The sequence below is a fragment of the Phoenix dactylifera genome, chromosome 4, assembly GCF_051530095.1.
Source record: "Phoenix dactylifera cultivar Ajwa chromosome 4, Ajwa_hap1_PhDact_Kaust_v1.1, whole genome shotgun sequence".
Taxonomy (NCBI): domain Eukaryota; kingdom Viridiplantae; phylum Streptophyta; class Magnoliopsida; order Arecales; family Arecaceae; genus Phoenix; species Phoenix dactylifera.
The window spans coordinates 2,765,404-2,819,688 of record NC_143193.1 but is presented as its reverse complement, the minus strand read 5'-3'; the positions used below and the strand labels follow the sequence as shown (position 1 = coordinate 2,819,688).

Sequence of the window (54,285 nt, the reverse complement as noted above, 5' to 3'; positions counted from 1 at the left end):
CATTAGAACATGAATAAAGCAAGCCAAAACTGATTGTACCTTTGATGTAACGAAGAATTCGTTTCGCCGCTTTGAAATGTGTCATGCTTGGTGACTCCATAAACCGACTAATAAGCCCAACTCCAAAAAGTATATCCGGTCTTGTGCAAGTTAGGTATCTCAAACTTCCAACTAAACTTTTGAAGGTTGTCGAGTCTACCTTCTCTCCTTCTTCACGCTTAGACAGCTTTACTCCACATTCCACCGGAGTGTTCACAGGTTGGCAATCTTCCATCTTGAACCTCTTAAGGATTTTCTTGGTAAAACCTTCTTGAGAAATAAAAATTCCATCCTCCATTTGTTTGATCTCAATGCCAAGATAATAAGACATGAGACCAATATCCGTCATTTCAAACTCTTTAGTCATAGCTTACTTAAACTCTCCAAACATACTTGGATTATTGCCCGTAAAATTCAAATCATCAACATATAAGCAAACAAGCAAAATATCTCCATTTTCACGCACCTTAGCATAGAGAGCATGCTCATGTGGGCACTTGGTAAACCCATTCTTTTGGAAATACTTATCAATCTGACTATTCCAGGCCCTTGGCGCTTGCTTCAAACCATACAATGCTTTCCTCAACTTCAACACTTTGTCTTCATGGCCTTTGATCACATAGCCCAAAGGTTGTTCAACATAAACCTCTTCCTCAAGAATGCCATTCAAAAAAGCTGATTTGACATCCATTTGATAAATCTTCCACTTCTTTTGAGCTGCAAGTGAGATTATCATTCGGATGGTCTCTAACCTTGCAACAGGAGCAAACACTTCACCATAGTCAATCCCGGGACGTTGGCTATATCCCTTGGCTACCAACCTTGCCTTGTATCTCTTTACTTGACCTTTAGCATTCTTCTTTTCTTTGAAAACCCACTTCACACCAATGGGCTTTTGACCTTCCGGTATAGTTGCTAGCTCCCAAGTGTCATTCTTCTCAATTGACTTGATCTCTTCATCCATGGCAATTCTCCACTTCTCATCTTTGACCGCTTCTTCAAAAACTATGGGCTCACAATCGGCAAAGTGACAAAAAAGAGTTAAATCATCACTTAAATTTTCTGTTACCTCATAAAGATCTTGAAGACTCCTCATTCGTGGTTGCCTTTCACTAGAGCTTCCACTAGAAGATGAAGAAAATGTACTAGGAGTTGTTGGTGATCGAGGTGTTATGGGCTCTTGAACTTCTCTTCTTTGCTCCTCCTCATCAAGGCATGGAAAGAAATCATACCTCTCCTTATCTTCATTACTCCAATCCCAAGAATCTTCTTCATCGAACTCCACATCTCTACTAATAGTCTCCTTGCCAACACTTGGATTGTAGAGCTTGTAGCCTTTGGAACGTTGATCATACCCGATGAAGATCTGCTTCTTGCTTTTATCATCAAGCTTGGACCTCTCTTGATCAGGTACATGAACATAGCCAATGCTCCCAAAAATTCTTAAATGGGAAACACTTGGCTTTGCTCCATGCTTCTTGAGGAGTTTTGTTCCATAGGCTTCTAGTTGGACACCGGTTGGATAGGTACACTGCACAGTCAACCGCTTCCGCCCAAAATTCTTTTGGCATCTTCTTTGTCTTCAACATGCTTCGAGCCATATTGAGAATGCTCCTATTCTTCCTTTCGACGACACCATTTTGTTGTGGAGATCTTGGAACGGTCAAGAACCGCCGAATGCCATTTGCTTCACAAAACTCATTAAACTTGTTAGAAGTAAACTCTCCCCCTCTATCCGTTCTCAAGGCTTTAATACAATAGCCACTTTGTTTTTCAACAAGTGCTTTAAATTTTCTAAAAGCACCAAATACTTCAGATTTTTCTTTCAAGAAATAAACCCAAATTTTTCTACTACAATCATTAATAAAGAGAAGAAAATACCGATTGTTACCAAATGAAGAAGGCTTGATTGGTCCACAAACATCAGCATGAACAAGTTCAAGTGGCTCCCTTGCTCTTGAAGTAGTTTCTTTTGGAAAACTCTTTCGGAATTGTTTGCCAACAAAACACCCTTCACATAGTTGATCCGGTTGGTCAATAATCGGCAAGCCCTTCAACATCTCTTTTTGTCCCAACAACTTCAAGTCTCCAAAATTCACATGCCCAAGCCTCAAATGCCAAAGCCAAGAAGAATCTTTCACACAAGTCTTCAGACATTTAGCAACATCAGTTTGGATGTCAAGCAAAAACATCCTATTTTTTGTCATGGGCACCTTAGCAATCACATTCTCCCTATCATCTTGAAGTAAGAGACTACGATTTTTCATATAAACCTCGTAGTTCTTCTCCAAAAGTTGTCCCAAACTCAAAATATTACTTTTCATACTTGGAATATAATAAACATTACTCATAAGTTGATGGCCACCATTTTTCATACGAATTAAAATCGTACCTTTGCCTTCAATTGGAACTTTAGAGTTATCTCCAAAAGTGATAAACCCGGTCACCGATTCGTCAATTTCCACAAATTTGCTTTTATCTCCACACATGTGATTGCTTGCGGCATTATCAAGATACCACAAATCTTTCTTGCTTCTTTGTTCTCCTTTGAAGACTAGCAACAAAGTGGCCTCCGCTTCTTCATTTTCAACAAGATGAGCCTTCTCTTCAACATTAAAAGGAGAACTCCAACACTCCCGAGCATAGTGCCCAATCTTTTGACAATTGTAACACCAAACTTTGGACTTATTATTTTGCCTTGTGTAGTTTCCTCTACCACGGCCTCTTGACAAATACCTCCTTTCTTCATTGTTGGAGTATTGATTGCTTTGTCCACCTCTTCCTCTTCCTCTTCCTCCTCTCCCTCGACCTTGTCCACCTCCACGTCCTCTTCCTTGTTGACTTTTCCCAAACTCCCTTTCTTTCTCCGAGAGCTTGGTGGCTAGAACTTGCTCGATCGGCTCCTCCTTCTTCTTGTTGATTCTCTCTTCATGGGCTTGTAACGAACCCATAAGTTGATCAACCGTCATAGTCTCCAAATCTTTGGACTCCTCGATGGCTACGACGATGTAATCGAACTTCGAATGCAACGAACGAAGAATTTTCTCAATGACTCGGACATCCTCCAATCTTTCTTCATACCTCTTCATTTGATTTACTATGGCCAACACCCTCGAAAAGAAATCCGCAATAGACTCGGATTCTTGCATTCGTATGCCTTCAAAATCTCCTCGTAGCATTTGAAGGCGTACTTTCTTCACTTTATCAACTCCTTGGTAGGAGTTTTGTAAGATCTCCCATGCTTGCTTGGCGGTGGTCGCATTCGCCACTCTCTCGAACATGGCTTCATCCAAACATTGATGGATGAGGGTGAGAGCTTGTTGGTCCTTCTTCCGCATTCTGGGTAGAGCCTCCCTTTGAGCAGGACTCATCAAAGCTTCTTCACGAGGCTCCTCATAGCCTCTATCCACGATCTCCCACACATCTTGCGATCCAAGCAAAGCCTTCATACGAATGCACCAATTCTCATAATTCTCTTTTGTAAGGCGAGGGAATTGAAATGGGAAGGTAGAATTGGCCATCTCCAGGATCAAGAAACTGGAGCTCTGATACCAGTTTGTTAGAAATATAGAAAAAAAGATTAGAGAGGAAAGGATGGAGAGGAAGAATATTTCAGATTTTTTCTATTCACTTTGGCTCTTGCCTTGCTTACAAAACTATAAGACTACATGGTATTTATAAAACTTCTAGGTACATGAATAAACCTAAGTACATGAACCACTTAAATGCACATAGAAAACCCAAAAGACATAAACTACTTAAATGCACATAGAAAACCCAAAAGACATGAACTACTTAAATACATATACATAAATCACTATTCTCAAGGTGACCCTTCATATATTCATGAATCCTCTCAAAAGTCATTCATTAAATTAAGTTTACTTTTCAACACTTATCACCACATGAAGATAAGGTTGGAAATGGAACCAACAACTCCACCCCGCATGCTGTTACCGTTGAAATCAGAAAGATCATTTCATCCTTAACTTAAACAGCTTAGTTTCCTCTTTTGAATTCCCTACCTTGTAGCCATTGCCGTTGTGCACAGTTCTATATATATTGAAATACCTCACCACGAATTTATGGGTTGGGGAGATCCACATCCTGGTGCAATACGTCTTCTTCTCTTCCTGAGGTTCCAAAACCTCAACATATATGAGGATCCGAACTCATTCTTTGCAAACATATACTGGACTCCAGTCCTTTTCTTTTTAGTAGAAATAGATATTTTTGTGAATAAATAATAAATAAGTTGCTCATTAAACTCAGTTTTCTTTTTGATGGAGGATTTACAACGGCTAGTCCCATGCATGGTTTGTTTAGGTACTCTGATGTGTACCCTCCTGGTTTGGGAATAAGATTGTCCAGTTTGGCAATTCAAACATTAAGGATGTCAAATAGCTAAACCCAGGGTCTAATTTTATATAAATATTTATGGTTGGATTATGAAGTTGGATCTATTTCGGATGTTTGTACATGCCAAGTCCAGGCACATCCTATCAATATTTCCGAAGCTGGTTCTATATTGCATTTCTTTCCAAGAAGACTCATGGTTTTAGTGCGAACCCAGCTGTATGGCATTCCTAAAGTTGATTTACGTTGCAAATTTCAAAAATAAAAAAAATAAATCCTTTGGCCAATTAAAATCCACCATTAATTTATCCAATAAAGTATACTGTTCATCTGTAAGATTTCCTTTATAATTTATATATGAAGATTGAGGGACATATATACTGCGATCGAAAAGGATTTGGTGAAACATTTTGTTAGATGAAGCTTAAAGGACGTATCTTGGAATAACTTTTCATGGGGAATATATGATGGTTGCACAATTGGAGAGCAGTCCAAATCTTAATCGCAAGTGCATGTTCATGAATAAATCAAATATTACGGCTTTACGATCAACGCTAGAAAAAGTTGAGATTATTCTGATAGTCATGGGCCTGCTGATAATGCTAAAAATAAAACAAAAATTTGTATAATACTTTTCTCTTTATCCAACCAATCAAATAAAAAGGCCATAGCCATGGCATAGCCAGTACCTTTTATTAAAGCATGATGCATAAGAGCTTGACTGAAGTCTACGTGGGATTATCCTAACAGAACAAAGTGAGCAATCTCATGCAAGCCCCCAACTTTGCCCTGGCTATTTGCAAGTCTGTTGGCATCTTGCAGAAAAGATGAGTCTTTCACTCTTCAAAGTATCCTCCTTTAACACATGCTTACAGGGAAATAAGGAATTAATGGGTCTCGAGAGGTCTTTCCAAAAGGTTCATTCCCATCTTTCCCGACCACAATATGAAAAGATGCCTTGAGTGACCAATAATCAAAAGAATTAGTGGAAAGCATTCTCCCCCATTAACTTCAAAGATACCACCTTTTTTTTTCACTCCCCTTTCATTGCTTGCTTCTTAAGCATGGCTTCCCTCCCCCTCCAAGAACATTTCTTATTACCACCACCTACAATTCTCATCTGAAGAGGAAAAGAGCATACCATCCTTCTTCCTTTGAAGCTCAGGGAGGAGAGAGATCAGCATGACGACCGATTGGGGGCCTGTCATCGTGGCAGTGATACTTTTCATTCTCCTTTCTCCGGGGCTCTTGTTTCAGCTGCCAGCCAGGGCAAGAATAATAGAGTTTGGTAATATGTACACAAGTGGGATCTCAATTCTGGTCCACAGTATCATATTCTTTGCAATACTAACCATCCTGGTGATTGCAGTAGGCATTCATGTGCGTGCTGGCTGATCAAAGATGGTGAAAGTTTCATGTTTTTCCACTTTGGTTTTGGACTGCTTCCTGCCATTTCTCCCCTCAAAAAGGTTTCTTTGCTTTGCAACTGTATGTTGGTAGAGAGATTTGGTATTTTTATTCCATCTTCACATAAGATGCATCGATTTGGATTCACAGTTGTATACTGAATTATTGATGTCGTGCCATGGTTGGTGAATGAATGAACTAATCAAAACCATTTAGGGAGGCTATCTTCTAACACCGGATATTTAGGAAATCACTTTGTTTCATTTCAATTGTTTCTATCTAAATTTGTTATAGATTATATTGGCTGGTAATTTGGGTTACACGACCAGAATAACCTTCTCTGTAATATATAGTAAGTTAATTTCAAGGACAAAATTATTTTAGTCTCAAAAAATTGGGCTATTACATTCCCCCAGTACCGTATCCATCAAATTTGGTCGATGGCATATTGGTTCCTAAGTCTCTCCTACAATTCAAAGGCAGATCTAGTGATCTCTAAGTGAATTCCTAATAGGTTCTCGAGGCCTTGAACCCCGAGCATAATATAGATATAAAAAAATGAATGTCCTAAAACCCAAGTTCGAGTTTGAATCTTGAGAGATGTATTCTCAAGTATTTGGCCTAAGTAATTTTTGAACTATCACTTTGAAATGATTGCAGTAGCAGCACCATCATTCTTAGAGCACATATAGTTTAGGAGTGAAACAATGTCATCTGGATTGTATTCAGAATGCTACCAGACATTGAAAAGCTTACCTCCTCCAGATGATACAACTTTAGAATCCTTTCAAAAAAATTTCTCCATTGACATTGATTTTCTTCATAGAATTGATTTAACTCTTTTACAAATTTCACAAACATAGATTATATTTGCCACAATCCAGAATCTCACTCAAACAGTCTAGCCGAAAGTTGTTATTTGAATTTTCTGACCCTATATAAGTACCCAAGATCTATATAGTATATAGTTGATATTGAACTAAACACACGTTCGCACGGATCTTCACATACTCCCTCCATTTAAGCCCTAGCGTCCTCGCCAGGCTAAGAGTCTAAATCCATTCAAATCTAATCATAAGCACCACGATTGGCCCGTGGTTAGCCTCTATGAATCTATACTATAGTGTCCTCTATTCCACATAGGTCATGGGCCGAGTATGCTCTAATACCATTTGTCACAATCCAAGACCTCATCCAAAAAAAGTTAGTTAGAAGATGTTATTTAAGTTCCTTGGCCCTATACAAGTATTCAAGATCTACCTAGTATATAGCCAATATAGAAGTAAATATACAATATGGAACTAAACACGTCTGCACGGTCCTTACAATATCTAATACGATGAAAGTGCCAGTCTTTGACGGGAATCGCCGCCGTCACGGAGAATTTAGCGACGCGTGTTTTTGTAACGAAGTCAGTGACGGGAGCTCCGGTCACAAATTCCATATTAGTAACCGGAAACACGGTATAGTGACGGGAATCTCCGTCACTATACGCGTGTTTTCTGGTAGTGCAAATAACTTGGAATAAACTCTCATCTCTATCAAGATTGAAGGGATTATAAGTATTTGGAAGATGGCTACTCGGACCAGTATTAGCTTATAATAGACCCCTACAGAATTTGGCACAGCTAGATCCTATTTGACCTATAATTCAAATGCATGATCTATGAACCCGAGTTCCATGTCCCAAATAGGTTATACAAAAGCCATGCTTTTTTGTAGCATATACATCTCTTATAAATGGACCCTAAAAACCTCAATCCTTTCAAATATGATAGGAAGCCCAGCTATCATTGTAAAGTTCACAAACCTCTTCTAAGAACAGAAAATGGAAGGCTTCCTCTCCTTGTTTTTTTTTTTATAATCACAACTAGTAAATCCCTTGGTGCTGCAAATACTGACGCTGTTCTTTAGCACTTGCATGAGGGACAATTTACCCTCTTATAACGGCTAATTTCGTGACGGACGATGGCAATGGCCGGATGAAGGGTAATAGCCCAATAAAAGATCTAAAACCTATGACTATATTATTAAAAACGATACGGTCATCCTCCTCTTCGGTCCGCTCTCGTCTATTATAGTATAAAACAGCCTTTGTATTTTGAGTTATATCTGGGAATTATTAAAGCCTTTGTATAAGATGGCCACTGGACCCGCCGCTCTTGCCCAATCCGACCGGATCGTTGTGGATGAGGAAATTGGTTACACTTTCATAGGAAAATTTAAACATAGAAAAAGAGTTGAACCATCAATTCATGTTTTACACTCATGAATGGCATAAACCGATGTCTGCCTAGCTATAATTTATTTGATAATAATCTCATATAAATCATTAATTATTTTAAATATTATGATTTTTTTACCATAATATCTGTTGTGGTGGATGTGTGAGCAGATTCGTCCAACTTATGATCTATATATGTGGTAACCTAGACACATTCGGAAATTCTTCAAGGCATTCTGGTTGAGGCTCCCTAGCCGATCTGAAAGCTGAGACGAGTCACTACAAAAGAAATAATATTTTTCGGCATTTTTTAGAGTGTTTACCGATGCTTATAAGCGTCGATACTTTTCCTGCCAAAACGTGGCGAAAGCGTCGGGCAGGTGGGGGTGGGAGATTTTCTTTTCGATGCTTTTGAAAAGCGTCGGCATTACCTGACTCTATGCCGACGCTTTTTAAAAGCATCGGCAAGGGCTTTTTTCCAATGCTTTTATGCGTCGGTGTAGGACGTGCCTTTTGGGTACTACCGACGCTTAAAAGCGTCGGTATAAGCCTGACATTGCTGATGTTTAAAAGCCGTCGGTGTAGGCCTGATATTGCTGACACTTAAAAGCGTCGGTATAGACCGTGCCATTTGGTTATTACCGACGCTTAAAAGCATCGGTATAGGCATGCCGGTTTACTTATTGCTGATGCTTTTAAGTATCAGCAATAGTGATTTTTTTAAAAAATAAATTTATAAAAATAAATTTTAAACCTGTATACATTACTTTTCAGCACAACAAATATATATAACAAAAGTCACATCACAAACAAAATTTTTTTATTAAAAAAAATATATTATCATATTTGATTACATTGTACTTCAAAAATATTAAAAATATATATATCAAATTCCTAAATAAACAATCGACGATATCAAGAGTCGACGGCATCATCATTTCTACGAGTAGATGAAGTATCAGCAAACTATAAGAAAAAAAAGACACTTTAGAAACTAAGAATACAAAAGTCATTATACTCGTACAATAATATATTATAATTATGTAAAATATTCATATATATTTAGTTATTTACCGGAGGGGCAAATTTCTGCAAAAAAGATGAAATATGATCCAGCTAATCCCACAAAGATTGCATCTTCAACTCTTGGCTTTGCTTCAATTCCGCCATATCGGTATATGACTCTGTCTCATCTCCTCTATCCTTGTCTCATATGATTGCTTTATCTGTACTATCTCTGTCTTCAGACTACAAACCTCTGCAGTACTACTACCTTGTCTAGCATCTTGGGTATATTGGCTCACTGCAGACAACTGAGTAGGGGTGACTCCAACGCCATAACCCCTCCCTCGACCATAACGTTCTGGTTCCATCAATTTGGTATAGACCTGAGCTTCGACGCGACTGGCCGCGTCAGATGATGATGACTCCCCAATGCGTTCTAAAATAAGAGTTGTAGCTCTTTCCTATATCTCTCTCTCAAAAAAACAGTCACATTAATATTCAAAAAAAAAGTAAAACTAATAAATTTTTTTTTGAACAAATCACAAATAAATACATACAACTATATCTCTCAACTCGTTCCAGACAAAACTACCATCTCGGTGGGTGTGAGTCATCTTATAAAACTCTACCTTACTAGGCTCTCTCCTATGCTCTTCTATCTACACACACGAAATGTATATTGACAAACTATATATCATGATATGTGCTATATGTTAGTAGAGTTTCAATAGTTCAAAAGAACTTACGAATTCATTTCTACGTCTCGCATAACTTTTCGAGCCTGAAATGTGAGGAACTGCTTGAGATGCTCGTGCAGCTCTACCATTATTGTAATATGTCTGCCAAAATAAAAGTACATAATAAAATATATTCAATGTATATAATTACAATCCATATTAATAACAAAGATAATATAAGATATTGAAACAATATACGTGACCTGTCCTCTTTCAGAAAATCAGTAGTGAACAAGCTCCCTCCACTGCTGAGGGTATATATCAGGAGGACAAATACGAGCAACATCCGCCTCTATCATACCTTCGTGCTTGTAATCCGTCTTCAACTTTCCTTATATTCTTTCCATTTGCAGTTGAGGGACTTTAGCACCCAATCATGGAGCTCTGAAGGGAGTACAAACTTACCCTACAACAAGATACACAATATTATAATAATATTAAATCAAAAATTATGATAGTAAGCAAACTAACATATAGGAGATATCAAATTAAAAAGAATAAATTCAATTCATTACCTGTATAAGTCTAAGAAGCTAAACCTTATACGAAGGAAGCATTTCATTCCACTTCGTATAGTTGAGTGGACACAGCTGATCCTTGTGTGCAACCGATCCTAAAAAGGTTGATAAAAGACTTTCAGCTCTATTGATGGGCTGCCCCAATTCGTTGCATCAGATGATGATCTTCTCACCCTCACGAAGCTGCCACACATTCTTTGCTTAAGTGGGTCCCCATCTCGCTCTCACTGTCCCTTGTCCATCTATTAAAATTAAATAAAATATGCCTTAAAAAATTGAAGACAAATATGAACATAAAATTTGAAGTTTAAATCGAATTACCCTGGACCTGGAGCTCATCCATAGCAACATCCTCCCCCTAAGCAATCAGCAGGAGGCTCGCGCTGAGATCCAGACTCATGCTGTTGGTGCTCACATGGCTGCTGGGACTGCAGAGACTGATCAGAAGAAGATCCCACCTGAGAATGCTGGAACTCCACATCTCTAAATCGTTTTTCTCAAGGCATATTGTTACCTTGTATGCATAAAAAATAATTAATATTAGTTAAATGATAAATTTATACTAAATGAATTGCTAATAAAAGATAACACAATAATTCATTCAACGTATACATCATAAATTTTACTTACCATTAAGATACTACATTCTCATTCAACATCCATTCTAACCAAACTCATTGGCGCATTTACTTCATCAGTTGGCGCAACATTATAAAACATATACTAAGTATAAGTACCATCGTCCTCCTCTTCCAACCCATTTTCTATATCATACAAGTTCCTAAGTTTCGTCTTAATAATAATAGACCAATTTTTATCTTTTAAATCTTGCACAAAAAATACTTGTCGAGCTTGAGATGAAAAAACAAATGGATCATTTTTCAATAACACACCAGTATATATCAATTTTGAAAAATTTACAAGTGTGAATCTATTTATGTCTTGCCTCAAACCTCTATGTGAGTTTATATCCACCCAATCACATCGAAATAATGCTACCTTAAACTTTCATAATAATCCAGTTCATAAATATCTGTTAGAGCACTATAATAATTTTTTCCGTCCACCTCAACCATAACTCTACTATTTTAGATTTTTCTAAATTTCTCACACTCTTTAGTATGAAATTTAAAATCATTTATAATGAATCCATCATATCTGTTGACAATATTATTTAGACCTCGAGCAATGACTATTAACTCCTCAAAATAATTTCTCTCCATCATCATTGGTATCTAAAAAGAATTATAGAAATAATGATTAATTTTTCTCTATAAAAAATAAAAAAAAAGCTTAATGTATTAGACATCTAATCTGTTTGAAAAGCCATTCTGGAAATAACTCAACCAACCATCGTTGCTCAATTCTTGGTGTAGGACGAATGTTATGGTTGAGACTTTGTTAAGCTATTAAGAATTCTCTGCACGATCAGAAAATCTTTAATTAAGTACCAATATTACATTCTCCTGATATCACAGTAAATTTAGATTTCAATTAACCATACTAACCTGCGAGACTCGGATATTATATCATTATGAAGTAAGACATAGCGATTGTGCCTATGCCAACGATTTTTGGTCAAGAACAACACTTTCAACATTTCCCAAAACTCTTCTACCAGATGAGAACCTGTAAACATCTGCATTCTCTATGATATCACAATTTTTTTGAGGTCGATTGAAAACTATTTCAACATCTTCAAGATATCTCGAACAAAATGTCAAACACTCCTCAGCAATATATCCTTCAGCAATCGAGCTCTCGGAATAGGCTCGATTACGTACATAATCTTTTAAGCGCACAAGAAACCTTCAACAATAAATTTTTAAAATAAATATCAAAATCAAACTGATTATTAAATATGGACATTAGAGTTTAGAAAAATTACCTCTCAATAGGATACATCTATCGGTAGTGAACCGATCCACCAAGTTTAGCTTCCGCCGCTAAGTGGATGAGTAGATGAACCATAATAGTGAAAAACTCAGGAGAAAAGATCTTTTCTATATGGCAAGGTGTAAGTGCAATATTAGACTCCAATTGATCAAGCTCTTTAGGATCAAGAACTTTTCAACATAATGCCTTAAAGAATGATGACAACTAAAAAATAATTGCGGAAACTTGTTTCAGCATTGACGATCTTAAAGCCAATGGAAAGATATCTTGCATCAAAATATGACAATCGCAACTTTTAAGATTTGAAAGTTTTTGCTTTTTGAAATTTACGCATCGTGAAATATTCAATGAGTACCCATCAAGAACCTTCATATTTTTCAGAACCGTTAGAAAAAGATCTTTCTCTTGAGTAGACATTGTATAACATGTAGGAGGTGTATGAAATTTATCACTGGCAAGCTCTTTTGAATGAAGCTCTTATCTTATGCCCATATCTTTCAAATCAAGATGCGCTTTCAAGTTATCTTTCGTCTTTCCATCAAGATTTAACAATGTTCCAATCAGGTTATCATAAATGTTCTTCTTTATATGCATCACATCAAGATTATGTCGAGAAAGATTATACTTTCAATAAGATAAATCAAAGAAAATGCTCCTTTTTTTTCATAGTTGTTTCTGTGTAGATGCTGCCATTGAGTCATCATCATTTTCCTGACCATATACGTTGTCTTCATTCTCAAAAAAGTTGTTAGCATCCTCAGCAACCTCTACTATTAATCTTTCTTCATTCTCAAAAAAGTTATCAGCATCCTCAGCAACCTCTGCTTCCCCTCTTCTTAACATTGAGAGACCTTACCCGGTATATAATTGGTGCCATGCATTTGTTTAAAGACTTCAGTTCCAGTTGGTGGAATAGGGGCAGATCGCAACTCTATGGTACTATCAAACAAGTCTTTCTGAAATCGAAATGGATGGTTTGCTTCTAACCATCGACGATGGCCCATATAACAGAACTTTCCTCCATATTTTAACCAATATGAGTGGGTTAAATCTCCACAAGAAAGACATGCAATACGCCCCTTAGTGCTCCAACCAGATAAATTAACATATGCAGAAAAATTATTGATGGTCCAAATATGCATCAAACAATTTAAAATTTTGGCCAGCGAAAGCATCAAATGCATCAATACCTTCCCATAATTGTCTCAATTCCTCTATTAGAGGTTGTAGAAAAACATCAATATTATTACTTGGGCCCTTGTCACCTGGAATAACCATTGACAGAATTACTGAATACTGTTTTATACACATCCATGGTGGCAAATTATATGGAATCAAAATAACTGGCCAAGTGCTGTATGTTGAGCTCATCGTTCGGAATGGATTAAACCCATCAATAGCTAAACCTAGCTTAATACTGCGAACATCAGAAGCAAATTCGGGATGCCTGTCATTAAATGCTTTCCATGCGGGACTATCCGTTGGGTGTCGTAACATTTCATCCTTTGTACGGCCTTCGTCATGCCATCTCATCGAGGAAGCGGTCTTCGGTGATGCAAAAAAAAATTTCAATCTTGGTATAAGAGAAAAATACCTCAAAATTTTAGTCGGTTTTTTCTTAGTTGGTACAGCATCCACTTCAGTCAATGAATCATTCTCGTCTTCTTTATGTTTTTTCCATCATGAAGTTCCACATATTCAGCACGACTCTTGGTTGATATTTTTACCGCGATATAAAATGCAGTCATTCGTACAACTGTTTATCTTCTCGTATCCAACATCCAACTCTTTTATTAGTTTTTTGGCTTCATATGAAGATGATGGCAAAGTAATACCTTCCGAAAATGCATCCTTTAATAATTGAAGAAGAATAGTAAAAGACTTGCTGGACCACCCATTCAAATATTTCAAATGTAATAAATGCAGAAGAAAAAAATCTTCATAAAATTCTTACAACCCGGATACAGTTCTTAATCACAATCTTTCACCAAGTTATCATAACGAGCTATGTCATCAGATTGTATAGATTCCTCAACATGCATGGACTGATTAATAACAGTACACTGATCACCTATTATGTCTTCTTGTTGTCCTCCACTAAAATCTGTTAAATTTCTAATACTATGTCTAAGAGCATCTTTAAGTAAGTCCCTTATATCATCTTCTCCTACAGAATTTCGTTCCATGTTGCTAGATCCAAAATTAAAGGTGTGTTCTAGATAGGAAGGTTGGTTACATGGAGACGGCAATATGGACTCTCCATAAAGTACCCATTCAGTATAATCCTTTAGAAAACCATTCATCACCAAATGTTCTTCAACCATTTTGGGTTCAAGAGCAGATCTGTTTACACATTTTTGATATAAACATAAAATCTTCTCGTTCATATTAGATTTCTCAAAAAGCAAACTTAATGAAATTTTGAACTCCATCCAAATATTCGGTACTACATCTCAACTTATTTATCTAACTTTTGTCCATTCTATTAGAATACCGATTGAACTGCAATTTATATAAAAAAAGATAAATAAAATTATGGTATAAAAAAAAAATCAGACTGGTGTGATGTTACCACACTGATAACTAAGTTTGACTGAGTCAAATCAACAAAGATCTTTATCATCTGCAATCTAAAACAACAAGCTAGTTAAGGTCACAGTAGGACTTGTGCTTGTTGTTGTATTATAATGAGCAGACCTCAACGTGAAGGCAGGGCAAGCTTTTGCCACCATAAAGGTCACAGTAGTGGTAACCCATCACAGCCGCAATCTATGGTTGACTCGTTCTCACTAGATCTGAGGTCAACGAGATTGCCCCTTGCACCCTCCTCGCTTTGGTAAAAAAAAAGAAAAAAAAAAAAAAAAAAAGACTACTCACAAGACAACTTAAAAAGACCGGTACTCTTTCTTCTTCTTTTTTTTTTCTGAAACAAAAAAAAAGAGAGAAAAAAGAGACAAGCTCACCCCTGCGTAGCAGCCTCCACTAGGCTCCCATCCCACCAGAAGAATGTTCAATGCGGGCAGAAATGACCGTATGTTAGACACGCCGGCCGATTTTACTCATACCCTCTCCATCTATGGGCTCGGCTCATTATCCTTTTGGGCTCCAGCACAGTTGTCCTCCGTGTGAGTACATCATACCTAGCACCAAGGCTACCAGAGGATCAATAAGCCCTTCCAGACTACGTATCCGAGTAGGGAGCATTCGGTCTCCACAATTTAATTGACGTCCGCGCGTTTCGAAATCGGAACCACTTGATTGAAAGTAAGGCTTAGTTTCACTGAGCTACCACCTCAATAGCTACCGATGCTCATTTCTCGATGACAGTTTCTTGTAAGATTTTCAGCTTAAAGTTTTTCAACTGTTTATAAGGATGGCATTGACATATAAGGCAGCTTTAAGGCACCGCTACTCATTTCTCCCAAGGCAGTTTATGTGTTCCATCTTCTGCCTACAAGATTTTTTTATAGATTTTTTTTTTTTGAGAAATAGGGAGGGATCAGTCTCACCAGTTTCATTAAATAAATGAAGGTTTCTTTTAAAATATTCCTACTAAAGTTTTTCAACTGTCTAGCAGGATAGCATTGCCATTGAAGGCAACTTAAAAGGACCACTACTGATTTCTCCACCATGCTTTATTCAATTATTTTCTGCGTACAAGCTTCTTTTGGTAGATTTTTTTTTTACCCCTGACAATATGGAGGGGACTAGTCTCATCAGTTTCATTAAAATGGAGTCTTTGTTTTTAAAGATTTCCAGTTCAAAGTTTTTCAAGGAACACTTGGATTTCACAGGCTTTCCAAATGCCAAAAAATAACAGGTTATCATGCCAAACGTGCCTTACTGTTGGACCCTACGGTAGCACCATAAACATTTAAATTAACGATTTTTTAGAAAAATAATCATCTGATTGAGTTGAACATTAACTGCAAGTCTAATTAAAACCAAAGTATTAATTAAAACAAAATCGTTAAACAGTAAGACTTGTGCTTGTGGTAGTTCTCACAAAGTTCCAGCATGACATCAATTAGGTGTTTTCCCAAGAGCATTCTTATGCTTTTTTCTAGATTAGGCAACATAAAAGAGGACTTCCATTTAATCTGTCTTAATCTAACTCTATCTGCGGCGTTAGCATTCAATGAAACAACACTGACCATAGAGTATCAAACAATAAATGAGGAACCTAACAAGAAGAGGCCAGGCCAACGAATCAAGCAGATTTGAACAAATCATTCCATATTGATTTATCATTATAACTCCTATTCTTGTAGATATCAAAACACCAAAAGCAATTGATGATGCATAGTGCAATACTGCGGGCGGAGGCGGCCCTCAATCGATTGGGACTTGAGGCCGGTCGATCGATGCCGAAGAGGAGGGAGGAGGAGAAGATCCTCGGGCAGAGGCGAAGCTCGATCACGGCTTGAGGGCAAGAGAACAAATTAAAGAAGGAAAAACAACCCACGAACACACGAAGAAGAGGAGGAGAACAAGCAAGAAGGAGGGAGAGAAGGGAGGAGAAGAAAAATACCTCGAGCGGAGGGGGTTGAGGTCGGTCGGTCGATGCCGGAGAGGAGGAAGACGGGGGCTAAGGCAACGCCGGAGAGGAGGAAGACGAGGGCTAGGGCGGCATCAGAGAGGAGAATGAGGAGGCTCGAGGAGTAGCTAGGGCAAGAATGAGGGCTTGGGGTCGGGCGCTAGGTTTGGAAAGGGCTTCGCCTTCGCCGACGCTTATAAGCGTCGTTTTAGGGTTCACATTCAACGACCCTTATAAGTGTCATCTTAGGCAACAACAACGACGCTTTAAAGGGTCGTCCATGCACTCCACACGCTTTGCAACATGATGTTAGCTCGAGGCCTACGACGACGCTTTTAAGCGTCGTCCTATTTTTCAAATTGCCAATGCTCATTAAAAGCGTTGGTAAAATTTGGCGCGGGAACGAAACTTACCGACGCATCTTCCTAGCGTCGGTATTTAAGCGTCGGCTTTTTCCTCTTTTCCTGTAGTGAGTAGACCTAAAGTAGAAGACCTTTAGAACTGAAGCCTCTTATCTCGGCTCAACAACCAGTTAGCTTGACAACTAATCTAAGCCCAACAGAACTTTCTTGCGGTAGAAGCAGCTCGACACTTTCCCTCAAATGCACATGAGGTTCTATCAATTCCATCATATATCAGACGGCTGATATTTCCATAAGATTCCTCTTTCTTATTCTTAAGCAAGCCCACAAGAGGGCTTAGTTGATCATGATTTATGTTTCATCTTTCTTTTCCTTTTTGGTTGTTTCGAGAAAGATATTGTCCGATTCTTTTTCTTTTGATTCTTTTCCGATCGAGATGTATGTATCCATGGATCTATATGTCTATATAGATCCTGTTCATGGATTAACGAAAGTGTGCAAAAGCTCTATTTGCCTCTGCCATTCTATGAGTCTCTTCCTTTTTGCATATGGCATCGCCACTCCCTTTGGCAGCATCTACTAATTTGAAACTTAATTTGAAAGCCATATTTCGATCCTTATCGCAGCGCAGTAGTTAGTAGGTGATCCAACACTAGAGAGAAAAGATGCAGCAGATTCATATAAATCCATACCTAGTACAGAACGAGACCCATTAGTGAGGTCCATATTGGTAATAGAAAGATCTGCCACAAAAGCATTCCGATGGACATTTGTTATGGCACGATTCCTAGTTTGTTAAGATATGTGAGAGATTTGGAATCCCAACCATTAATAAGCCTGAAGACCTCCCGCGAAAGATAATCACTCTACTACACAGTATTCAATTGCTGAATTATTCTATCGGTCAACCAACTCCTCCTTCTTTCTCACCTCTCACCAAAAAACCGTCTATAATCAGAGAGTTCGATTGGTGCCAAACAAATAAACTCTCTGACCTTCTCTTGTTGTCTTGCAGATCCATAGAAGCAGCCAGTATCATCGCTGTGGAATTGGCAGCAACACCATCGAATCTCAATTATCTATTAATAAAATAATAAGTTAGGAAAAAACTATTTATAGGTCAAATTAAATATGATAGTTGGCACATGTAATGCACTTGCCAACCAACTTGTTAAAAGAAATAATAGAATGAAGAATAAAGTTAGAGCACAAGTGGCCTAAAGAATAAAGTTCGGCCACAAGTCGCCGAATAACGCTTTGTTACTCGAACCAAACTTGCCACTAGAATGATATCATAAAATTAGTAAATAATTTAGTCCCGGAAAGTAAGAGGGCTGGGTTCATAAAGGGTAGAAACAAAATAAGAAGAGCGGCTCCACAGCTAGCTTCCCACTTGGCACATATGTCTCTTTGGAGCTCATGAGCTTTCTTTTTCTTTCTTGTTTACGAAGAAATATGATGAAAGTGCCATCATAAAGTTAGATTCTTGGATTTTGGCCAAGTTCTTAATAAAGGGGTGTCAATGACGGGTGCCAAGTCCTTTTGTAGGCATTGTAATACATGTTACAGCATTATACCTAAGCATTTGATTCATGAATTTGCAGAGTGCTATTCATTTTGTGCCGAAGTTGATGATTTTTGCATCCTAATTAACATGTTAGATGTTCATCTAAGCACTTTACATTGTATAATAATGCTATATCATCTTGCAACATAATGAAATTTTCCTGCAGAGTTTTGAGTTTTGAGTTTTGAGCTCTTTTTTCTTTTATTAACTAAATGTAAATTGATACAGAAAATCTCCATTTATATAAGTGATGTCTACCTCTCGAAACTCTAGTCGAATTCTTCTCTTAGTTGAAAGCAATTTTTTCTAAATTATGCATGCATTTATGTGTATACGCATATATGTGTGCATGTATATATAGGTATGTAGGTATTCATGTATGTATGGATGTAAGCATGCATGTATGAAACTTGTCCTAGAATTACATTTTAACTGCTACGTGAATTTTATCTCTAGGTTCTTTGCCTATGTATGCACGCATATATATACATATGTGAAACTTGTCTTAGAATTAGATTTTAACTGCTACATCAATTTTATCTCTAGCTTCATTGCCTAATTCCTTCCAAATTGAAATATATATATATATATATATATATATATATATATATATATATATATATATATATATATTCAAAATACTAGTGAAGAGAAAAATTTTACTTAAACTAGTCCATTTCAAGTCTTACATGGTCCATTTTGGTCCCTGAACATCATCGCCTCTTACATTAGTGTCATAACGATCCTTTTAACCCTTCATGCTTGGTACTTGGAAAGGACTTTATTTTGATGCTTGAAATGTTGAAAACGAACATTGTATAAGAAAGTTATATACTCAAGAAATTACGCTTCATTATTAGATTCTAAATGCATTAGATCTTTCTTCCACACTACATCTAAATCTATTCAAAATGGTGAAACTAGTCCATAATAGCATGATAATCCTCCTGGATCATCAAATAACGTCGATCATAGCGGCATCCCCATTATATTTCTTGAATTAAAAGGAAAAATATATACCCTCAGTCTAACGTATTGCGACCCGAGGGATCCGTAGGGTTTGTTGGTCCTTCAAGTAAGTGAGTTGTATTAGCAATATCCTTTTTTTTTTTTTTTGGTAGAAGTATTAGCATTATCTTTGTTTGTCTTTGTATTAATATGCTCAAAACTTTATTGCAAACGTTAGACAAGCGTGTTGTTAGGTCGCAACAATTATTGTTAGCTTTCACATTGCTAATTCAACAATTATAGTTGAACGAAAGAATGCAATTTGGACTATCTTATGTTTGTTTTTTTTATTTTTTCCGGGTATTTGGGCCTAGTGTTAGAACAATTTCACATAGGTTAACTCTGGAATCAAAACAACCTGATAGACTAGTTTCCTCTATGCAACCATTTGAACATTTGAAGGGCAGTCTTGTAAAAACACAAGTACTTCTTCATAAATAAAACAAGCTTGGTTAAATTCTATCTCATTCCTTCTTTAAGATGAATATTACTACATCAATTAAAAAAGAAATATTTTAATTAAAGTGTATGAAAAAATAGAATAAAATAAAGGAATCACAATCCTCCATTCCACATTCACCACGATTCAAGGACTCTTTTTTTCATGCTTGGTTGGATTTTTTGAAGAAGATAGATGGAAAAGTAGATTTTTTATGGAAAAGAAAAATACATATAGAACATACGGGAGTTCAATTTCCATAAGCTGAAAATTGAGATTTTTTTTTTTCAAAAATATTCTTAAGCTTTTAGATAGAGTTGAATAAGATCTTCCTCTATTAGGAGCATAACAAGCCTTTTATATAATTATTTTAGAAAAATAAATGCTCAACCAAATATAAGCCACTCTGCAATGTACGATTTTTCTATAATCAACTAAATATGTAAAAACTATTTTTTCATATATCATATATTTAAGCAACAAATTTTTAAAAGATTACTTTAGTAAGAAAAAAAAAATCGTCTGGATCAAACAAGTCCTGGATATGACATAAGCTAGTTGGCATGAACCTAATGGCCAAAGATACAAACCAAGCCAGACCAGACTACCCTACCCCAGCTATATTTGGTGCATGGCCCACCATGAGTAATGACTAATGATCACAGTAGGACTCATGGAATAATTGATGGAAAGCAGCCCAACATACATCCATCCAAGTGACATGCCTCTGTTTCCATGTTCCGGCGGAGCATCATAAACAGACACAAAGAAACTCCCTTGCCCTTGCAGAGATGGATCAAAAGAAAGAGGACAAGGAGAAAATTAGACTGTTCTTCTTTTCATTCATCACAACAACAGCAGCAGCAGCATCAGCAGCAGCATCAGCAGCAGTGCTCACAAGCCATGGAAAGCTAAAATTAAATTATAAGTGAGAAATTACCTAAGCCTAAGTAGCTAGATTAGCCGGTGTAGATGTGGAGGTGGAGGGCGAGGATGAGGATGGTGAAGACGGCGAAGAAGATGAGAGTGTGGATGGCGACGGCCTTCCCGTTGGTCCGGAAGCCCCCGAAATCCACCGCCCGGTGTGTCCCAGGGAGCTCGAACAGCAACCCCGGCGACAGCAGCACGAACAGCACCACCCCCACCACCACCGGCGCCCAGTCCGCCATCTTTCTCTCCCCCTGAGACCCCAAGAACACGGGAGAGGAGAGGTGTGGTATTGGAGAAAGAAAGGGAGGAGATTGCAGGGAGACCAGAAGGAAAGGAGAGCAAAGGGAAGGGGTTGATAAAGAAAGAGAAGGAATGGAGCGGAAACCAGGGCCGGTTACGTTTGGAATCCGGGTTCTCTTTATTAATTTTCTCGTGTGACCACCCAACGTTTAAGAAAGGTTCACGTTTCCCAAAGTACTGTAGATTCACGTGCTTTTCACTGGCTGCTGCACCAAAACATGACGCGGGTCTAGTTTGACCAGAGATTCCGAAATTTTTTATATTTACATATTAATTTATATTTTTATATCATACAAATATTTACATATTTTAATTTACACTACTCAGTTCTTTTGCTAGTTTTGATTGATCAAATGTCATGCGAGCATTACTTAGTTAAAACAAACCATGGAAAGAAGTCCCCAAACATAGTTGACACTCGGTAATGCAAGGCTCATTTTAGGGTCTTTATTATTATAGTATTACTACTATAAAAAAATTTATTTTTTTCGGTGTTTTTTAAAGTCAATATTGATGCTTACAAGCGTCGGTAATTTTAGCGCCGATACTTTTGAAAGCGTCGGTAGGAGGAAAGTGGAATTTTTTTTTGCCGATGCTTTTTGAAAGCGTCGGCAAAAATGGAAGCTTTACCGACGCATAAAAGCGTCGGACTATCTTGGCTTCCGCCGACGTTTATAAGCATCGGTCTCTGCAGCAACCTCATATATACAATACTCTCTCAAGAATTAGAAGTCTATTACCAATGAAAAAGCACATGCTCAGAAAATTCAAGTCGGGAAATATGTTTGTTTTACAAACTCCATCAATGAGATGCTACAACAAAAGAACATATAATCTCATCTGGACGTTAATAATGTTTTTTTACAAATTACAATAAATTACATATAATCTCATCAATGATGTTTCTTTTACAAATTACAATAAACTGTAAATAAATTCCCTGCCTGGATTCCGAAGATGAGTCGACGTTTCGGAACGTCGGTTTTCTTTATAACGACCATGAAGGTTTTGAACATCTAACTGAAAAAGTTCCCATCCGCTGCTATGGACAGAATGCATCTGACATTGGTCATTTTAGCAATCGGAGAAAACGTTTCATCTCGAAGATGATGTTAACCGATCTCCATCGGTCGCTTCAAAGATGTCCTTTGCCATTCCCGAGTCCGAAGCCGTCGAAATGGTCATAGAACACATGACCGGACCGCTAAAGACTGCCGTCGCTTATGGTACAGAACGAGACCCATTAGTGAGGTCCATATCGGTAATAGAAAGACCTGCCACAAAAGCATTCCGATGGAGCAGAAGTAGACCCTTCCCCCGCCATAATAGCACCACCTAGCTTCGCTGGTTCCGCAGCATCACAAGGAGCGATTGTGAGGAATCGCCATTCTAAAAATACTTCAATCATTTTCATTTCAATTCTGTGACTGCTCTGCTCCCGAAAAGAAAAAGGAGACTTATAGAGACAAAGAATAAAAAAACAAAATGCTTGTTCCTAAAGAATAAACCGGGTGCATTTCCCCAAGGGTGTCCTAAAGTTCCTCCGCCAAACTGTAGTACGGAATCATCCCAAAATCTTTCGGTCAGGGCAGGCATATGCCAAACATGAATACCCCCTGAAGCCACGGGCAAAACACCTGGCATAGAGACCCAATCTTGAGTAAAAAAGATACCGCGACCTTGAGTACTATTCGAAATTCGGAAGAATTACGTAGAGGGGCCATTGAGCAGCTCGAAAGAGCCAGGACTCGCTTACGGAAAGTGGAAATAGAAGCAGATGAGTATCGAATGAATGAAAGCGGAAAGCTCATAGTGATAAAAGACACTCTTTCTGTTTTGATCCGGCCAGAGAGATCACTTTCACCTAACCCCATCCCCAACCCCATCTGGGGTTTTATTTACAAATTACAAATTATATCACCTAACCTCATCCCCAACCATAAACATAATATAGAGGGATGCAATTTGAGGACGTTTCTTTTCTCCCCTATTTCTAACGACAAAAGAAGCGAAAACTAATAATTTCTAACTTCGATTTCCAACCCCACGGTTGAGCATCCCCTTGTACCTCACGATGGAGTCAAGTCGCTAAAGCTCGAGCCGCTGCCGGAACTGATTGATGAAGTTGTCGGTGCGGGCATCTACCTCCCCTCCCACCTCGCCCTCCTCCTCCGCTTTCGCCTCTCACTGCCTGGTCCTTTGCCTTTGCCTTCCACCGCCCGCATCCTCCTCCTCCTCTGCCTTTGCGGCCAGCTTCACCGACGCCTCCTCTACCATCGGGCGCACGTCCGACTAGATCTGGATGAGCTGCACTAAAACATTGTCTAGTTTGACCAAAGATTCTAAATTTTTTTTATATTTACATATCAATTTATATTTTTATATCATATAAAAATGTTAAAATATATGTAGAAGAAGACGAAAATAAGAGAAAAAGAGAGAGAGAAGAGAATTTATTTCTCTGTTACAGAATATTCGGTACATTTCGGGAGTTATATATACTTGTGTACAGATTCCATACAAAAAAAAAATATAGACTGATATGGGATCACACTAAACTGGAGATAAAGAAAATAGGACGAGCGATGGTGAGGAAAGACAACCGAAGATCTGAAGCTGGAAAAAAAAGTGGTAGGGTGGAGTTGTAGATTCATAGAAAATAAAGAATATTCGGGTAGTAATCTACTAGAAATAAAGGATATGCAGATCTACCAATAAGATCAATATTAATTCATTAGAAAATAGAGAATCTGCGGATCCACCAAAAAATAGAGAATTTTCGAGTGTTAATTCACCTGGAAACAGAGATCGATAATTCGGCAATGGGGGTCTTCAAAGCTTCTAGACATGACGACGATGGCCACAGCAAAGGCGGAAGACATGATGGCAGCAGGTTACGTAATCGGTGGCTCTAATAATATGTTAAAATATTTACAGAAAAAGAAAAAAAATAAGAGAAAAAAACAGAGAAGAGATTTTATTTCTCTGATCCAGAATATTCGGTACACCTCAGGGGTTATATATACTTGTATACAAACTCTATACAAAGAAAATTATATAGGTTGTTATAGGATCACACTAACAATAAAAAATATTACTAACTAATATAAGTTGTTATATAATCCCTAAAATCACTCTAACGAGATCATCCTAATGAAGAAAAATAATATAGATTGGCACAGAATCACGCTAATAAGAAAAAATATTATAGACGATGCTAGTTGTTACGTGATCCCTAAAATTATGCTAACAAAAAATTTGTAAAAATTCTTAAGTTATACTACTCGATCCTTTTGCTAGTTTTGATCGATCAAATGTCATGCAAGCATTACTTAGTTAACACAAACCATGGAAAGAACTCCCCAACATAGTTCACACTCCGTAATGCAAGGCGCATTTCAGGGTCTTCATTATTATAGTATCACCTACTCAAAGCCATCAAAAACTTTGTGATCTTTTATTTAACTTGTTATTAATGCACCACTTGGTTAACAGTAGCATATACTTTTTTGAAGAAAAAAAAAATTAAAGGTGAATTCCTTGGAATGATTGTTCTATTCTAGCTTTCCCAGATTACTGTCCAAGCAATGAGCATTTTGGCATCCTAGGTACCTTTTCCTTCTGATCTCAATAGCATCATCATCTTTTCTATATATCATCTTGAATTCAAACACTTCAAAGGTCTCCATTAGTTCTCTAAGCTCTTGTTTTTCGGGGGTGATCAACTTCAGAAAAGTTGGCCACTACGTTTTAGGTACTCGGATATATAGTGCTATCCATGAAGGATTGGGCTCCCTCCATCATCGATTCAGCTCTGTTTGCATTCCTGAGCCCCGGAGTGATCTTTCAGTTGCCGGGGAAGCACCGGCCAGTCGACTTCATGAACATGAAAACCAGCTGGGTCTCCATAAGGCCGGCCCAATCCTTAGGTAACTGAGACGGTCGCCTAAGGCCCCGACCTAAAGGAGGCTCACCGTAAGAAAAACCTCAAAGACAAAATGGAAAGAAAAAAAAGCCTCATGTGAGTTCGCCTTAGGCCGGCCCACTGCAGAGAAGGCCTCAAAGATAAAACGGCCTTAGGCTCCCAAATACATTAGGCCACTCCTGGGTCTCCATTCTGGCCCATGCTCCTCATGTCGTTCCTTGTCATTCTGCAAGCTCATCTCTATATTTAAGGCTAGTGTCAGATCGTAGTTCCATCTTCATTGGCCCTCAAAGTGGCAGTCTTGTTTTTCCTGTTCTTTTTATTTTTCCACTTTTATGAGCTTATGTGATCCTTTTTTTTTGGGTGTGGATGTTGTTTTTAAACTTTTGTTTTTCTATATATTGTCAAATACTCTATAAAGATTAATGTTGAAGATTGTTTATGAACAAAACCGCTGCTATTCCTTGTTTTTATTTTTATCCTTGCCGAAAGAAATGAACCTTTGCTTCAAAAAGTTTTAAAAAACTTTACAAACAATTTTAAAAATTTAATGAGTTTTATTGCACATGTAGTTCAATCTAGTTCATTTTCCTTTTTAGATTTTTTCAAAATAAAAACAAAAAATGAAGGCAATACCAAGCTGGTAGATTGGATTGAGTCGGATCAGTAGAAAATAGTTTGGACTTGTTGGATCATCCAAACCTAAACTGTTGCATTTGCACCCATATTAGGTTTAGTTTAAATTTGAGTAAAGTACAAGATAAAAGAAAGTATACTATTTATCCCATGTCTGCAAGAAAGTATACTATTTATCCCATGTCTGCAAGGAAAATTAGGAATAAAATGGATCACAAGAGAATTCAAAGAAATTAGTAATAAGATGGACTACAAGTAGAGAGACTGAAAAACACCTACTTAACTAATACCTAGTCCTTTGTTTGGTTGTTATTTTATGTTTAATCGAACCCACTTATTTCCATCATACTTGTTATTTCTAGTTTTTGCACACTTAAGAATAAGTCAATGAGGAAACATAAAATGGCTATCAAATCAAGGACTGAAAATAAAATTTTTAGTCAACAAGGAACAAACCTCAATTACTTCCTTAAAAAAGAGGAATATTGGTGGGAAATGCTATAACTAATGATACAACTAATCTTAACTGAGCCTTTCGTCTACAAATAATTAAGTAGCCCTGATACTCAACCTATAAACCTGAAATAAGTTGTAGAGGGGTCAGGAGACATAACATTTTAAATTGAGTTAGATTAAGCTGGAAATTTTGGGAGCTATTTTATGCCTAATGAGTGCACCAGTAGGCTTATGTTAGATCAAGTCCGAAAGCATATGACGTCCAAAGCCAACTCAATTTCTTCAATTCAGACCCAAACTCGACCTATATATTTAGAATTTGGTCATGTCAGACCTAATCAGCTCAAAACCAAGTCATAGGTTGATCCTGACACTTTATCACCCTATATTGTATGGCAAATTCTCAAGGGCGTGTGGCTACACCTTTGAGAATCTATAGATCATATTTCAAACTAAAACTCAAACCGTATATCTAGAAAACCCTGTCAAATTGGACCTAATGAAGTCAGGATGAAGTAAGGCCATGGACTGATCTAACAATTTATTTGCATTTCAACATAAAAAATGCAAATGCTTAATGGTGTAGTCCACATTTTTGAGTATTCCAAGGCTATCCTTTTTACACTTTCTCCCCACTTTTCTTGACCATCTGTACTCTTCTATCTCTCATGTGGAGCGCATGGACTAGGCTCTAGAAAATGTTAATTGGAACCTCATTTTTAGCATGATGTTTGCTATTATTGATTGGAATTAGGTTATGCATTAAGCATTAATGAGCATATGCCTAGTGTGAGAAGTACAACTTACATGATTTTTTAAGTATAAATCATAACTGTGAAAAAAACTATAAATTTAGTACAGGTGGCATCAAAGATGGCCATTTTTCAAAAAGAATTGTTAGTAATAGAAATAGAACAAGGTCCGCCGTACCGGTACCGGTCGGCGTACCGGTGGCGTTCCAGACCAGTATGAAATCGGTTCCGTACCGGTCCGAATCGATCCCGTACCGGTTCCGTACCGGTTCTTCAACAATAAATTACCGGTACCGGATTTCAGCTGATCCAGTACCGGTCCTAGGCCGGACCGGTACGGCAGACCATGGTATACAAGTTTAAGTGAGATATTGGAGAAAATTGATAAACTTAATACTTGTTAGACATGCAAATATAAAGCTTAAAAAGGTAGAATTTGACACGGTAGGGAAGAAGGGGATTTTTGTACTGCATCTTCACACTTATATATGTAGGGTATAGGTCAGCAAATGACTTGAAATTCTTGGTATTAATTCTAACTAATTTGTAAGATGTCTTCTCTAGTAGCTCATACACCAGAAGTAGTACTTTTGAATATTATTTTATATAAGATTATAAATTATATGAATAACTAGATATAAATTGAAGCTAAATATGCAGTTACAATTTGAGAAAAAAAAATCACTTGAAAGTACTTCTAAACTCAACTATGGATGATTGGATGAAGATACAGCATCTATATAACGTAATGTCAACACCACCTATAACAAGAAACTACTCTCATGGAGCTAAAATGTAGAAAGGAAATTGATATATGATCTTTATATCTTTGACCTCAAATGACACCTTTAAATCCACGCTAAATACTATACACATCTTAAATTCATGGACTTATTGAATAAAGGTTCATGGATTAAGGTTAGACATCAAAAAGAAATCATCTGATGTTATGACATCTATCTCTTGTCGTGCCTATGTGAATTACTAATAGCAAGATCTCATCAAAACTTAAGAAAAAATGAGAGCTATATATATATATATATATATATATATATATATATATATATATATATATATATATATATATATATATATATATATATATATATATATATATATATGCATACATATATATAGATTGGTGGTGGGGGATAGGACGTGCCACCCATGCCCATGCCCATGCCCATCCCTGGAGAAGCATCTCTCTCTCTCTCTCTCTCTCTCTCTCTCTCTCCACCCAACTTATAGAAATAAGTACTAAGGTGTTCGAGATAAATACTAATCTTAAAACGATAAAACCTAGTCCATGAGAATAAATACAACAATTGCGAAAATAAAGAAAAAAAATGGGTGTACTAACTCTGCAAAAATAAATACTGAGGTCTCTATAATAAACACTACCTCTTGAACTAGTTTGTGGAAATAAACACAAATCGCGTAAAAATAAACATAAAAAGATCTAGCCTGAGATGGAGAGAAAAAAAAGACAGGGAAAAGGCATGAGTGTTATCCCATCCCATTAATGCTCTACTTTATTTTATTTTTATTTTTATTTTTTTGATGTAATGGTGTGTATTGTTGTTAACGCTGATTTTCAGGCTTCAACATGCATGTCGATCGAAGCTCTCATCAAACCAGAAGGAAGAATAGGCTTGGTTAGGGTGGGATAAACTCTATGCATACCATAAATGAAGGCTCTTGCAGTGGCAAATTCCTCATCTCCTCCCTTCTCCACTGCCTGACACAAGGCAGCAGCTGTTCGAGTCTTCTAATCCTTTGGTGTTGTTGGGCTGCCTCTCAGACAACAGTTGATTTTCTAATGTTATTTGTAATTGGATTTTGATTGTACTTTTCTATGTATACGTGAGAACCTTAAGTTATTTCTGTATAAGTAATCAAGCTCTTTATACCAATTATACAACTTCATTTAGAGAGGCTAATTTGCCAATACATATAGGAGATATTGGCAAATATTTTTCAGTTTCTATAGTGAATTCAAACATGTTGCTACTGAGTAATGATTAAAGATATTGATTTAATACTATATTACATGAGAGTTTGTAGTACAAGTGGCGTGTTACATCTTTACATCCCTAATTACCTAGTGTGCCTTTTTTCAAAACTTTGCATACATCTATAACTAATCTGATATCATGTTATATCAATATTCTAATGTTTCATGTTACTTCTTGCAAAAGGAATTTTTTCTAAGTGGTTGCCTTAAAGCTATTTAATTGTCTACACTCCATCTTTAGTTCTCCAGAAAAAAGAATGATAAAAAACAAAATCTTGTTATTAATCTTCTCCTGCCAGGGCAGATGTGCCTCATTTATGCTTGGATGTCTTATAATTGTATTTCCTCTATTGATGACTACTTGATTGCGGTGGTGCTCAAGATCCTTCTCATGAAAAGTTGTATAAATTTTCAAACTGATGTTTTGATGAATTCTTTGTACTGTAAGACCGAGTACTTTGGTATATGCATGGAATTATAGAATTATAGATAAGAATAACGGACGCAAGCTACAGAGCGACCATGAATCAAACTGTCTCTTGTCATTACCACTTTGAAAATAATTTTAAGAAGTAAACTATCACCAGTTTCTTATCCACCACCATTTTCGCAGAAGAAAATGAAAAAGGGAAAAAATCCTTGATGCTTAAACAAATATAAAGTAACAGAAAAGGTAGACTTAATTGCTAAGATTGCGCACAAACCGCCTAAATGATATAAGGATAAGAGCAGCATCCAGAAGACATCCACCAGTGCTATATGTTTTTTAGAAAAAGATAACTGAGCGAATAGTTCATCAAATGATAAATTTCAAGCACATAAGCTCATACTGAAATTCTGCACACAAGAAAAATGGATGAATTATCACAGAGTTTTTCGATATTGGTTTATTGAGGAAACCAAGTGTAACAAAGTATTTCAGTAGTATTGAAGAGATATATGCACGTTTAAAGTCATTTCATATTCAACTCAGTGTCTTATTGTGTTCAAACCTTAATAAATTATTCTATACTTGTGAAGGCCTGCCTGGGCCCGGTCCATTTGACCAGCCCAAGCTTGGCCCAAGGGGGGCAAATAGCGTTCGCCACGCGTATTAGCTAGGGTCTTCCTCCTCTCCCCCTAGCAATTTGCGCCAGGATGAGGAGTCTTAGGGTCGCAGGGACCCTAGGAGCACCTCTATATATAAGAACGAGCCCCCAACCACCGTTGATTGATCTTGATCCTGATTGAGATTTACTAAGTGAATCGTCTAAATCTAACCCACATGAAACCACTGTACGCTCAGTTAAGTCTTCTCAAATTATTTCATTAAAGTTACAAAATAGGAAATAATCTTACTCTTAATATTTTTTAAATATGTTTAACAAGTTTATCTGGTGAAGTTAAAAGATCTAAGGTAGAAGAGGTAAGTAAGTCTTATACTCCTTAGTAATTTTCGAACTTGTAAGTAACCCTACCCTCCTTATTAGTTTTCAAATTTCTACTTTTTTGTGGTATTATGAAAATATAAAAATAGTATTAAATATTGATGATATCATATTTTCTTAAGATAAAAAATCAAGCATATAATCTTATAAAACTCATGATTTATTACGAAACAACACTCCATGATTATTTTACCATTTAGTACTATTTATGAATATATACTCCATATTTATGAATTTTTTATTATGAAAATAATAATTTTATGATTATTCTACTACTAAATGCTTATTTGTGGACTATAAACTCTATAAAGCCTTTTAGTGTTTTATTCATATATGATTCAAAAAAATATAATTTAAGAACATATGACTTAGGAAAAATTGTTTTAAGGACTATGACAAAAAAATTCTGAGATAGCCATATATGGCCCCGAAAAGTGGTATAGATCGACATCCAGTTTCATACGACCATGCCAGCAAGTAATAGTAGTTGGCATACAACTTTGCCAGCGAATAATAGTAGTTGGCATACGACCCTACCAGTGGATAATGGTAGTTGGTAACCCTACCAATAGATAATAGTAGTTGGCGTATGTCGATTACGACACTATCACAAGTATAATAGTAACCTCAGCATTTAGTCTGAAAGAAGTAATTTGATTAATGATATGGTTAAATGGTAAATGATTTATGATTTTATTTATGCCATATAACTGGAACCTTGTTTATGATATATTCATGATATTGTATGCATGATTAATTTTATGACTTTTTTTATCATATGATACTTACTATGAGATGTTCTATCTTGCAATAATTGTTGTTTTCACTTTATGAGGCATCTATTCATGCAAAAAAAAAAAAACTTATGCTTGATCCGATAAGATGGTGAAAGGTTTACTTACTAAGTCGTGTTGCTCATAAATCTTTATTTTTATATTTCTCTCTCTAGGCGAATAAGATCAGTAGGGATGAAGCATGATCCAAGCTTGAAGTTCGTGCTACCAAGCTTGATGATCTATATAGCAAAACTTTAGTTCTTTAGTTGATTATGAATTTGTAGCTTAGTAATTTTCTAAATTATGAGGATTATGGGTTGGACATTTATGTTTAGATTTAAAAGCTCTGAACCGATAATGGTTGTATTTAATAAATAATAAAATTAGATTTCTATTTATTCTATTTTGTTTGAGATGAATTTGGAAGCTAAAGAAAACGGTTGGCTTCGTATTATTGTGGGTTGTATCTCTTGGTAATACGTCCATATCAAGCTCCGAATATGAGCCGTGACAATATTGGTACTTAATCTCATTGGTTACCTCTCTGTTACAGCAACCAGATATTTGATATTTGAGCCTCGGATGGTGCATCTCTAAATATTTGAAACTACATAACTAAAATTTGCATGGATCTCCCTCTTTTTTCAAAAAAAAATTAACATCATATTCTAGTCCCAACAAATCTGTGCTCCTCTTAGATTTTCGCTAGCAGAAGTCATTCCATAGGTTGTTAAATTTGTACATTTGCAATCTAACAAATATATATTGATAACATAAAATTTTTTGGCAGACCATTACTATACTCAAGAACACGACAATTCTTAGTACGAAATGCGGAAAAAACCAACAAGCAGCCGCAAAAAGATTGCTGGAATAACTCATTTTAGTGTGTTGAATACATCATTGAAAGCTACAACTGATTGGAAGACATGGAAGCAAGCAAGAAGATATCAGAGATGAAAATATTTGAAATCACTTTGACCAAGTCTTTGGATTCAAGCTCAATATCCACTTAGTGTATCAAGAGTACGGACTCAAAATCCATTCAATGTCTAGTGTATGGATAAGCCAGTTGCTATCAGACAAATTCATCTAAACATGACATGAGAGCAGCAATAAATTACTTTTTTTGAAAGAACGAGAGCAGCAACAAATTTTATGCAGATGATCTTTCCATTATTCAGTTACACAACACTGCAGCATTAGGGAACAAAGAGAGACCAAAACTCTTAAAAACACTAGTAACAACATGACACTGAACTAAGAGGAACCATAGAGGAAACAACACCAAAATGAGATTTTGGAGAAAATACACTGAACTAAGAACACCCATTTGAGAAACAGCTCCAAGATGGGAATTTTTTTTAGAGAGGAGGGATAATTAGGAGCCTAGATACATGTGGATGCCGATGGCGAGGAGGAAGATGGCAACAAGAGCGAAGAAGATGATGGCATGGACTAGAATAGAGATTCCACTGGTCTGGAAGTTGCCAAACTCCACTATTCTGTTTTTCCCTGGGATCTGGAATAGGAGTCCTGGTGAGAGAAGAATGAAGAGCACCGCCGCTATGAACACTGGCCCCCAGTCCGACATCTCCTCTTTGTTCTCCGAGAGATCTCTAGCTCTGTCTCTCTTTCTCTGTTTCAATGGTGCTCTGCTTCTCTCCACACATATTTTACTTCCTTGAGGTGGTGATGCTATCTATATATATATATATACCCATGGGACTTCTTGGCTAAAGTTGGGAGAAATGGAAGGTGAGGAGTGAGGTGGAAAGTGGCTTAGGGCTCGTTTGGTTCATGAAAAACATTTTTCTTTCTAAGAATATGATTTCTGAAAAGTAGATTTATAGGAAAAGGATGTCTGAAAAAATATTTTTGGTATATTTGGTTGGCCATGAAAAAATGACAGATTTCCAGAATGCTTATGTTTGGTTGATCATCCACTTTCCTAGTAAAGTTATGTATAATTTCTATTATATTCTTAATAAAAATTAGATATTTAATGTCTCCTTAATGCTGAAGGGCGTTTTTAGAAAAAAATAAAAATAGAGTGATTTTCGGCTTATGGGAAAGTAACTTTCTCATGTTTCTCATGGAAAAGACTTTTTCATAAAATATGGGAATCATATTCCTATGAGAATACAACTTTTTCTTCTCTTTCCTTTGAAAATTCCAACCAAACAAGAGGCATCTCATTACTTTTTCGTTGACCACACTTTTCCTTCTTCTTTTCCCGCGAACCAAAACAAGCCCTTAAGGTAAGAGAATCAAGGCTGCTGACAAAGATCCAAAACCCCACCATTGCAGCTACCAGTCACACCAATTCCACCACTAAAAAACTTTATTTCCTCATCTTTACAACCTTCTTGTCTTCTTGTAATTGTAGGGAGACATGGATTTGAATGTTTGGTGAGAGGGCTCCTTCATGGCTTTGGGTCCACAAGGGTGAATCGAGTGGTCCATATGAGACTGGCTAATTAAAGGCCACTTGTGACACCCAATAGCTGTGATTGCCTCCACTCGAATGCACCACGTTTGTCACATCCAACAATGCATTGATCATGCTAGGAGTTAAAAGTACCAAAATAATTGAGTTCCAGTCCTCTCCAGTTTGTACCAGTTTGGAAGGCAGGAGTTTGGAAGGTTTCAACGGTTCAATTATTCACCGTCCTCCATGCAGCAAACAGCTCAATGTTCGGTGCTTTAATTAACAAGATAAGTAGTTACGTAAGGATTATATAATGCATTGTTCAATTACCTACCATTGATTGATATATTAAACAACATGATTTAGCATCTTGGAAACATCATCCAAATATATTTTCCTAGGTCTAGAACTTTTGCATTGCTTCATTTGTTTGGTGGCCTGTCAATTGCTTGTCGCCACATTAAGAAATTATATTCAAAGATATTTCTAAGTTGATGCTTCGCATTCTCATTTAAATAAGTAAGATGCCAGCTGGGCTCTCTTGATGGCTGCACTAAAGTCTTTGGACTCAATGGTTTTATCAACATGGTATTTTGACATTGAGAACTAAGAAAGTCTTGTAAGTTTGGAGTTTGGATCTCCATGGTGCATGCTTTGCACTGCAGCGCTAATCTTAGAGATGTATGACTGTCACCAATTTTTCAGCCCATGATATTTAGCACGCCCATCTCGGAGATGGACGGCTGTCTTCCATCTTGGCGATGTGTCGCCCATCCAAATATATACCTTCCTCAATAAACGCACCACATAGGATCCCAACTCATAAGTTCATCATTTAATGTTCGATTAAACTTTCGAAAAGCCATACCTCCAACATTTTGGCTTTGGCAATCCAAGTGCATGCAAATGCACTTATTTTGCATGATAATTTGCCCCGTGTTGGAACCACTGTGCTTTCAACTATATAGTACCACAATGGTTGGTCTAAAATTTACATACAGTATGATTTAGGCTCCGTTCACTTTCTAGCCCTCCAAAAATACTTTTAGATGAAATATGGGTGTTTGGTAAAAATTTCGAAAAGATATTTTAGCTTTCTCGGAAAGTTGTTTTACTTTTCGTAGAAAGCTAAAAACAGCTTTTTGAGAGAAGCTCCATTTTGAAGCTTTCCCCAAAAACACTTTTAGGCCCGATCGGAAAGTTGTTTTTTTACCAAAATACCCATAATAAAATATAACAATTACACAAAATGTCTCTTTAAAAATTATTTAACCAATTTTAACACATAGCTAGAAAATTTGTTATATTATGAAAAAATAATTTACACTAATAATTATAATATTTTATATCTTTTTTATTGTATTATACTATAAATATAATATTATATTACATTAAATCATAATACATTGATATGTTATGTTAAATAATTTAATATTATATTAAATTATTATGCTATAGCATACAATATTATATTACTATATTATAATAATATTATTTTACATTATAGTAATATTATTTTACATCATATATTTATATATTAATAAATATTATATTTTATTATGCTATGTTGTATAATACTAATATAATGTCCTTTATGGTCATTTTGCCATACCAAAAATATTTTATCAGTTTATTTACCAAACACATGTTAAAAGCACTTGTAAATATAATTACCAAACAACAAACAACTTTTTAAAAGCTCTATTTTAGAAAGCTCTACTTCCAAAAACTCTACCTTCTTAGAGTCGCGAGCAGCACTCGTCAAGGCCTTATTGTAGGAGTTTATGAACTTAGTTTGGACCTGACCTGGTTGCCGACTCATGGTGTCATACATAGAGATCGTGCTTCGCGCATGGTAGATATAGATTCAAGTGCTAGAAAACTTTTGGAATCCGCAGCCATCATGGTAGTGTGGGAAAAAATCCTTTTCAAATCATTGAATATTTCTATGGACTTGGATATTGTGCATATATTCCTAATCTATCATCATAGAACTATTGATATTACATCAAATACATTCGCATGTACAATAGCAAAAATTTGATCTTATTTTGCATTGTTATCTGGAAGAGCCAACAAAGCAGACTGCAGCAGGTTTACCAACTTAACTCTTAGACTGGAAACTGCATACACGAAGGACCCGCATGAATCCAACTCTTCGAAACCAACCTCACCACCACCTCGTGCCTGTGCTTGGAGGAACTGTCCTTCCAAATACCTTCTTAGACTCGCCTCGACGACATCAATAAGGCCGAGGGATGCATGGGTGTGCATCCACTGGGAAATGATAAATCCAGCCAGCACAGGTTGTCCAGCGGCGACGAGGTCGGATATGAAACATGGCAACAGAACCCTTGCAAATAGCAATGAGCTATTCTGGTGTGGCCTGCTTCCATCACCCTTGCTAAATTTAAGCATATCTTCCTGGCAAATCCGAGCAAGATGGCCCATCGAAAAGCAGATGTGAGATAGCACTTTGGAATAGGATGGATCGGCGGCAATCTGATGTAGGGCTCCGGATGATAATAGAAGTGCTAGAAGCTCATAATCATTTGCATTTGATGCACTGGAAATGCTTCCTTCTCTAAGTTTAGTCTCCACAGATCGTAAGCATTGAGAACGAAGGTCCTCATAAGGGAGCAGCAGAAGCATTTTCAGAGCCATGAAGCAGTCAACACCAACCACAAGCTGAAACATGCTTCGGGCCTCATCTTCATTTAGCAATGTACTATCAGTCACCGATGATGATTGTGCCAGCAATTCCAACACGACACTGGGTTTGGAAAGTTCAATGAACCTTCTAATGATCACCATCCAACAAGTGTGAAGGGGACGAACGATGATACAACCATTTTGTTTTCCATCCATATTGACCAACTCTTCTGGAAGATTTTCCCAGCCCTCATCCCAATCATCACTGCTCCAGTTGGTGGATTCCTTAGGTGATTCAGTGCTCATTTCCTTCTCTACTCTCGCAGAAAATAGCTCTTCCCATTCCTCTAAAACAGCTTGCAAAACATGTAGATTTTCTGCAGAATCGACACTCTTCGATAAGCCTAAGAAACAAGACACTGCTGCATCAATGGTCATTAGATCCTCTGGAGTGATCTTAATATCTGGGGAAATTGCTGCAGCCAGCTGCGATGATTTAAGGGCAACTAAGGTACTTGTAATACTGTTAGACACATCAACTCCCTCTGCAGCCACATCAGTCTTCATGCAGCCAGACTCATCCCATTCTTCCCATGGCTCGACCTCTGAAACAAGTTCAGCTGGAAGGCTTTTGAGATTTCTTCCTGTGATTGATTGCATCAACTGCAAAGCATACACCCGTCTGTTACTTTCCAGCTGCATGTTATCTGAAAATGCACTTAGTTTTCCCCACACTTTAGATCTGATCATCATAAGATCTTCGTTGTGGTTACCTGCCAACTTGCTCAGAGAGGACAGCAGATGATGCAAGTTTTGGCGCTCATTGGAACTCCTTAAATCTGATAAAACTGTATCCATCAAATTGATGTAGAGATCGAGAAGATCCTGACCTTTGCTGTCCAAACTTGAGACTGCTGGATGTGGTTCTGCTTTAGAATATGCTTCAGCAATTGATCTAAAAGCACACCCCGAAAAAACCATGGCTTTGCAAAAAGGTAAGATGTCTGAAGTCAAACCACCCACAAGGCCAAATTTAACATAGTTGGAGACAGTACTCCATCCTTGATCGGCAGATACCTCATTTTCCATCACCAATATTTTAAAAACTTTCAGACATCTCAACAGATTCTTCGGATCACAACGGAGAGGCTTTTCTGGAAAGTCTTCAGCAGTCAATTTATCTGGAATATCTTCAACCATTCTGATCCAAAAAGTTAAAAGCACAATCAGACAATCCTTCCATGCAGGTTCATCTGGCAGGCTCCTAGAAAAATTACAAGGAAAACATAGTGTGCAGTATGTCCCGATAATGTATGATATATTTGCTTTTGACAGAGCTCTGACATATTTCTTGCAGCTGTCATAATTCAGCTCATTCACTTCTATAAGGGCTTGCAACTCATCAGCATTTATGCTATTTGACCTTGCTTCGTTTCGGCCTTCTAAAAATGCCAATTGGCCTAGAACATGATGCTTGTAAACACCCTCCCATGATATGAGACCCTTGGCTTGTGAATCATCATATAGACTAACAAGGGACCGCACTGTATCTGCTAGAGATTCCACAGTAGATTCATGGATGTTATTGCAGACTTCTTCATTGAAATGCTCAAAATTTAAATCATCCAGTCCAGCAATATTTTTGAAGTTCAGTCCATTGATGAAAGATATTCTCTGGCATTCTTGTTCAAGAACTTTATAAAATTGAAATGGCTCGAGGATGTGCATATGTCCTTGTTCCAAGTATGTCACCAATGCCGGATCTTCAGTTCTCCTCAAACGCAAGAAGCAGGCTGAGAGTATATTATAGATGTAGGAAAGCCGTTGCTTGTTATGCCCATCAATTTCTGGGTAGACAATGAAGAAGATCATATCAATGACTCCTGTAGCACATTTGGCTATGTCCTCTCTAAATTCTGAAACTTCAGCAAGAATATCATCATTTCCCCAATGTTCAGATACTAGAGCACAGCCAAAGAATCGTAGTAGCACCTACAAAAGAGCAACAATAAGGAGCATGCTCATCTGATAGGTCAAATAACAGAACATTGTATACATCAGGCAGGTTGGTGGGCATATGCACATCTACTACTATATATCCAGAACAACCGTCACTCATTCAGCACACCATCATGTGAAATATCGCATCATTGAGTGGTTATTAAGAAACAGGAGTTGAGAAGCAGAAGCTTTCCATCTAGTTCAAATAAACAAAAAACAGACAGTCTGGGTATCCCAAGAAATAATAAAAAAGGTAAAGTACCTTAACTTCAGGATTCTGCTAAGGTTTCCCAAAAAGAACAGCCATATAGAAAGGAAAGAAAGATAGATCTCAGGAAAAAAAAATCTCAAAAAATATCTAGACTATGTGGTTGAGATCACAATGGTCTACTTCTACTTTACTTTTTTTTTTCACAGTCTCTTATTTCTTTCGAAAAACTCAGACTCCCGCTTCCAATTAAAGAAGAAAACTGCATTAGAAAAAAAGAAAATATATATCTCAAAAAATTAAAAATTAGAAGTCACTCACAACCAATCACATGCATTGCACATGTCAAGATCTAGTAGAGAGATCGAGGAAGGGGGAAGTGGCAAGGCAAGTGTGTATGCATGCACGCACGCATGAGCATAAGCGCATGTTATGCCTGCATGCATGTGTGAGTGAGAGAGAGAGAGGGGGGGGGGGGGGGCAGAGAGACAGAGAGAGAGAGAGACCTCGGTACGATTCAAGCCATAGGTATCAGCCAACTTAACTGCTTCTTTAAGAATATGTTTCTTCTCCATCTTTACTGAATCAATGAAGGAAAAAACAACATTCTTGATGTAATCGGCGTCCCCTGATAAAAAGCGGGCAGTTTCTATTTCAGGAATGATTTGCTCCAGTGCCCTTGCTTGATCAGCAAGCTGTTTCTGCTCTTCTAACTTTGTTTTCCACTCTCTCCAGAATGTGGATTGCACTTTATCAATCTGGTCTATTTCATCTGATTAGACATAACAAAGGGAGAGAAAAAACTTAAATTAATGAATTATGAATTTTAAAGCACAGACACTTTCAAGACAAAGAAGAAACATCAGGTTTTGTTAATGGTGTGCTCTGTTTTGTCTTCCATTATTGGATATGCATGAGAGTCTCTATATTGAATTGAAAGGTCAAATTTCTCTGTTTAGCAAGCATTTTGCTAAAAATTACAGACATTTATGGGTTCCATGCAAAAATTGTTGTGTTAAATTATAAAAAACTTTTTTATCAGTGTCGCCATTCACTGCCTCTTTTGATTGTTTGCCGATGGCAGCTCAGATATCTCCCTGCCCAATCACAATGCACTCAATGTTTTAAATAAATTGTTTACATTAAGTTTATGCAATTCTTTTCAGCACAGGTCTCGATAGCAAGGATCTCTAGTAATTGTAAGTAAACTACCTGAACTAAATGATGCATGCTTTTCATGGAATTTGTTCAGCAACATCTTCCTTCTCTGATTAGGACTTGAGCATTCTTTCTGAGAGTTGTTCAGTGAACTATATGCCATCCCCATATTCATGATGCTGTAAATTTCTTGATATGCTTCTCTTCTTTTCAGTTGTTCCTCTATTATTTCCACTCCATGGAAAGCATCCACGAGATTTAACAAAAATGAGCACCCAAGAACATCATCTGCTTCAGTGACAGGAGGTTCCATGATGGACTTTGCAAGAGATGCAATCAGATCATCACTTGGCACAATACCATTGCTGGCCAACCAATAGAGGATACTGACCAAAACTTGCATTTGTATGGAAATGTTATGCTTTCTAAAAGAAGTTTTTGTGCCAGGAATTGTTTTTTTACAATATTCTTCTTTACCACATAACTCCAGAAGCCAAGGAAGCTCTAATGCAGCAAATGATAAGACTCGCTTATTTTCCCTCAAAAGAGAATCCCATTTAATCCCACCTTCACTTGGTAAGTCCTTGCCAACGTTGGAAAGTATTTGCTTTATACTATTAAAGTTAACATCATCATTCCCTCTTTTGTTACAAGGATCAAGTTGCACAGATTCTGAGCTGTCTCTTATGTCAAATATATCTTGAACACTATGGACAGGAAGTGATACAATTGAAGGGCCTTGAATAGAGAAGTTTGGAGGATTTGTCCCTGTCGAAGTGATAAGCTGCTCAAGTTGAAGACGCATATCAACCTCCTTCCAAGCATTCAGTAACTCCCCAATTGATTCCTCATCGCAGTGGCTCAAAGCAAAACCCAAAAGTTGCTTTCGAGAATTTGTATCCATGTTGTCAAGATGCGGACCCCTTGCAATTGCAGCACAGAGGTCCCAAATCGGTCCATGCCCTTTTTTTGCCAAAACCAGACAAAGATCAAAAGCCAGTTGCAGATCACCAGCAATTGCTGCTTCTCTTGCAACAGATTCCTCTACAGCTGCTATATCATCCTGAGAGCTCAATCCAAGCAATTTAGCAATTTCAATAAGTTCCTCTACATTGAGATACGCTCCAGTTTGACTTGAAATCACCATGTTAATGATTTCCATAGGATTTCGTATCTGTCTAAACTGCACAGGAAGAAGAGTCACTCCAAGATTTGGAAGTCTGATGGTGAGAGCATCAATAATATCAGCCTCTGCTTTAACACTTCTGCTATTTGCAAAGAGACTTAAACATTCCTTAGCCTTCCAGATCTGCAAAATTACAGCAAGATTCATTCTATATGGAGTGCTGAAGACACAAAAAGTTTATTTCTTTTCCTAAAATTATTGCTATAGCAATTGATAGTAAATTGCTGGAAAATAAGCCATTTGATCATTTACTGTTTTGGTAACCGCCGTTCTATTATTTGATATTTAGCGCACCCAAATGGAGAGAGATTATTGGGAAGTAATAAATCAACTCAGTGATCCTTGAGATGCATTAAAAGGAAGATTTCAGGGTGCAGTGAATCTGCTACAAGAGCCTGTAAATCACGTTGGACATATAATACATAATTGGCCATACTAACTGATACTAGACTGCATTTTAACCACATCAAATCATGATGAAATACTTCCAAATGACAATGAAATCTTGTAGAATTGTGCCAACCAAATGAATTAAACCATCATACAGATCCTGCATCCGTTGCCTTACCAGCCAAATGACACCCATATGTTCTGAACTCGCCCAGGTTTGAGCTATATGCACCATACCATAATTTGAACATGAAACTCTTCCCACAAGTGAGAGGTGAACCCACCACTGGGCTACTCCTACAGTGACTGTCAAAGGAGAAACCTGCCATCCATTTCACCCTACGGATTTTGATAGTATAGATTCAAAACATCAACTTAACATATAATCACCATTTGGGGCACCTAGTAGAGAGGGAATGAACCAAACATAGATCCTGTAGCTCAATTAACAAGATAACTTTAATAAGATGTAGCCAAACTTAGTGGGTAACATATGATTGCAAAGTGAATGACTAATCCATGGTCCATACTAATGTTCACAATATCAACTGAAATATATGTTTATATAACTCAAACCCGCCAACACCCTAAAAAATAAAAAATAAAAAAATGCAAGTTCTTATTAAAAAGGGGAATTCTGCAGATCTCTTGGTTCTAGGCTCAAGTAAACAAGAAAGACCAAAGATGACTTATTAACATGGACTGTATTCACAATATTATTTAGAATACGTTGATATTTTCTTAAGGTTTTTTGGTCAATATCAGCTTCCAAGAATAGATTGCAATAGTGTATAGTTATCAAGTGCACAGAAAACTATTGGATAACAAGCATATGCATAGAATACAACTTTTCTGACCACTACTTACTTCATTACAGGACAGACTTGAAGCTGAGAAGAAATATTCCCTTGCTGCTTGAATAACAAGATTTTCAGCCTTTTCCGTAGTCAAAGCAATTGAACCTGTCCCTCTAAGATAGTTCCTTGCAAGGGAGAATTTACCAGCTTTTAAAAGCCCTCTAATAAATTCAGTTAGCATATACTCTAAATCAAGGAAAGGAAATGCCTTCTCCTGAAAACATTGCATATCTCGCCACATGTTAGCCCAATCATTATCTGCTCTAATGGGCTGCCGACGGCCAAACTTTGACAGAATAAGTCGAAGAAGTTGTTTCACATTCTTTTCATCTGATTGAGCACTCAAAAAGAAACTCATTGGTTTTGGGACCTGCAGATAAACAAATGGCATGAGAACCTCAATCTAGAATCTAAATAACTAGAGGCACATGTATTTGGGTCAACCAAAAACCGAACTGAACCAATTTGTTGAGCTGCTTTGGTTCTGGTTTTAGATAGGGTGAGGTCAGCTTTGGTTCCAATTTCGGGAAACCCATTTATATCGGGTCTCTACTGACTTTTTGATAAAATATTTAACTTTATGGAGATGGAATTTGTCTTTATTTGTTAGCTTGTAATTTGAATTAGAATAGAATATAACTTTATATTTTTTTCTATGTTTTGTATAAATTGTTAGTTTGTAATATGTTGGATTTTATTTGTTCGTTGGTGATCTCAAAACAGAAATTCAACCAGATTAAGTTTACAAGAAATAGCCAAAAGGAAAAATTATGCTTCGTGTGGACAATGGAGTGACAACATGGAAAGCAAAGAAATACTCTCAAGTGCAGATAAACATTCCAATAAAAGGTACTGAAAATATTGTCTAAGATGAAACTAGAAAGATTAAAACCTGATAATATGCCAACAGCCTCCCCACTTCTACATGGCCTTCTGCAACTTTTATTCTCTTTTCCAAGTTATCATTGATTAGATCAGAATCTAATTGGTTAGCGCATCCTCCAGAATTTTCTGAAACAGATACTCCTTTGTGCAAGCTTGCTGATTTTGACAGCAGTTGTGATTTTCCAAGTTGATTGGTCGTGTTAGAAAACTTGGGAGTTCCAAAACTCCCCATACCATGCCTTGGAGTAAAATCTGTGCCAGCTTCAGATGAATTCTCTCTTAATTTATTCCGCGGAAGCTTTGACAAAATTGATGTCATCATATTCCACTGATCCGTAAGAGTGCACAAATATATGCATTGCAGTGCAGTTTCTATTGTTTCTCTTTCATCTCTAAAAAGGCCATCAACTGGTGAGTCCCCACATCCATTTTCAATTACTGCCAAACATATATCTAACCGATTCTCTGCAGCGATCTCCTTCAACCATCTGACCAGGAATGATTCTTCATATGCACAATGTGCAAAGTATTGGTCTTCTTTTACCTGAATTTGAGAACCTAAGCATTCAGCAAAATCTCGGTTTTGCATAAATGGAATAGCTCTTTCCTGCAGTATTTGCATTACCATGTCCTCTTTAACTCCCTTGAGCATCATTTTAAATTTCTCATAGTCTGGCAATTGTTCCCAGGTGACAAGACTCATAATAAAATCTTGATCTGATCCATCAGAATAGATGAGATGATGTAAGTATGAGATGTCTTCAAGATACTGCTGCAGCTCCACAATACCCTTGCGACATGCAAACTCCACCAAAGAAAGGCAATTGTCCAGCTGCCCACTTAAGTTATCAATTTCCCTTGCTCTATTCTTGTACCAGTCAGAAAGTTCAGCAACTGATGGCCAAACAAGGCCTTTGGAATGCTTCAATATGATTTCAGTCAAAAATTGATCACTTTTCTCAGAACCATTTGGTAATTTATTTATAAAGGATACCATCTTTTCACATTCAACCCAATCACCATCTCGTAGAACAATGATGCTAGGAGGAGACCTCCCTGGTAGGAGCTGACCATAAGATTGAACAGGTACCGTCTCTGGGATAGATGACAGGATGTCCAAATTTCTAGGAAAGATTGAATAAGGATGACGCTTGAAGAGCAGGTTAAGGGCCCCAATTTTGCCACTTTCAGCAAGAGCTAGAGCAACTTCAGTGAGAGGCACAGAACGGAACTTGCAATATTCCTGTGATGAAAACCTGGAACGAAAAAAACAGCAGTTGATTAAGAGAATAAAATGCAGCAAGCCTAATTCATACATGCTAATGGACTTCTGAGAGCTTGATTTCACATGAAGGAACTAAGCGAGATATTAGTGCCATCAAGATTTGCCGTACCGATCGGGTACCATACCATACCAGATATACCATATTGCATTGAATGTACTATACTATACCATATCAAACATACCATACCATATTGGTATCGAATCCGGTACACAATCTCATACCGTACCAACACTCGGTACGTCTAGCCATCTCGTACCATACTATGTACCGATATTGTAATAGGATGATACCAGTACAAGGTCCAGTACCTGGACAGCGAATCTTGAATGCCATATCAGAGAGTACAACTAAAATTTACATTGGCCATTAAATATAGTATGAAGAACTCATTTGTCTTTTGGACCCAATTTTTTTTTCCACGAGCAAAAGTTTATGAAGGACTGAAGGGCATAGTGAAAGATTAACCGTCACTCACCAACATAATTCTCCTACCATCAACAAGAGGCAAGTTTTGTGGGGTCAGTATCTTGAGGAATATGACAAGATGAAAGCCAGAAACTAGGCAAAGGCACCGAAACATTTTTAGGGTTTTAAATTTAATAGAATAATACAACAGAAAATGCAGTCTTCAAGAGACCGCATATAAGTGGTAGGATATTTGCGAATAATTATTGGAAATCCAACCTTGCTATGCATATGAATTGAGTACTTAAAAGCATCTGAACAAATATTAACAGTCTTTTCATCAAAAAAACCTATTTAGCTCCTAAATAAAAATAAAATATGAAAATTCTTGTTTTCTGGCCTACTAAGCTGAAACGGAACATCAAAAGAGGCACCTGCATGCTTCAGCTTGCAGATAGATGAAAATAGTCCACCTTGATTTGAACATGTGCTTTCAAACAAAACCAATAAGATGTGGGTTTTACCAAATAACATGAAATATTTGTTCGTTACCATTGATAGACAGTTCAATGCAGATACTCATAAAATTTGTTTTAAATTTATATGGATTGATGCATTTCAAAAATAGATATAGTCCTTTTATTTTATCATGTTATTAAATAAAATACTAGATTGTCTTAATATAAGGCAGCAGATGTTTAAAACTTTTACATAATTTCTATTATTTTTAAGTCTTAATTATATCTTTTACTTTTCATATACCATCTTAGTTTAATATTTTTGGACCCAAGATATGCCGTACCGGTCCAAACCGGACGGTACGGGGCGTACCATATTGTACCGGTTCGATACCGGTATTCAGTACGGATGGCGTACTGAGTATCCTATCGTACCAGTTCGATATCGGTATCCAGTATGGGTGGTGTACCGAACCGGTATCCGGTACAAGTGGCGTACTAACACTCGGTACGCCAAAAATTTTCGTATCGTACCGTATCGATACTGTGCTAGTATAGCACCGATACAGGATCCAGTACCAAGACGGCGAACCTTATTTGGACCCCAATCCCTAACCGGCACATCAACTTTGCTCCATCACCCCTTAGCATCAGAACTTCAGCTGATTTTTTCAAGCTACAGTTGGTTGGTGTCGCGTTGCCGCATACTCGTAGACAGTTAATGAGATGATTTGCACTTGTAAATTTCATAAGAGTTGATTAGCCTAAATGATCACATTCAAAGTTAAAAGCTAGAAGGATAAAAATTAATCAAATGCCCTCGAAGAAAAAAGTAGTTGTCCAACAGAAGATAGTATATGAAGATGACAATAGCTAAAGAGCATAGGAATTTAAATTTTAAAGAGCTTATCGAGAATATAATTTTAGTCAACAACAGAGCACCAATGTTATGACACAAATAGATTATACGAGTGTATAACTCATTAAGGTTGTAAAAGGTAGCTCCTAGAGATCCCACCTAGATGCTTGGACAACCCAACTGCCTAGGCACCTAGTCTTTCCAGGCTTCCAGGCAGGGCAGCTGCCCAAGCACCTAGATTGAAGCCTAGACAGGTGCCTCACACCTTCATCTGCAGCACATGCATTTGGTTTATTTAAGGCATTAACTTTTTAACTCATTCTCTCTTTAAATAAATAAACATTTTCCTGAAGATAGAGAAGTGAAATACATTCATAATATATTCCCAGAAAAATTAATTGATCCTAGATCATATTATCTTCTTGGAAGTTTTAGATTCTTTGAATATCTTAACAAAAATTTATTATGTAAATAAAACTAAACAAATTAAATCAAAGATTTCATTTTTTTTCATAAGTAGCTAGCGACCCTATCGTTTATCAATATTTTTTATATGTTTTCCATGAACCAAAAACGTATCTTAGCATTCATCTGTCATTGTTACGCATCTTATGGCGGTCATAGGAAAAACAAATACGCACCTTCCCATGTTTATCCCCACAAATGTTTCCAACCTGTCTCTATATTGCAATAGCTGAAGCCGAAACATCCTCATATCCCATATCAAGCTGCACTGGCTGTCATCGGAATCCGAAAATACATACTGGTCAGTAACATGAATCCCATAAGAAAGTAAAGCCTTCACAGCATCCTCAGTAGGTCCTACTCTGTCTACACATTCTGATAGTGTAAATGTCTGATCTTTAATTTTAGATAAGAACATGTTTATTTCATGAATGCCTTGATCAGAATGCATCCATTGTGCTTTGAAGACTTCATCTGTGTCCAGATCATGACGAGAGGCGAAGTCCAAGGCAGCCTGATATTCTTGATTGCTGATCAGAATATTGTACATTTCTAAGACAGATCTCTCAGATAATGACATCAAACTCCAGCAAAATCCATCAGTATCTGGCTGGTCGTTGTTTTCATAGGTGTCATGCTCAATATGCTGGGAACTTTTTCCTATATGCCCAGACATAGAATCTCCAGATGTTGTACCCTCCAAAATGAAAACAAACCCTTGGCGATGCTCGACTCTTTCTATGATTGACACAGAAATTTGATCATTCTCCATAACTTCCATACCTCTGATAATATCATACATGATGAGACTGCCACTTTTCTTTGCAAAAGTAAGTATATGATCAGCCCACCAACTGACATCAATGATATCATTAAAGTATTTCTTCTTCCCAGATGCCAAATAATCTGAAATGTGTTGGTGCTCCCTTTCAGCAATAGGAAGAAGGGAAAGAGAATACACTTCACTGTCTAGCTTGAAAACATTTAAGCATCCATTCAAATCAAGAGTAGTCACATACTTGCCCTGTGGTGAGATTGCAACTTTTGGAGATGTTAAGAGGCTTGTATGACTTTTAGGACAAGAAAATAATCCTTCAAGTTGAGGACTACAGAACATTATCTCTAGCTCTGAGTTTTTGGTGATACGCAACACATATAGACTATAGGTCCCTGGTGAAAATATGAAGTTAGAAATTAACATAAGAGTGTGTATGCATATAAAACACATGAAAATGCATACAGATGCATTGGCATTACTTCTCAACCAAAATGCTCAATGCTAGTTTAATAATTGATTCCCATACAAATTTGAGATATTCAGATGACGAGTTTGATGAAAGTAACTAAATACATATCTAAAATTAAGATGTCATGATCATACCAGGACAGTCTTTAGAGTTTTCTGAGACACTAGAATCAGCAACTAGAACTGCCAAAGAAAGGAATGGATGAAAGTCCAGGCATGACACGTTATGAGGGAACTGACCCCTCTGCATTATGCAACTGCTTGAAGAAGAAATTGGATAAGTGCATGCACTAGGCTCTTGAGTGACCTCAACATGGTGAATCAAACCATCTGCTGTAATAATGCAGAAACCACACCTGTAAAAGGACTTAAATTTCTTCATCATACACTATGAAATGAATAAAATTTTGCTAGGAGAGCAACATGTGGCATGGTTTCCTGATGCTCAACTAAATTTCTACCCAACGTCTCATCGGTGATTATATATGACTTACAAGAAAGATTTTTTTGAGTTGAGCTCATCCTGCACTGCAAGGTCAGTGATAGGTGCAGACAACTTCAATTGGTTCCTAGTTCTCCTTGTCATTTCCTCTCCATTCACTTTGATGAAGTAAAGGGTACTCATGTCATCAATGACACCAAGAATACCATGAGGTTCCAACCAAGCGCCATTTGTAAAAACAGTGAGTCTGTCGTTACCTGATTCCAAAACGGAAAATAAGACACAGAAACCTTCAAAAAGAAGCTAATTTGCAAGTTATATATGGTTTTTCACATAGTATGATTTGTGCATTATATTTACAATTTTTCACCATAATAAAGCGGTGAACTCGAAAACATTAAACATATTTCAAATAACTAAATCATACTTATGGAGTATAAAATAATTCAAAAATTTGTCTCTAAAGAAAACAAGTTTATGTACTAAAGTGTATGTGCTCCAGAGCAAGGATCGTCAAACCATGCTGAACCGGGCCAATTGATAACCAGCATGGTTTGACCATGTAATTTGATCCAATTTGTATGTATCATATATATAGACTTGGCCACACTCGAGTAGATCTCCACTCAGATCCGATCAGTTTTACATAGGACAATAAGGATCCCACATCGATGATCCGAGCTATTGGGTGTGATCTACTATCTCTAAACTGCTTGCACACCAAAAATCATGAAATTGAAAATTTCCGGCCTGCATCAAGTGATCAAAAAACAAATATAATTTAATATTTTTTAGACTGTCCAATTTTTGATTACTTCATGCATATGCTAGAGGTCTCCAAATCACATAATTTTGGTGTGTAAACAATTTAGAGGTAGTAGATCGAATCCAACTGCTAGGATTATCAATTGTAGGACCTCCATTGTCTAATATAAATCTAATCAGATCTGAGTGAAAATCCACTAGCCAAGACTAGCTCTCTCTGTATCTCTCTCTCTCTAATATATATAACTAGCTGTCTCTCTCTTGAAGCTTCTCTTTAGATCTCCCTCTCTTTCTCGATTCTCTCTCTCCCTAATCTCCCTCTCCCCTGGCAATCTCTCTTCCAACAATCTACGTCGATCGAGCCAACACCCTCTTCCTAAATCAACGATTCAGAAGGTCTCTCCTTTGATTGATGCTAATGTCAATGTCAACACCCCCTCCCTCGATCTAAAACAATTCTCAGGCCCTTGATCAACACCATCGCCCTCGATCAACGCCGATGTCAATGCCTCTCTCCCTTCTCTCTCCTTAGAGTTTCTCCCTCTCTTCTTCTCTTCTCTCGATCTTTCATGTCTGGTACATTGCGGCTCGATGCAGTGCACAACGGTACCATACCAAACCAAATGCTAGCTGATACGAGCCTTGGTACCGGCTTGGAGAGCCTTGCTCCAAAGGAATGGGTCTCCTTGATTTGACAATCACAAAAATACACTGATAAAAAAAAGCCAAGTAGCTCAAGGCAAAGATATATAAACCAAGAAAGCACATAAATAATAGTGTAAATTAAAAAAAAAAAATGCCATAGACCAGTTCCAAATAATCTAAAGACCTATTAAGCATCTGAGAATCGATTCCGTAGTGAAAAGGAATAGTGGGCATGAGATACTTAAAGAAGGTGAAGCTTCAGGTGTGCCCCATTAGTTCCATATAAATTCATATTGTAAATTCTCTAACCTCGATTTATATGAGTTTAAGGCAACTTGTATATAGATCTCCACAATAGAAGATCGACCACATATGTTTCTCAGGTTGATTCCTTCTTTCAAGAATGCAGGAGCTAGAGAGGTACATTAAATTCAATCTGCCTAGAGTAACATGTAAAATTAGAGTCTGTTTGGATACATCTGGTTTCCATGGTATTTGATGGGAAATGAATGCTCCATAGGAATCCTAACTGTAAAGGACTGTATTCCTAAAAAAAGTTATTTAAATGTAGTTTTACAGATTCAGATTATCATGGAGAACCAGTGATTCAATGGATAAGAAAAATTTCAATATTTTTTATTTGTTTCTTTCCCATGTTTTAAGTGAAGAAGTCCCTCTCACCCGGTGGCCCCTTAGAGGAATATTCACCCATCTCATTTCAGCTCTCTTCCTTTCTTCCTCCATGTTGCCTCCATTACTTCCCTCCTCCTTGATTCTTCCTACATTATTGTTCTCTACGGATTCCTTCACCAGCACTGCTTCCCTTCATGGGCAATACTTAGCAGACTGGCTGGGATATTCTTGTCTCTCCCTATTGTGCATTTAAATGGTTTCGTAGTATAGTAGCAAAAAAGGAGAAATTCTTTTCTTGACTACTAGTTTATGTCAAATTAAGGTACATATAAGAGGAGATCATACTACTTTCTTTCTTTTCCTGTATCCAGAATATTTGAAAAAAGGCCATGTTGGTGGTAAAATAAGTTCACCTTGTTTAAACAACTTAGGAATGCTTAGGATTCATTCGCAATGCAAACTTACCAGCCAGGAAGATGCCAAATATACAATGTTTGAACCCAAAAATCAATGTTTCTAAGATGTTTTACTTTGGGGAGTATCTTTTGCACGAAATCAGCTCTATAGAATGGCCTTTCCTTCATCAAGCACACTCCAATTCAGGTAATTCTAACTATGTTGGAAATCCATTTTGATGCATTTCGCTTTGTCTTATTCCCAAATTTGTTGTGATTTTTTTTCTGCAGGTATGCTCTTTTTTGGGTGTAGAAAGTCAAGGTCGACTTTTACTTGGATTTGATAAGAGCTCATGCCTTGTATCACCATGTACTTTGTAATTTTCAAAAAAAAAAAAACATTATATGTCGACATAAAATATATGTATTGCAATGCATCATTTTTGGGTGCAACAACAACATCCAGTTACCTATTCCATGACTGCTCCTTTTAGATTTCTATGGGCACTTTGGACCAATAGATTTCCTTCTACACTTTCAATATCACATTCATGAACTCATAAGCTAGCACCAGATCATTACATTTAACAAGGTGCTGAAATATATAGGAAAAAAGGATTGTAAAAGAGATTGGAGAATGAGGAACTTTCATATCTAAGGGAAAATTTCCTTGAAACTGGTCACTAAGCAGATACTTTTGGGCATCCAACAGGAAGTTGGTTCTATTAACCACTAGTGTTTCTGATGTTAACTCAAATCTGAAGCTGTGAAGGGAAATATTATATACATATTTTTCCTTCACCCTTTGAAGTATTTTACCCTGAACCGAAAAAAAAGGTCAGGCTCTAAATCAGCCAAAGCTTGGCCAAAAAAGTCATCCTTTGTGGGTCTTCACAATGGTGAAGGACAATTCAAAGATACATAATGAATCTCGATATGGCTGAAGGGCCTTACTAAGCTGCACGCAATAGAGATCAAATGATGTATCAAGGATATTCAAAGAATAGCACTTATTGAGATATACCAAGATCATCCACTAAAGAATTTATGTATATGGATTCATAGTCCTCACTTTGCCTATGTTGAAAACTAACATATCAGCATTTATACAGGTACTAGTTCTGGCAAGATTCCTCTAAATCAGAAAAAAAAAAAAGTATGTTGGAGGCTGTTTCTAGTTGTATTATAGATCAGATTCTGCATTTAATGGGGTCTTCTCAAGAAAAGCAATGATGTGATGCTAAGGAAACATTGATAGATTTTTTTTTTCTCTTGGCTTTTCATGCATTGTAAAGGACAGGTCCACAAATGAGATAGAAGGTTTCTCTATGATGAAGCACAAAGTGCTGGAAGTAGTTGCAGCTCGGATAGTTGCGAAAGAGGTATGTACAATGGAGTATAAACTATAAAAGACAGAGAGGTACAACATAGCCAGTAAAAGTTGCTAAACCAGAACATCTTAAAGAGTTATTTTCTGTCCAAATTCACAATAACCGAATGAAGGAGTTTGCCTTCTTAATTTAGTTTTCTCATATACCATTTGATTTCTATCTTTCAATGAAAAGAAGGAAATACTTGAAAATTTGAACAATTTCTGAATTAAGTCCATTTTGCAAGTGACTGAAGAAATGTTTTACACTTTTTTTAGTTCCAAAATGTTTTACACATGTACCATCTAAATAATGCAGCAATGACTCCCTTCTAGAACAGAACTTATATCACAATGATGCATCAATTTCCAAAACTCTAAGAAGGCCCTAAAATAGCAACCCCCTCCCAAATAAAAAGGGAAAAAAAAGAAAGAAAAATCATAGGACATGAGATTTGTCAATGGAATTCACATCAACATCCTTGCAATATCTGTGCAAGAAATCAATCTGGATAAACTTACTGGTAAAGATGCCACACGGCTCCATGTGGTCATCATCCTTTTGCAGGATAAAGATTTGATTGTCAGCAGCTACAGCAACATGCTCGCCATCTGGAGAGACAAAAAGCGAAATCCTCTTTTTGAATGTCCTCGGCCGCCTATACTCATTCCACTTCTCTTTAAGTCGGTTTACACCTTCACATTACAAATGAAAACACTAGATTTAAACTCCATCCACAACATTAGAAACAACAGTTGTGAAGTCCAGAAACTAATGATTAACAAACATAAACGCTTGTTCCAACTAAAACACAACCCAACAAGATAGACCTAGCTAAGTGAATACACAAATCATTGTTGCTCAATCATATAAGTTGATACAGTATTTAATCTAGAACTCACAGACATTAAAAAGTAAAGGCAAGAAAATAACAAAAAACTAAGCAGGGGAGCAAAAATTCCAAATTTTAGACAAATCTATCATAATTTTGAGGAATCTAGTTTCAACCAGATTGATGGATATGAAAGATCGTACCTTGAACTGAAAGATAGGACAATAAACCTGCTTTAAATCCTTTGCCCATCTGAATTCCAAAAGAAAAAGGAGGATCAGTTAAAAGAAGCGAAGAAAGAAGAGATTGGATTCGAACAGAAGGTCGGAGAGAGGGGACCTGTTGCAAAGATGGATCTGAGGATAGAGCCCGCCTTGCGTGGTGACGGATCTCGTAGAGCACCTCGTCCACCGTATCCCCTCTTTCTTGCTCCATCTCGGACCATCACCTTTCGGATCGAAGACGCAGAGAAGCGGTGTCGGGGAGGGAGAAGCGGTGCCGGGGAGGGAGAAGCGGAGGTGGAGCAAAGGTGGACGGCGGTGGGCGGTGGGCGGCGGTAGATGCCGGCAGTGACGAGGGGAGATGAGGGGAGGCGGCGGACGGCGGGGTCGGGGTGGAGAGCGATAGAGGGGAGGAGGTTGACACGGCCGATTTTGTGCCCAAACGGGCCGAGGCGGTTCCGGTCGGTGCTGGTTCTCGAATTTGGAGCTTGGAGATTCGGGTGGCAAAATCATACCCTACACATTCATATTTGGCAAATTTGGTTTTTTTTTATTAAAAAAATGATTCGGATCAGAAATTTTTTTTTTTTTGAGACATCTATTCCATTCTGTTCTATTATTAAAAATAAACACAAGATCACTGATCATAAGCTCTTGCTCGAAAAATAATCTCTTTATGCATATTCATTAACAAATTAAATTTTAACTAGTTGTATGATCTAGTTCTTGTAACAAATATTGTCTCAAAAAAGTTCCGGTTATGAGTAACTAGTATATATTGTGATGAGTGAGAAGGTTCTCTGTCGGCTTCATGATTTTTGTGGTTCACGCGTTAATGTATTATTGCATCAATTAGATATTGTCCATTAAACATCAATAAATATAAGGTCGAATTATCAGATGTTTATGTATCGAGCGCTTATCGTGGAGCTGGACATAGTTGGTTGAGGTTTTGCATGTTGATGATATAAAAATTTATGAATTCATAGGACAATTTAGTTTAAAGTTAAGTCAAAATTGATACAAATAACTCAAATAATAGAGAAAAGCTAATTTGAGTTGAATTAAATATGGCCATGGTAGCGAATAAATTATAATGGGCCAAAACTAATGCAAGTTAAATATGTGTTATAACAAAAGGTGAGATACCAATAGAAATTGATGTAGTAAATAAAGCCACCAAG

General features: G+C 37.1%; 4 protein-coding genes and 1 long non-coding RNA gene across 9 annotated transcripts; 2 read left to right on the top strand and 3 right to left on the bottom strand.

Annotated features, from left to right (window-relative positions):
• The first annotated feature begins 5,396 nt into the window (after positions 1-5,396).
• LOC103721701 (uncharacterized) lies at positions 5,397-6,573 on the top strand. The gene has a single exon (XM_008812010.5). It carries the CDS (start codon positions 5,578-5,580, stop codon positions 5,788-5,790), a length of 213 nt encoding a protein of 70 aa, XP_008810232.1. The 5' UTR covers positions 5,397-5,577; the 3' UTR covers positions 5,791-6,573.
• A 2,476-nt stretch (positions 6,574-9,049) lies between these two features.
• On the bottom strand, positions 9,050-10,796 carry LOC148703643 (uncharacterized). The gene is made up of 3 exons (XR_015976968.2): positions 10,608-10,796; positions 10,284-10,528; positions 9,050-10,174 (listed from the first exon to the last, which is right to left on the bottom strand). It is a non-coding gene; the product is annotated as an uncharacterized LOC148703643 (long non-coding RNA).
• Positions 10,797-17,825: 7,029 nt separating this feature from the next.
• Positions 17,826-33,018, bottom strand: LOC103719813 (uncharacterized). 4 transcript variants are annotated; one of them, XM_008809224.6, is made up of 3 exons: positions 32,709-33,018; positions 27,727-27,742; positions 20,537-21,270 (listed from the first exon to the last, which is right to left on the bottom strand). In XM_008809224.6, exons 1-3 carry the CDS (start codon positions 32,903-32,905, stop codon positions 21,055-21,057), a joined length of 429 nt encoding a protein of 142 aa, XP_008807446.2. In that variant the 5' UTR covers positions 32,906-33,018; the 3' UTR covers positions 20,537-21,054. The 4 variants fall into 4 exon arrangements, with proteins under 4 accessions (XP_088575718.1, XP_089786153.1, XP_008807446.2 ...); XM_088719592.2 differs by lacking the exons at positions 27,727-27,742; positions 32,709-33,018 and adding an exon at positions 17,826-18,160 and having other exon boundaries at positions 21,036-21,409; XM_089930027.1 differs by lacking the exons at positions 27,727-27,742; positions 32,709-33,018 and adding an exon at positions 17,826-18,122 and having other exon boundaries at positions 21,036-21,409.
• LOC108511737 (uncharacterized) lies at positions 25,104-25,887 on the top strand. 2 transcript variants are annotated; one of them, XM_089930343.1, is made up of 2 exons: positions 25,104-25,226; positions 25,423-25,887. In XM_089930343.1, the coding sequence occupies exons 1-2, from the start codon at positions 25,104-25,106 to the stop codon at positions 25,498-25,500; spliced, it is 201 nt and encodes a 66-aa protein (XP_089786469.1). In that variant the 3' UTR covers positions 25,501-25,887. The 2 variants fall into 2 exon arrangements, with proteins under 2 accessions (XP_089786469.1, XP_089786468.1); XM_089930342.1 differs by having other exon boundaries at positions 25,104-25,254; positions 25,442-25,887.
• Positions 33,019-35,648: 2,630 nt separating the features above from the next.
• Positions 35,649-53,555, bottom strand: LOC103719812 (neuroblastoma-amplified sequence protein). The gene is made up of 11 exons (XM_008809221.5): positions 53,220-53,555; positions 53,084-53,132; positions 52,570-52,743; positions 48,293-48,497; positions 47,934-48,154; positions 46,729-47,722; positions 43,087-44,335; positions 42,205-42,564; positions 39,816-41,070; positions 39,110-39,375; positions 35,649-38,386 (listed from the first exon to the last, which is right to left on the bottom strand). The coding sequence occupies exons 1-11, from the start codon at positions 53,313-53,315 to the stop codon at positions 35,789-35,791; spliced, it is 7,467 nt and encodes a 2,488-aa protein (XP_008807443.4). The 5' UTR covers positions 53,316-53,555; the 3' UTR covers positions 35,649-35,788.
• Positions 53,556-54,285: the final 730 nt, after the last annotated feature.

Excerpts from the sequence above, each read along its gene's own strand:
- LOC103721701 (XM_008812010.5), top strand. The coding sequence starts at position 5,578 with ATGACGACCGATTGGGGGCCTGTCATCGTGGCAGTGATACTTTTCATT.
- LOC108511737 (XM_089930342.1), top strand. The coding sequence starts at position 25,104 with ATGAAGGATTGGGCTCCCTCCATCATCGATTCAGCTCTGTTTGCATTC. Across the intron at positions 25,255-25,441 it reads AAGGCCGGCCCAATCCTTAG|TCTGGCCCATGCTCCTCATG; the intron begins GTAACTGAGACG and ends CTGGGTCTCCAT.
- LOC103719813 (XM_008809224.6), bottom strand. The coding sequence starts at position 32,905 with ATGTCGGACTGGGGGCCAGTGTTCATAGCGGCGGTGCTCTTCATTCTT.
- LOC103719812 (XM_008809221.5), bottom strand. The coding sequence starts at position 53,315 with ATGGAGCAAGAAAGAGGGGATACGGTGGACGAGGTGCTCTACGAGATC. Across the intron at positions 44,336-46,728 it reads GTGGGGATAAACATGGGAAG|GTTTTCATCACAGGAATATT; the intron begins GTGCGTATTTGT and ends TTTTCGTTCCAG. Across the intron at positions 38,387-39,109 it reads ATGGCTTGAATCGTACCGAG|GTGCTACTACGATTCTTTGG; the intron begins GTCTCTCTCTCT and ends GCTCTTTTGTAG.